At 34.4% G+C, this 72,089-nt stretch overlaps 1 protein-coding gene, 1 non-coding gene and 1 pseudogene across 2 annotated transcripts; 2 read left to right on the forward strand and 1 right to left on the reverse strand.

Annotated features, from left to right (window-relative positions):
* Nucleotides 1-22,266: 22,266 nt before the first annotated feature.
* LOC120072362 (small nucleolar RNA R71) lies at nucleotides 22,267-22,373 on the reverse strand. Its single transcript, XR_005480427.1, has one exon. It is a non-coding gene; the product is annotated as a small nucleolar RNA R71 (small nucleolar RNA).
* Nucleotides 22,374-25,661: 3,288 nt separating this feature from the next.
* LOC150037808 (uncharacterized) lies at nucleotides 25,662-45,038 on the forward strand (annotated as a pseudogene).
* Nucleotides 45,039-56,494: 11,456 nt separating this feature from the next.
* On the forward strand, nucleotides 56,495-59,130 carry LOC120071510 (Duplicated homeodomain-like superfamily protein). The gene is made up of 2 exons (XM_039023833.2): nucleotides 56,495-57,185; nucleotides 57,519-59,130. Exons 1-2 carry the CDS (start codon nucleotides 56,713-56,715, stop codon nucleotides 58,867-58,869), a joined length of 1,824 nt encoding a protein of 607 aa, XP_038879761.2. The 5' UTR covers nucleotides 56,495-56,712; the 3' UTR covers nucleotides 58,870-59,130.
* Nucleotides 59,131-72,089: the final 12,959 nt, after the last annotated feature.

Consider the following 72,089-nt stretch of genomic DNA (forward strand, 5'->3'; position numbering starts at 1 on the left):
CAATCAGGAGGCCGTGTGTTTTCCTCACAAATAACGCCTAAGTTTCTATTAATATCTTTAGCACTTGTTTGATAAGCAATATGAAAATAGATATGATCCTAAGCTACGATCCTAAGGAAGTTAAAGATCCTTTTTTCTAATAAACTAAAATCGGTGAAACCATTTTATAAGAGTTTTGACCTACAAGTTTGGGAAAAAGTAAGACTTATTTATGTTGGTTTTTTTCCCATTAATCTCAAATTAATTAATGTTTTGATGATAACTAACTTGATTTTGTTTACTAACAATTTTATTATTTTGAATTTTTCATAGCATAGAGTTTAGAATAACGATTCTAATGCTTCTTGAATCACCCAAATCGGAGTTTGGATGAAAAAGATATAGTAAAAAGATGTATAATGAAAAAATACTTGAAATTGTGACGTGGTGAATTAATCATCAAATAGACCAATTAGAGAGTACCCTTGGTAGAGCTGTAGAGTGAGTAACATACGAGGTCTTAAAATTGTATGAGGTGGATTTTGGTTTTCCTTTAAAAAATTGATTTTATAATTATTTAAAAGAAATTGATTTTGTTATTTAAAAAAAGGGGAAATTTTTCAAAAGTTACTAGTACTTTATATATATTCTTATTTTTATATATATATTCTTATTTCTTCTATTTCCTTTTTACTTTTCCACTTTTAACATCCAGCTTCCATTTCACTTTTGGATCAATCTAATGACTCAAATTAAAATCCACTTTTTATCCTACTTCCCTCTCTTTTTATACTTCATCTTTCCAAAATTGTTTTAACGCTTCACATTTTACAATCCTCAAAATTAGCAAAAAGACCATCATTATTACTCTCTCTACAAGCTTTTAATTTTCTTTCTTTTCATCTTATTTTTAAGAGAAAATTCTATTGTACTGTGAGGATTAAAGTGTGTGAGCTCAAACTTATATACCCACTCTTTTTAGAGAGTTTTATTGTGTGATTTAAAGCTTAAAAAACATTGTAATGGTTGGATCCTAACTCGTGAAAAGGATCAAGTTTGCTCTTGAACCCATAAAAGGAGCAAGGTAGCGGTTCGATTTTCATCCGTGGAAAGGCTTAGAGGATATTTTTTTTAATCGAAATCCCAAGAGGTGCTTGGAAAAGTGGATATAGGTCAAGTTTGATCCAACCACTATAAAAATTACATGTCTTCATCTTAATTCTTTACTAATTATTTTTGCATTTAATTTTAATTGCATGATTTTGTTGGTTGAGATTGATTAAGTATATTGTTACATAATTTTTATCAATCTTGTTATTTAGTACCAATTAGGGTTTTTTAATTTAATTAAAAAAATTATCTAATTAGATTAAATTGAGCATACTTTAGGAAAAAGTTTATTTAAACCCTATTCACTCCACCTCTAGGGTTTCCATACTGGTCCAACAATTTGTATCAGAGTGAGATTGCTCATTTTGAAATTTAATTTTCTTGATAAACTTTATTGTTAGACAATTATGGCAAACCTAGTTGCAAATGGAATTGGAGACGACCAATCTACCTCTAGACTTCCTTACTTGGATGGTTCAAATGCATATTGGAAAGCTAGAATGAAAATTTATTTGCAATCCATAACTATAACTTTTGGTTTGTTATTGCTAAGGGTTCATATGTTCCCATGAAAAAGATTGATAATATTGATAAGCCTAAATTAGAAGAAGAGTATGATGAAAATGAAATGAAAAAATGGTATTTTAATGCTAAGTCTATTAGTTGTTTGTATTGTACTTTAAGCAAAGATGAATTTAATAGAATATCTATGTGTTCTTCTACTCAAAATTAACGGTCGGGCATTCATATGTTGAATTTAGCCACGATCTTATAGACTATGCATTGAAAACCCTAAATTGAATACAAACAAAGCTTGAAGACGTAAGGGCAAACATCAATTAAAATTTAGGTGTCCGATTAAGAGAAATTCTTAAACCTTAAGAAATTGTGTTGGATGCGTTTGGGAAGAACACATTGAACCAAGGTGAAGTCAACCTACGTTGATAAAGGGAGGATTAAACATTTGGCCATGCAGCCAAGTAGGTGGTGTCAACACCATAGGAGGTTTGGACACCTATAAATAGAGCCTTTGGGATTTCATTTTCAAATCACAAATCATAAAATTTGTAAAAAGAGAGGGAGAGTAGAGTGCATTGGACAGTGAGGGTGGAGGAGAATGCATCAACTTGAGACGAGGAGATCTCCCAATCTACTCGAGCGTTTGATATAATCCAAAGCCATATGAAAGATAAGAGAGTCTAGTGTTCATGGTGAGGTTGCCGGAGAATAAGCTCTAAGGAATTTGGCTGAAGAATGAGAAAAAGACAGAAGGGTCAAGCTATCGGGTAAGCTGGGTCAATCTTGATATTTTGATGATTCTAGCTAAACCATGAAGAGTTATGAGCTAAGATTTTATGATAAGCTTCTTGAGACATTTTATAATAGTTTTGTAGAAAGAAGTATCTCAAAAGAAGGTCTAGAACTATGAGTAATCTAAACTGTAATTTGGATCTGGATTCTAGGGGTAAAAAGGGAGCCCGAGGTAGAAAAGGGAACTATTAGAAAGGCTCCTAAGCAATTAAAGTGAGTGTTATAGCTTTGATAATTAACACATAGTGTGAGTGTTATAGCTTTGATAATTAACACATATGTGAGTGTTATAGCATTATAGTTTCGATATATCGTGACTGTTATAGCTTTGATAATTAACAAATAGTGTGAGTGTTATAGCTTTGATCATTAACACATAGTGTGAATGTTATAGCGTTATAGTTCCGATATATCGTGAGTGTTATGTTTCTTTGATAAATAAAGAATATTGTGTGTTTATACAGTGTTGATAGTAAATGCATATTATGAGTATTCACTAAGCTTTATACTCTAATATTTGAATATATGCATCTATAGATACAAAATACATGCTTTTGGTGATAGGATGATTGCCATGATATTGTTTGTGTGTGACTGTGGAAACTGAGATTATGCCCGGAATATAGTTAGCATGCTTAACAAAAGGTACTTGGCGCGAAAAATATGGTCGGCTTTAGTCGGCGGGAAAATATGGTTGGCTTCGGTCGGCGGGAAAATATGGTCGGCTTCGGTCGGTGGGAAAATATGGTCAGCTTCGGTCGGCGGGAAATAATAGTCGGTGACGACCGGCGGGAAATATGGTCAAGTACCTAAGCATGACTAGCTAGATAAATAAAATGGTCGATGTGCACATTGGCGGGAATTGGGGTCATAGGAAGGTTTTCATAGATGATTGTATTGATTGATGATATGATATGCATGCTACGTGTAGCTTTTGGGATAAAGATTACTGGTTGCATGATTATATCTTTGACTGTGCATGAGTTATAATGCGAGTGTTGGCATATTCCCAAAAATGATGATTTTCAAAGTGATTTTTGTCTTAAAAGAACCACTCACTGGGCTTAGTAGCTCACACTCTTCAAAATGTTTTCTTAATCCCCCCTCCCCCTCAGGGTAGCGAAAGATGAGGAGTTCCAGGGTGCTGCTAAGATCAAGGTCTGCCATGTGCCCCAATTACACTTCCAGAGAGTTTCTACAGTTGTCGTTGTAAACTTTGTTGTTAAGTCCTTAAGTTGTATAAACGTTATATCACTATCGTAATAAAAGATGGGCCTACTTAATCTGTTATAGTTTATCTCTTTGACTTAATCATTCTGCTGTGTATAAGTTATAGTATGGTATCAGAGTTATTCCACAAGAATCATTAGGCAGTAAGTGTCAGCTCAAGGGTTGATATCTACTGTAGTCACATCCCTCTCCCAGGCTAAGAAGGTGGTCTGGGGGTGGGGTGTGACATCTGATTACATCATTTTCATATTCGAGTTGCACCGAGTATCATTCAAGAACCATTGAGTACGATCGAGTATTAACTCTATTGTCATAGAGTTGCATCGAGGATTTAATAGAGACTAGTCAGACAAAGAAGGAAATTCTGATCGAGGATCGAGTAGCAAGTAGTCGAGCATCAAGTTCTGAGTATCGAGGAAATGGCAGACTAGTTCTAAGCCATTTCTTCACCTCTCTAATGTTGATCTTGTGTATTTGGGACTTGTGAAGAGTGTTCAGCCTAACAATTTGTGGTATCGGAGTGTTTAAAGGTCTTCAAGATCAACTTTCTTGGAGCTTCAAGATTTTCAAAAAATCAAGACTCGATACACATTCGAATCAGAAATGGTTGTTGCAAGGAATGACATTGAGAAGTTTGATGGGAAAGGCAATTTTGGCCTATGGAAAACCAAAATCAAAGTCATTCTTGGACAGCAAAGAGCACACAAGGCTCTTTTGGACCCATCGACACTACCAACCATCATATCAGCACAAGAAAGAGAAGACACGGAGCTCACAACATATGAGACTCTAGTTCTGAATCTTAGTGACAATATTTTGAGGCAAGTAATTGATCAAGACACAGCCTACAAGATCTGGGTCAAGCTAAAAGGTCTTTTTGCCACTAAGGATCTCCCCAACAAGATGTATTTGAGGGAGAAGTTCTTCACGTTGAATATGGATTCTGCCAAGCCTCTTTTAGAAAATTTAGATGAATTCAAGAGGATAGTCTCAGAGTTCAAGAGCTCTGGTGAGAAAATTACGAGAATGAAGCTTTTGTGCTATTGAACTCTCTACCAAGAGGTGAAGAATGCTCTGAAGTATGGCAGAGAATCAGTCACCACTGACGCCATCATTTCAGCATTAAGAATAAAAGAGTTAGAGATTAAATCAGTTAAGAAAGAGCAGCCTAGTGCAGAGGGGTTGTTTGCCAAGGGGAAGAACAAGTAGAACCAATCTAAAGGGAATAAAAACCAGTCAGGTGAAGAACACAAGCCTAAGACAAGTTGAGATGCAATTACTGCAAGACGCAAGGTCACCTGATGAAAGATTGCTACAGTCTGAAAAGAAAAAACCAAGAAAAAGAGAAGGATCAGAAGGGGAAACAACCAGAAGCATCAGTGGTTGAGGATTCCTATTTTTACTCTGATGCCTTAGCCTTCAGCAGAAATCAAACCAACCAAATCAGTCTTCTTGGGAAGCATGACTGGGTGCTAGACTCCAGATGTACCTATCACATGACACCTTTCAGACCTTGGTTTAATACTTACAAGGAAATAGATGGAGAATCAGTGTACATGGGCAACAATGAAGCCTACAAGATAAGAGGGGTTGGTTTAGTGTCCTTGAAGCTAAAGGATGAATTAATCAAGCTTCTAAGAAATGTTAGACATGTACCTTTGCTCAAGAGAAACTTGATATCTCTAGGCATGTTGGACTCCTTTGGGTGTGAATACAGAGGAAAAGGTAGAGTTCTTGAAGTGTTCAAGGATTCCAAAGTTGTGTTGGTTGGTGAGAAGGTCAATGACCTTTACATTGTGAGAGGAGTAGAGATAATGACAAGTGCCTACACAACTTCAATAACAAGCTTAACAGAGGCTGACTTGTGGCACAAAAGACTCTCCCATATTAGTGAGAAAGGGATGCAAGGTCTGTCCAAGCAAGGAATCCTGCCCAAAGGTATCAATGAGCACCTTTCTTTTTGTGAACATTGCATTTTAGGTAAAGCAACCATGCAAAGCTTCACAAAATCTCAGCACACTACCAAAGGAGCTTTGGACTATGTCCATTCTGACCTATGGGGACCATCTTCTACACCAAGCCTTAGTGGCTCAAGGTATTTTCTAACCTTTATAGATGATTTTTCTAGGAAAAGCTGGATATACTTTCTTAAAACTAAGGACCAAGTATTTGGGAAGTTTAAAGAATGGAAAGCCATAATTGAAATACTTTACAACCGATAATGAGCTTGAATTTTGAAATGAACACTTTGATAAATTTTGTAGTGAGAATGATATAACTAGGCATAGAACAGTGAGGTATACACTTCAACAAAATGGGGTTGCTGAGAGGTTAAATAGAACCATAATGGAAAGGGTTAGGTGTTTACACTCTGATGCTATCTTAGGGGAAAGTTTTTGGGCAGAAGCTGCATCCTATACCGTGTATACCTTAAATAGGAGCCCTAACACATCTTTAGAATTTCATACCCTTGAGGAAAAGTGGACTAATCATCCTCCTAACCTAGATACCCTCAAGGTCTTTGGATGTATAGGGCTTGTACACCAAAATAAGGGAAAGTTAAAGGCTAGAGCAGTCAAGTGTATGTTTGTAGGCTTTACAGAGGGTGTCAAGGGGTTCAAAATGTGGCATCCTATTGAGAGGGAGTTCATAGTGAGTAGAGACATCACCTTTAGGAAAGAGGCGATGTTTATGCAAAAGGAGAAACGATGAAGGAGAGTCATCCAACACCGGATTTGAGGTGGAGTTACCATCTGAGTAGCCAAATGAGTCTAGCCAGTCTAGTAACATAGGAGAAACTGAGGAAGATGTAAAGGAACATGAGGAGATAGAATGTGAGCAACCTGATTTAAGCCAATGTGTCTTAGCTAAGGATAGACAAAGAAGAACTATCAGACCTCCAGCTAGATATACTGAAATGAATTATATGAATCTGGTTTTAAATCCTATAGTAGCTCCTACTAATCAAGAACCAACTACCTTTGAAGAAGCAACAAATTGGGTTAATGCAAGGGATTGGATTGAGGCAATGAATGAGGAGATGCATTCACTAAAGGTGAATGACACTTGGTCCTTGGTTCCTCTACCAAAAGAGTATAACATGTTGCATCTAAATGGATTTTAAACTTAAAGAAGGAGTATCCTATGATCAAAAGCCTAGGTTTAAAGCTAGATTGGTTGCAAAGGGGTTCACTCAAAGGGAAGGAATAGACTATACTGAGATTTTCTATCCTGTTGTAAAACAGACTTCCATAAGATTTCTTCTATCCTAAGGTTCTCAAAATAATCTAGAATTGTATCAACTAGATGTCAAAACTGCTTTTCTTCATGGACATTGATAACTTGTAGAAATACAAGTTATTTATACTGCTTTATTTAAATATTGCGACCAAAAGAAAGAAAATTTGCGTCAATTGTATGGAAATTAGCTAAGAAATGCGAGAATTATAAATTGTCATCAATACACCCACTGACACCATAGCGATGGTAGAAAAGAATATTTCAATATTGTTTTGCAGGAAATCAAGTCACCCCATGCGTTCAAGGCTTAAGATAAAAGGAACAACGCATCTACGTCGCATTGCACCTATCATTCAGGAATGAATAGGCGATCAACGCAATCTCAATCGCATGCGGTAATATGTCCAGGGAAGTTGAAATCCCGCTGGTCTGGGCCATTCCAGATCAAGACTATCTTTTCCCACGGCGCAGTGGAACTGACAACTGAAGACGGAAACAATGCATTTAAAGCCAATGGTCAACGAATTAAGCCTTATTATAGGGGCGATGTGGATCGACGCATGCATACCATTGACTTGGGCAAGCAGGATTAACCACTCGCGGGGGATGCTATTGCGGTAATTCTGAAAACTCTCTCCAATTAGCATCCCTATCTATGTTTTCTTAATTTCTTTACTACTTTCTTTACCGCTTTCTAAATTACGTTATTTAATGTTTATTAGAATTAGCCATTAATGCTTTCTGTATTTTCCTTCAATTTAATCCATTAGTATCTTTCCATGTCATGTTTAATTCCTTTAATTCATCGACATTAGTAGCGATGTTCTTAAAATTTTTTGTGAATGACTAGATGAAAAGTTGAACACCGCAAAGTATTTTCGACTTGCGTTATTGATGAATTAAAATGAAAAAATAAAAATTGGTATATAATGCGATGATGGATGCATTCCATGATAACAGATACACTTCGCATCCATTACACCCAAATGCATTGCGTTGAGGGGTGTGTTGTGCTCATATGTGTTCTTTGCCCGTCCTTAGCGAAGATGGACTATGTTGAGGTAGTGTTGCGCTGGTAGAAATATCGTGTGCCCGTCCTCCAAAAATACGTTGAGTTGAGGGGTGTGTTGCGGGAATATGTGCATTGTTGCCCGTCCTCAGCAAAAATATATTTGCGTTAATGAAAGCGCGGTGTAATTTTTAACCGTGCACCCGTCTGAATCAAATCCAAAAGATAATTGCAATTCATTATTTTTCTATGTTTATCTAAATTCTTTGATTCTTTGTACAGGAAAAACTTTCTGTATTACGATATCTATAATCACTGGTATACTTTGTTAATTTTCAATACAACTGAGTAGCAATTCTCTCTATATGCCTGTGCCTCTTCTTTATCATCCTTTGTCAACTTTGCGATATTCTTAATCTTTCCTTTTGCATTATTCATTGCGTTGCCATGATGTATAATATGCATACACTTAGTAACATTTCCCACACTTTGTATTTTCTGACTAACATTTAGTTAATTCGTAGCTATAGCAATAATTTATCTTTTATCTTTCAAAATTCTGCTCAAACCTTCTTTTTAAAATTTTGTCTAAATGTTTGTCTAGTCTGCCCAAACAACACAATGAAGACCTTGCGCATCTCTAAATTTGGGGGTGGGGAAGGTCTGAGGAGATGAGATCAAGTGATGCGGTCATTAAGAAAAATGCGCTCATTATTTCCATTTCAAAAAAAATCTTAAAAAAAAATTCATATAAACTCCAATGTCAGCGCAAGGGAAACCTCAAAAACAATCCCAACCTGATATGAGTTAAGTTGTGAAAGGAGCCTGCTCGTAGTTGGATGTTTGCATGACACCCGTGGGAGCAAGCCAAAACGAAGGTGGGTTTCCAAAAACAACGCAATATGAAAAGAAAAAAATGATAAAGAAAAAATAAAAGAATGCAAGAGACAACTCCTTTGAAATTCATGAGTTAAAGTTGAGATTGGCACACAACCGTAGTTGGATGTTCGCATGACACCCGTGGGAACAAGCCAAAACGAAGGGTGTCACTATGATCAATAGTCTCTAATAAATGACGCAAAGTTTGACCACCGCATCCAGACACATAAAGTTGTTTTGACAAGAAGAGGTAAACATTCTTTTTAAAACTAGAAAAGCATTTTTGAGCAGAAATTTGTAGTATAGAAGAATAAAGTAGAGCTTTGTTATGAATTTTCAAGGATAGAAAGAAATTTCGATGTTAAGTAATGTGCCTAAGTGGAGCATTCGGAGCATCCAATCGACGCAAAATGTAGGATCGAAATTGATTATTGTCTTAGTAGAAGATATGCTTGAGGACAAGCATATATCTAAATTTGGGGGTGTGATAACTTGTAGAAATACAAGTTATTTATACTGCTTTATTTAGATATTGCGGCCAAAAGAAAGGAAAGTTGCGTCAATTGTATAGAAATTAGCTAAGAAATGCGAGGATTATAAATTGTTGTCAATACACCCACTGACACCATTGCGATAGTAGAAAAGAATATTTCAATTTTATTTTGCAAGAAATCAAGTCACCGCATGCGTTCATGGCTTAAGCTAAAAAGAACAACGCATCTACATCACATTTTGCCCATCATTTAGGAATGAATAGGCGATCAACGCAATCTCAATCGAATGCGGTAATAAAAAATAGCAACACATGCAGGCAAATGATCGAAGATGCAAAAGAGAACCGCAATTGCGGAGGATCCAGACACGTGTACAGCTGATCGTTGTGCATTTCTGATGGGATTGATCACGTAACAGAAGGAATATTCACTCCACCATTTCTGGAATTTCCATAACAATAAAGTGGGGTCCACACTGCAGAGAGTCAAAACTGAGCCTATAAATAGCCTATGAAATTCTATGAGAAAATATACTTGATATGGGCATATTTTGATAATTGTATATTGAGAGAGACTGGTTTGAAGAGCCTGATCGGAGAAGATCTGGGAAGATTTAAGAGACAAGGCCGAGAGGTGAGTCTCAGGGAAAATCCTTTCAATACTCGCCATTGAAGCTCTGTACCAAGGTCACTTCTATCGAACGAGTAAGACTGAGAGGGAAACTCTTCTCTTCATCCATTCCATACGCCGGCAAGCAAATCCACTGTCCAGATCTGTGTCAAGACGTTGACACTCTTCTGTATTTGTTTCTATCTCTTTATCATCAATTTTATTCATCTTCTTAGTCTATCATTCACACCATGTATCAGATGCTAAATATTAGTATTGAATGTCATGATCATTTCCATCTCCATCTTTCTGTCTATTTCCGTTCATCCGTAATTCGCTTTCTTCATGATGTTTTCTTAATCCCTTGGTAATTAGCAGGAATCTAACAAGTAAATTAATCTGTGTTAAGGAAATAAATATGTTTAGCTAAAGCATGCTAGATGTCATCTTCACCTGTGAGAGCAAAAGTGAAGATGCCATTCCTCCTGTCGAGAGAAGGTTGGAAGAATGCGTTAACTAAAGCGAGAGGTACTTCCAGAGATGGAAGCAACCTTGCGTTCATTACGTTCATCCCTGTTCACCACAAAGATGTGGGAACACGGCCGATCACCGAGAGGTGTATGCCAAGGAAAAGCGAAACCATAGTTAAGTCTTTAACGCAATTGATAACTTGCGATGTTTATACTAGTTATCTTTTCTATTTCTATTTCATACATAAAGACTTGCCACCGCATAACACGACCCTTTGTATAATCTTCACAGTCAGTCTCAAACTTAATATCATGTATCATGTATCTTGTATCTTGTATCATAATAACTTAGGTTTACTTTTATCGCACTTTATTTTATTACCGCAACTTTACTTTACCGCATAATTTTACTTTACCACAACTTTAAATACCTGTATAAACACAACTTTTATTAATTGAAAAACCCAGGTCGCATATATCACGAAGATAACGCATTAACTAAGCAATCCCTGTGTTCGACCTCAGATCACTCCGAGAAAATTGCGTTGGAATTATACTTGGTTTCAGCGCAAGGAAACTTGTGACAACGCATAGCATACTATAAGCATTCCATTAATAACGCATACATTTAGGAGTAGTATCGTATAAAGTATGAATAAGCATATCACAGCATCCATATTCCATTTCCATTCCAAGTCAACAAGTTTATGGCAACATGAGCTTGCATGATTCACATTCATCATTATCCATATTTGTCCACATGCTTATTTTTAGACAACAACAAAATCTGTGTACCAAGTTTATGGCGCTGTTGCCGGCGATCATAAACTTGCATTATAATCATCCATGCGTTGTGTGACATAACATAAATTCTATGTTTACAGACATCTAGAGGAGACAATTTATATGATGCAACCTAAAGGATTTGAAGTTAAAGGAAAAGAAAATCTCTTTTGCTTACTCAATAAGTATATATATGGGTTAAAACAATCACCTAGATGCTGGTATAAGAGATTCAATGATTATATTTCTAGCATTGGGTTCAAAGGAAGTTCATTTGACATATGTGCTTATGTAAACACAGGTTATTACAAGGACAAAGTTTACCTACTCATATATGTAGATGACATGTTGCTAGCAAGTAGGTCCAAATAAGATCTAACCCATGTTAAAAACCTCTTAAAAAGAGAGTTTGATATAAAGGGCTTAGGAGAAGCAAGCAAGGTCCTAGAAATAGAGATCCATAGGAACAAAGAGGAGTCTAGTCTAAGCATCAATCAGTCCTATTATTGTAAGAAGATCCTTAAAAGGTTCAACATGAATGATGCCAAACCTGTGAATTTACCCATTGCTCAACACTTTAAGCTTTCCTAAGCTAACTTTCCTAAGGATTCTGACCCAGAACATAAAAAATAGTTGGTTGTCATACCCTATAGTCAAGCTATTGGAAGCCTAATGTATTTAATGATTTCTACTAGACTTGATCTCTCATATTCAGCTAGCTTAGTGAGTAGATATATGTCTAATCCTGGTAAGAGACACTGGGAGGCTACTAAATGAATCCTAAGGTATCTAGTTTGGTCTAAACACTCAAAGTTAGTTTATCAAAGGTCAGCTATGAAGGAACTCTTAACGAAGAGCATCCATCACGCATTCTGATCTTTCTGATTTCATTGTGACCGAAATACAACATATACATTCTAACAGATAGTTATGCAAATTAACATTAATTAGCGGCATGCTTCAAACAATAAAACACAAGGGAAAGAGTTCTCATACCAGTTGAAGACTCTCTTCAAACGTCGAACTCAAAGCAGTGGAAGAACCTCTACACGAACTATCGCCCAGCAAAATAGTCGATTGCGGCAGCACAATCATCTACACGAATGGCAGCTACACGAAAAGTCACGAACAAAAAAGTAGCAGGGATGACACCACCAGTTGGAGCCCTTGGTATTCTCGGAGTGAAAATCCAAAGTGTGGTCTTTGGTGAATTTGGTAGAGGTAGAAGAAAAGACAGATCGTGTAGACAATAAGCAAGTGGGAGAGAAAGAGCTATCGTATAGCAGTGATGCTTATCGTTTAGATGAAACTACATGATCATGTAGGTTTTACTAAGCGATCGTTTAATAAAAGGTAGACGATCATTTAGAAAACGTGGCACGCTATGCGATCGTTTAAGAAAGCTAAGCGATTGTTTAGGGATAGGCATGCGATCGATTAGACGTTGGTGTGCAATCGTTTAGACAATGAGCTACTATCGTATAGGTTCTCAAGCTAGGCGATCGTTTACGTTTTCACACCAATTGCGATTTTTTCGAACCATTTGCAAAATGAAAACAATTTTCATTGTATTCATCGATTACCATAACTGAATGTGGCTACTCCCACTAACGCACGATTGAGGAGAATGATATGGCCAATTATCTCATAATTAACCAATTTAATAATAAATGAATATAATCATATTATATTCTTACCCTATAGTTTGATATCACATATCTACTATGATAATTTCTCCTCCACTTGATATAAATCATATTTATATAATTTCCTCCAAAATAATGTATCTCATACATTTAGCCAATTATATCATATATAATTAACCAGTTCTATAATCGAACTCCCTCTTGTCAATTTAAACATTTCAATCTAACCCAAACGCTGATTCTCAACTTTATCCAAGCTACCTAGGGGACTTAATGGACTTGTGGCTCGAAGCTCCAATGGTACGTGAATAGCTGACTATACTCTTAGCCACAAGATCCTTCACAGTTCCTTCACAAGCATTATAATAGATATATTTCTGTATCCATTGGATATAACCAACCATGAGTACGATGACCCTTCACAGATGCTCATAAGTACACCTGAGCCAATTTACTATTTTGTCCCTGTGGTTACATCTCATTCCTTATGTACCACTAATTCCTCTAATGAACAATACAACATAGTCCAATTATGTGTGAACACCTCTCGAGCCAAAAGAAGGTGTGTGGCGCCACATCGTTCAAGTCCTGAAATAAGCCCTTAAGGGAGCTATCTATCTACTTACCCCTGCCTCGGGGAAGGAGTGAATTCCATCTTGTGTAGCTGAGTTCCCAGCTCCCAAATCAGATGAATCCCCAAAATGGTAGGTTTGAATCGGCAACTTGGCCACTCGTGCCCAAACAAATCAAAGGACCGCCCTCAATGGCAGGAGTTCCCAACTCACTCAGGATTGAGGTTATGTTTATTGGTTTGTGGTAAAGCAAATAAAACATACAACTGAGTAAAATAAAGATGTGAAGTAAATATCATATATTATACAGCACAAGCGTTCGTACAAACTGTTTACAAACTACAAGACACGAAACTTTAGGGCATCAACCCCAACAAGTTGAACCAAACCTAGAGCTTTATGGATATGTTGATGCTGACTATGCTGTGATTCGGACAAAATGAGGTCCTTAATAGGTTACCTTTTCCTTTTTGGTCCTAATCTAATTAGCTAGAAAGCATCATTATAGCCTATAGTAGCCTTATCTACAATTGAATCAAAGAGGCTTTGTAGCTCAGGGAACTGCTGAAAGATTTTGAAATAGATCAAACAGTAGTGAAACTCTATTCTGATAACCAAAGTGCTATCCATTTGTCCCGAAATCCACAATTCCACATTAGAAGAAAGCACATTGATATCAAATATCATTCGTTAGAGATAAAATTGAGATCGGGGAGATAGAAATTTTAAAGGTCCATACTTCTGATAATGTAGTTAATATGTTAACAAAACCTGTTTCAAAACTTAAATTGTTTAAATGTTTAGAACAAGTTGGTTTTGAGCTTCCAGACATAGGGTAGACAAACTGGTCAGAGTCAGGAAGATCATGAAGATTACAAGGAATTGGAGTCAAGGTGGAGAATTTGAAGAAGCTTTGACTCAAATACCTCAGATTTTTGTTTGTTTATAACTAACACTTGTAACTGTCAGCTGGTATATCCTTATAAATACCATTGATTTCAAATTCAAATTACAGAGATATCATCATTTTCTTAGTTTTCTACAAACATCAAAATCTGTAAGCAATTTTCATTAAGTAAAAAGAATTCAGATCTTCTCCTGAACATAGGCAATCTTGCCGAACTATGTAAACACTGTGTCTATTTCTTCTTTCCTTATCTTCCTTGTTCAATCGAGTAATTTTTTACTGCAAATCACGTGCCAATCATTCACATTTCAAATCGAATCGAGTAGTCAGATTATCGAGTCAATCATGAACTTTTCAAGAGTTTCAGACTTGTGACTTAAATGTAGCCATATATCGAGTAGTCATCAATAAAACTTAAAAAATATTGATATCCTCCTCGTGCTTTTATATTCGTCGGACCATATAGGTCTGTAAGTTCGAGAAGCTCTTTGGCACGAAGACCTTTTTTAGAAAAGATTGTTTTGTCATTTTTCTCTCAAGACATGATTCACATGGAGGTAAAGAACTATCTTCTAACTGACTTAGATGACCTTTTTAACCAATCTCTCAATCCTATTGAGATTAATGTGACCAAATCTGAGGTGTCAAAGATAGGCGTTAGGAGAAATTTTTCATCTTTTATTTTAAGTCTCAACCATTTTAAACATCTCTATATTTAGAATGGTCTTTGTTTTAATTGGTTTTAATATGTACAAGTTATTTTCGAGGTATTGCAGAACCAATATGAACACCTCTTGAAAAAACAAACACTTCATTAGTTTCAAAAGATATTTTGTCCATATTTTCTAACAGATAAGAAACGGAGATTAAGTTTATTTCATCTTAGGTACATAATATACATTTCTAAGTAAGATGAAAGATTCTCCAAAAATAGCTTATCTCCCACTGCATGTGCTGAAATGATTTCACTCGTTCCCACCTTGGAAGTCATTTATTGTTTAGAAAGTTGTCTCCAAGAACTAGTTTCCTATAGAACAGTGCAAAAATTAATAGCGGCACCTGGATCTAATATCCAGGTTAGACATGCTTCAACTACTAGTAAATCTGATTTACCTTGTTTCTCCTTTTTCGCTTTATTTTCTGCCAAATATTTTGGGCAATTGCTTTCCAATGCCCATCTTCTCTGTAATGGAAACGCTTTCCTTTGGGAGTCTTTTTTTTGTTTTTGTTTTTCTTCGTAGTGGTTTTCTTATTCTATTTACCCTTCTTCTTCATTTGTACTGACTTTTCTTTTTGAAGAAGAGGGAACAAACTTCTTTTTATCAGCGGATTTTTTTCCAGACGTCGACCCCTTTACAAACTTTTTAGATCGTGAAATAACATTTACTTCAATTTCTTTAAGTTTCATCATTGACTGATATGTTTGTAGTTCGTTTAACGGTGTAGTCAAATTGTAAGTAATTTTGTTCATAACAGCATTGGTTCTAAAAGGTAGATAACTCTCCGAGAGAGATTCCAATATCACACTGACTTGACTTATTTCATCTATCATCGCCCCATGAGCCTTAACAATATTAAAATAGACCATCATATCAAGAACATATTCTCTAACATTGGTACCATCTTTCATGCAAGTACTGTAAACATACTTAATGGCTTCATGTCAAACAGAGGATGACAGTTGCCCAAATATCTCTTGGAGCAACGCCATTATCTTATGGGTAGTGGGCATTATCTCATGTTTCTTATTAAGTACATCGGATATACTTGCTAAGATATAAGCCCAGGCTTTTTCGTTAGCCCTAACCCACCGATCATAGATGTCCTGAACATTTCGGTTCGCTGTTGTATTAGGAATCAGAGGACATTCCTCCGTCAACACAAACCTCAAATCATCCACAACTAATATCGTATTAATGTTGGATTTCCAATTTGAATATCTTTCTCCATTAAACTTATCGGAAGAAAGCAGTTGTATAATTGAATTCGACATTGCTAAAAAAATTAAACATGTTCTATTAAACTTATGCATCTAAATCCAATTTTAGCAAAAATAATAAAGTACCCAAAAAATCTTTATTTATTTGCAACAATACTTTAGTGATTTAGAACAGTTGCTACCGTAGGGCAGTCAACAATTCCTTCATTGAAGCAAGATAATTCTTGACCAAATACTACATCAGAATAACTCTTTATTCCTATAGTTCTTTTTTGTTATCATTTTTGGTCAAGATTTTACTAAAGATTAGTAATTCTTGTAAGTGTGACCCACCATTTTCAAATTTTATAGAATGATATGAATATGCCCTCGAGATGGAAGATAATATCCAAGACGGAACTATAAGACCCTATTCATTTACTGAAGCCTGGTTTGATCCGAATCCTATGTTACAACTCTCCTTGGGATCGTCGTGGTTAACGACTAGCAAGTGTCGCTTAAAAATGACAGCAGGTGCAACATAGGAATCTCATGGTTTAAACTAATGAAGAAGATCGTAGGATAATGTTGACACATTTTCTTCACCCACTTACTATGAACTACTTCACCCATTCACCTTGTTATTGACCCATGCAAACACTTTGCAAATGGAGTAGTCGCTGTAAAAGCGACACAAAGCTGAGCATGGATCTCACGGTGTGAACTCTTGAGGACGTAAGAGCTAATAACTATATATCAAATATATTGTAATCTCCCACGGAAGTGTTCTAAATGTTTGGGTATCTATTTACTTAGGTTTAAAATGGCTAACTTTAAACAACCTAAGTCTATATCATTGTTATCCAAGTATAACATTTATATTTGGATATAACCCTACGTGTCTAAGTGTTTAAACCAATTTTAAACCTCACACCACTCACGCAAGCTCATAAAATCAGTTAACAATACTCAATATTTCGATCATAATCCCTAGGTAGGAGGTGTTACGTAAACCGTCAACTTAAGTACCCCCATCCTTAGATAAGTTTATGAACCGATTTGAGTTTGTAACCAAATTTTATAAGGTAACAATCTATTTTAACAGTTAAAACTAGTTGTTAACCTAAGTGAGCATGTTGTGTATCTTTGTAATGGATTTTAAAGTCTAATTTCATTTTATAACAACTTATAAAACTTTTAGACATGCTAAACATCCAAAACATACATCAAAGGGATTCATATTTAATATAACATTTATATTAAAAGAAACCCTATACATGCATACTATATATTATAAAAATTTATAACATACTTTCAATGCATGTAATATGTCTCCTACGGTGAGATTTTAAATGTACAAGTCATATTTTATGCACATACAAGATCTATTCAATTATAACATACATCACATGCATAAATAATTAAACACATACTGATATGGTTTTAGTTTTGGTATTTTTAAGTAAACAAAAGCCTAAGTATTACAAAAATAGTAAGAAACAGCTCCAAACTGCTTATGGATTGCTCGAACAGCTCCAAATTGGGCCCAAAAAAGCTTGAACCAGATGTGAATCACCTGAAGCAAACCAAAAAAAATAATTTTGAAGGTGAACTGAGTTAGGTTTGAAGAAATCCGATCAAATCGGTTCAATAATCTCGCTTGGATAGACCGAATCTTGCTGTTGGACATAATCTCGCTAGGATGAACCGAATCTCACTGCTGGTTGGAAATCTCGCTTAAGCTTGATTCAAAATCGCACTTGAACTAGAAATCTCGCTCAAGCTCAATTCAGAATCTTGCTTGAACTCAAAATGTCGATCAAATTCAGAATCTTGCTTGAACTCGAAATCTTGCTTAAACTTGATTTAAAATCTCACTCAAATTTGATTCAGAATCTCGCTCCAACTTGAAATCTCACTCAAACTCGGTTCAAAATCTCGCTCGAAATTTATGCAGAAGCTCACGAACTGGAAATTTGCAGCTTGGCCTTCTTCACTTCTTTCTTCGATTACAACTTAATTTCAACTTTTAATGACTCTATATGAATTACAGACTCTTAAACACATATTAAGGCCCATTAAACAAGAGCCAATTACAAGAGAAACAACATAATTGAAAAGATTCAAATGCCAAAACACTGAAAACCCATATCAGTACTCTATTTTCATATAGTTCATGAAGAGAACCCACCAAACTCAAATTAACAATAGTGAAGTACTTAAATCATGCTCTGATACCAATTGAAGGAGTAATATAACATGCATGGAAGACTTCAGAACCAATAAGCACTTAAGTTACATTTAATTTGAGTTTTAAACATGCTATTCATATGACATTCATAAGAGGGTTTGAAATGTATATTACCTTTGAAGATCTCTTCCACAAATTCAGTAGAATTTCACCAAGATTAAGCTTGAATCTTCAAGAAGACCACCACCAAGATCTTCTCCACTATGCTTAAGAAGGAATGTGTGGTGGAAGTATGATGCTCGAAATTATGTGGTGGAAATATGGATGATATGCGTGATGGATTTGCGTTGTGCACTCAAGTTTCCCCAGCGAAATTCAAGTGTAAATTCCTTTGAGTTTCCTAGTAAGTCCAAGGTCGAACACAGAGACTTGTGAAAATAATTGCGTTGGTAATATTTATGAAAACTTTGTGGTAACCAAGTAAATAAATAAAGTTTTAGGTGTGTTGTTGCGTTGATGAAAAAGAAATAAATAAAGGCGGTGAATTTGAGAAAGACAGTTGCATTGATAGATGCAATGAGTATTTGATGAACGGGTTGAGAAGATCTATAACTAGCATTCAGACTATGCGATCATGTTAGAACCATGCATAGCAAGTCATTTTCTAATGTAAATGCGATGCTCTTAAGTCCAGGATGCATGTGTTAAATGCAAAGTGTCCATAGAGCTTATCCCTAAGTCTCTACTCTTGTCCTATGTGTTGATGCAAAATGCATGAAAGCAAGGTGACCGCATACAATCATATCTTATCGCTAAGATGCATGCAATGCGTTGATAACAAATAATGCTCATTCCTAAGCGCCTATCTCCCGTTTATGCGTTCTAATCTGGTTCTTCCAAACCTAGATTTTGACCTGACCTTTCCAAGTCTAGATCCTATCCTTGGACTACTCTCCCAAGTATCTCTAATAGACGAATGAAGCATACATAAACAAGATAATCGCAAAGAATGAAGATTCCCTCGTTATGCTAACTAACTGCTTCTCAACCCATTCAACTAATTTAGCTACTCATGCATGGATGACAGAGAGTGAACAGATATAGAGAAAGAAATTCCATTCTTATAAATGAGTTGAGTACAAGATGACAATGGAAAGTAAAGGTAGAGAGCCTGGTAGCAATTCCTTGCTGACCGAGGCTTTTTACACTGAATCTCTATTCTGATTTACAAATGTTCCCGCTTTCACAAGCGTCGACCCTCTCTCTATCTGGGAGCTTCCGGTGCTTTCCCAAGCTTACTAGAACGATCTACCGGTACAGCTTTCTTCCTTGTGTCCGCCTTAAAATGGAAAAATAAACTACGGACAGAGGCATGAACTTGTAAAGTGGTGAATTAATCAATTACTTAACCCTTTTTCTGAAGAATGCACTTGGTATTTATAGAGCATCCATGGTGAAAGGCGGCTTCTCTCTTCTGGTTGTACAGACGGGACAGCTTTAATTCTGGATTGATGCACCGAATAATTGTCACCGATAAAGCTGAATATACTTCGTGATCGTTATCGGCTGTCAACTTAATTTGGATTCGACTGCCATCAGCTTTCTGTCCCATCACTCTTAATTATCCTTTCACCCGGATGCGTCCACCATGTTGTTCTAACCAGATCTTAATTATTGGCTGTTAACTTAATGTTTGCGAGCATGATCATCACAAAGTCTTGCGGTGAAGTTGCGCTCGACCAATGTATTCCTATGATCGCAATCTTTGCTTTGCGTTAACACATATTCTGCACAAAAATATAAAGATCAACTGCTCTAATTAATTGGGCGCGTGCGACCGTAATATTATAGAGCCTATGCTTAATGGACACAATTTAACATATTCTATCAATGCAATCCAACATTGTTTAAGAACTTGGCACTAAAAAGAATCATCGCAACTTGGTCAATGCAACATGGTAGGCGCATCCAGGTGAAAGGATAATTAAGAGCGATGGGACAGAAAGCTAACGGCAGTCGGATCCAAATTAAGTTAACAGCCGATAACGGTCACAAAGTACATTCAGCTTTATCGGTGACAATTATCCGGCACATCAGTCAGGAATTAAAGTTGTCCCATCTGTACAACCGAGAGAGAGAAGTCGCCTTTCGCCATGGAAACTCTATAAATACCAAGAGCATTCTTCAGAAAAGGGGTTAAGCAGTCGATTAATTCATCACTTATAAGCTCACGCCTCTGTCCATAGTTTTCTTTTATTTTAAGGCGGACGCGAGGAAGAAGGAGTGCCAGTAGATCGTCCCGGTAAGCTTGGGAAAGCACTGGAAGCTCCAAGACAAAGAAAGGGCCGACACCTGCAGAAGCAGGAACATTTGTAGATCAGAATAGAGATTTAGTGTAAAAAGCCTCGATCGGCAAGGAATTGCTACCAGGCTCTCTACCTTTACTTTCCATTGTCATTTTATACTCAACTCAGTTGAATTGAATGTTTTTCTCTATATCTGTTCACTCTCCGTTATTTATGCATGAGTAGCTAAATTAGTTGAATGGGTTGAGAAGTAGTTAGCTAGCATAACAAGGGAATCTTCATCTTGTGGTTATCTCGTTTGTGTATGCTTCATTCGTCTATTAGAGATACTCGGGAGGGTAGTCTAAAGACAGGATCTAGACGTGGGAAGGTCAGGTTAGAATCTAGGTTTGGAAGAACCAGCTTAAATCGAATAAACAGGAGATAGGCACTTAGGAATGAGCACTATTTGTTATTAACGCATCGCATGCATCTTAGCAATAAGATATGATTGTATGCAGTCACCTTGCTTTCATGCATTTTGCATCAATGCATAGGACAAGAGTAGAGACTTAAGGATAAGCTCTATGGACATTTTACATTCAACACATGCGTCCTAGACCTAGGAGCATCGCATTTACATTGGGAAATGACTTGCTGTGCATGGTTGTAACATGATCACAAGGTTAGACGCATTCCCGAGTAACGCTAGCTAAAATATCTTCTCAACCCGTTCATCGTATACTCATTGCATCTATCAACGCAAATATCTTTCTCAAATCCGTCGCCTTTATTTACTTCTTCTCTTTCATCAACGCAACAACACACCACACTTTATTTATTTACTCAGTTACCACAAAGTTTTCATAAACATTACCAACGCAATCTATTTTCACAAGTCCCTGTGTTTGACCCTGGACTTACCAGGAAACTCAGAGGAATTTACACTTGAATTCTGCTGGGGAAACTTGAGTGCACAACACAATCCATCAACACATATCATCCATATTTCCATTCATAAAAATAATGCATCAAGTTTTTGGCGCCGTTGCCGGGAACTTCGGCAAAATAGTTGTTAACAGTAATTTTTGTGAATTCTTGGCAGGACTCTATCTTTGGCGAACTACGACCCGAAGATTGAGAGAACATTTCAAAGGAGACTAAGAGACCGCAAACAGCAACCATAATCTGATAAAGAAGAGATGGTGGAGCAGCCTGGAAATGGAGCACCAAACAACAACAATGTCATGGCAAATCTGATTCTGTTGGCGAATGATCGCAATAGGCCCATTAGGAACTATGCATCGCCAAACCTCTATGATTTCTCTTCGGGAATCATGAGGCCTGCCTTAGATGGAAGTAGATTTGAAATGAAACTGGTGATGCTGCAAGTCAATTCAGAGGAAGGCGTGGCGAGGATCCGCACGCCCACCTTCGAAGTTTTATTGAAATGTACAATACTTTTGTGTTCCCGAACATCTCTGCTGAAGAAGTTCGACTAAGATTGTTCTCATTTTCTTACTGTGATCAGGCTAGGAAATGGGCTTATTCACTCGAACCAGGAGAGATTACTCCCTGGGAGCAGGTGGTGGAAAAGTTTATGAAGAAGTATTTTCCACCTACCGAGAACGCAAGACGAAGAAAGCTTATTACTAATTTTGAACAAGAGATCGACGAAATGCTCAGCGATGCTTGGGCGAGGTTTAAAAGGTTGGTCCGAGATTGTCCACATAATAGGCTGCCAGATTGCCTGCAAATGGAAATTTTCTATCTCGGTTTGAATCCTGCTTCGCAGACTGCTGCCAATGCGGCAGCAGCTGGTGGTCTTCTTGAAAAAACTTACGATGAGGCGAAGAATATCCTGAACCGCATCTCTAAGAAACATCAAGACTAAGGGGAGAGTGACCAGAGATTAAGACTCAATGATTCTAACGTAAATAACGATGCCATTATTTCATTACAAATCCAAATAACAGCAATGATGAATTTGATTCAAGGAATGGCGATCAGCAGCCTAACACCGCAAGGTGGGCAAATCAACGCAATAAGTCAAAACACCACAAGTTGTGCGACTTTCTGTGATGGATATGCGATGGAAGATTGCCTGCAAAATCCACAGTCTGTATATTTTGTAAAGAATAACCCCTTTTCAAACACTTACAACCCTGGGAGGAGAAACCACCCCAATTTTGCTTGGAAGAATCAACAACAAAATTTTCAATCTGTGGCGCAAAAAGAAAGACCACTAGGATTCTTTCAATGAAACAATGGTCAACAGAGCAACCAAGCAAGTAGCTCACAACACACGCAATTTTCTTCTCTAGAGAGCCTATTGAAGCAATATATAGAGAAAAACGAGACAGTGCTTCAAAGTCAGGCTACATGCATCCGCAACCTCGAATTGCAAATGGGTCAGATTGCAAATGAGCTCAAAAGTAGACCACAAGGGGCGTTGCCAAGTTCAACCAAGCTTCCACGCAACCCAGGGGGATCAGGAAAGAAGCAAAGTCAGGTTGTGACAATGCGCAGTGGAAAGATTGTGGAAGGAGAAAAGAAGGAGCAGAACAAATCAACTTCCATCGCAACTGAGCCTAAGATTGCGACAACGCAAGAAGAAGAAAAAGAAAATGAAGCAGTAGAACCTGAGGTTGCGTCAACCTCAAAGTCAAATGAAACGGGCACCGTGAAAGTTTAGTTACCACCCTTCCTTCAGAGGCTAAGGAAGAAGAAAAACGAAGAGGTATAGTACCAACGCTTCCAGTCTATGTTAAAACTATTCCTTTCAATGAAGCGATTGAGGAAATGCCTGCCTATGCTAAGTTTTTTAAGGACATGGTAACTAAGAAGAGAGGTGCTAGAAAATTTGCCACGGTGGCATTAACGCAAAGTTCCAAATCTATTATCCCCCCGAAGATGAGCGATCCTGGGAGCTTCACTATTCCTTGCTCCATAGGAAGACTCTATATTGGGCAAGTCCTGTGTGACTTGGGGGCCAGCATAAATTTGATGCCGCTGTCAATCTTTCAACAATTAAATGTGGGGCAACTTGTGCCCACATCCGTGACTCTCCAATTGGCTGACAGATCTTTGGTTCATTCAAAAGGTAAGGTGAAGGACGTGCTAATCACGATTGATAAATTTATTTTTCCAACTGACTTCATCATCCTAGATTATGAGGCTGACAAGGATGTACCCATCATTTTGGGGTGACCTTGTCTATCAACAGGTTGAGCTCAAATTGATGTGCACAAGGGAGAAATCACTTTGAGCATAAACGGACAGAAGCTCAAATTTAATATAATTCGTGCCATGAAATTTCCAGATGAGGAAGACCTGTAAGATTCTGATGATAGCCTGAATTTGATTGAAGAAGAAAAGTTTGAAGAAGAGTGTGAAGAAGAGGATGCCAACGCATCCGTAGCTGCCTGCAATGCGATCGTAGCAAAAACAAACAAAGAAGAAAGATCGATCGCAACACAAGAAGAAGAACCGAAAGAAGAAAGAAAAACAACACAACCTTCCCTCGTGGAACCACCAACACTTGAACTAAAAACCCTACCAACACATTTGAAGTACGCATTTCTGGGGCAGAATGAGAAGTTGCCAGTGATAATTTCCTCTGCGCTTAACGCTGATCAAGAGAATGCGTTGATGAGCATCCTCAAGAAACATGTGCGAGCAATTAGGTGGACGCTCGCTGACATCAGAGGAATTAGCCCCACATACTGCATGCACCACATTCGTCTTGAGGACGACCACAAAGCAACTATTGAAAATGAACGCAGACTTAACCCTGCGATGAAGGAGGTCGTCAAAAAGGAGATTATCAAGTGGCTGGATGTGGGCATTATCTATCCTATTGCAGACGGCACATGGGTCAGCCTCGTGCAATGTGTGCCAAAGAAGGGCGGAATGACAGTAGTCCCCAATGAGAACAATGAATTAATATTGCAAAGAACCATCACTGGATGGCACATATGTATGGACTACCGCAAATTGAATGCGGCCACAAAGAAAAATCACTTCCCTCTGCCATTCATTGGTCAAATGCTAGACAGACTAGCAGGGAATGATTTTTACTGCTTCTTGGATGGATATATCGGGTACAATCAAATCATGATAGCTCCTGAAGACCAAGACAAGACCACATTCACCTACCCATATGGGACATTCGCTTTTCGCTGCATGCCGTTTGGTCTCTGTAATGCACCGAGCACGTTCTAAAGGTGCATGATGGCGATCTTTTCAGATTTTCTTGCAGACTCAGTGGAAATATTTATAGATGACTTCTCCATTTATGGGAACACTTATGAAGTCTGCCTGGCCAATTTGGAGAAAATTCTGAAAAGATGTGAAGAGACGAAGCTGGTGCTCAACTGGGAAAAATGTCACTTCATGGTGAAAGAGGGTATAGTGTTGGGACACAAGGTTTCCCGAGAAGGGTTGGAGGTGGACAAGGCAAAGATCGACACAATTGAAAAGCTTCCACCTCCAACTAGCGTGAAGGCTGTATAAAGCTTCTTGGGGCATGCTGAATTCTATAGACGATTTGTTAAAGACTTTTCTAATATTGCACGACCACTGAGTGCGTTGTTAGAGGCAGACAGAAAATTTGAATTTGACAACAATTACCTCAACGCATTCCGAATTTTAAAATATGCACTGATTACTGCGCCCATCTTGATTGCGCCGGATTGGACACTGCCGTTCAAAATCATGTGTGACGCAAGCGGGTATGCGATGGGAGCCGCATTAGGGCAAAAGAAGAAAACTATTTTGCAACCCATTGAATATGCGAGTAAAACTCTAAACCCTACTCAAATCAATTATACCACCACTGAAAAAGAACTCCTGCCTGTGATTTTTGCGTTGGAAAAATTTCGGGCATATCTATTAGGAACCAAGGTACTCATTCACACTGATCACTCGGCAATCAAATATTTGATGACAAAGAAGGACGTAAAACCGAGGTTGACCAGATGGGTTCTCCTCCTTCAAGAATTTGATATTAAGATAATTGATCGGAAGATGACAGAGAATCAAGTTACGAATCACTTGTTCAGACTGGAAAATCCCAAGGTTGGCCGTAATGAATCTGAAGTGAATGTCATGTTTCCGGACGAGCAGCTGTTCCACATAGAAGAATTGCGCTGGTATACGGACATTGTTAATTATTTGGTTTGTAAACAATTTCCTAAAGATTACACATACCATCAACAGAAGAAGCTCAAGCATGAATGTAAGCATTATTACTTGGATAAGCCGAATTTGTATAAAAGAGGGGTAGACCAAATCATTCAATTATGCATACCAAACGCTGCTCAACAACGTATATTGTCGCAGTGCCACGATTCGCCATATGGAGGGCACTTTTGAGGACAACGTACTGCACCAAAGTTTTGCAAAGTGGATTCTTTTGGCCTTCATTATTTAATGATGTTGCTGATTATGCAAGGAATTGTGATCGGTGTCAATGCACTGGCAACATTTCATGGAAGAACGCAATGCTAATGAACACTATCTTGGAGCTAAAATTATTTGACGTCTGAGAGATTGATTTCATGAGACCATTCCCTTCTTTGCATGGCAAACATTATATCTTATTGGCCGTCGATTACTTTTCCAAGTGGGTAGAGGCAACTGCATGCGCCGCAAGTGATGCGGCAGTAGTGTCCCAGTTCCTCAAGAAGAATATTTTCACTTGTTTTGGCACTCCCCGTGCCATCATAAGTGATGAAGGATCACACTTTGTCAATCACAATATTAAGAAGCTACTGCGCAAGTACAATATCCTCTATAAGGTGGCCACTACATACCATCCACAAACAAATGGTCAGGCCTAAGTGTCCAATAGAGAACTCAAGTTGATACTCGAGAAGGTATTAAAGCCTTTGCGGAAAGCTTGGGCAATGAAGCTTGATGATGCATTGTGGGCATACCGAACCGCATTTAAACACCAATTGGTATGTCCCCCTATGCATTGGTATTTGGCAAGGCATGTCATCTACTTTGGAGTTGGAGTATAAAGCATTGTGGTCAGTCAAGAAATTGAATTTCGATTTAAAGAAAGCAGGAGAAGCGCAAAAATTGCAGCTGGATGAGCTAGAAGAATGGAGGATCAACACATATGAGAATGCAAAGATTTATAAAGAGCGCACCAAGCGCTGGCATGATAAACGCATATGCGCTAGAAACCTCCATATCAGGTAGAAGGTCTTACTCTTCAATTCGAGATTGCGGCTTTTCCCAGGAAAATCAAAATCACTATGGATCGGTCCCTTCATCATAAAGAAGTATTTTCACATGGTGTGGTGGAACTGATCACCGAGGATGGCAATCGAACATTTAAAGTTAATGGACAACGGATCAAAGCATATTGGGGAGGAGAATTCCAGCTAGAAACAACCTCCACAAACTTGAAAAATCTGGACTACCCCTTACTTAACTCTTGAACATTTAACTCTTCGTCATTTTACTACTATTTGTATTTTACTTATTTCTCTATTTCTCTAAAAAAAATAATAATAGTAATTAAAAAAAAAACTTGTGTTTTGTTTAAAAATCATTTGACTCTATCTTTGTCTATTTACAAGAATCAAGGCATAGGATTGCGAAGATACTACAAGAAGAAGCAAATGATCTGACTCCATCACCGCAATCCACAGAAGCAACGATCGCCGCAAGGATGGATGCATCAATACTCAATGTAGGCGACAACGCAAAATTTGGGAGTGTACTCTTCCTTATCTTTATTTCAAATTTTGCGCTATCACATTGCATTTTACTTTTCAAAGTTTTATCACTGCATCCTCCTTGATTACCGCAATCATTTAATAAGAAGATAAATTTAGTAGTTTACCGCATGTTGTTCTTTGCCAAGTATGATTTCAATGATGAAAAATATGCTTCTATGTCTTTCGTATATATCAAAGTCAACTTAATCTTAAGATAGTCACCTCATGAAATATTTCTCGAAGTTAGGTGTTTGCTAACTTTCTTTCAAACTTCCTTTACAACGCATTCTATGACCATCGCATGACGTATTTTAATTTCTTTTGGCAATAAAGACATTGCCACATTTTAAATTTGGGGGAGAGGTATATATTTTCGACCTTGCTATAAAAAAATAATAAAATAAAATAAATATTTGAGAATAACAACTCCACTGTCAACACAATGGGAAATCCATGTTGATAAGAGTTAAGTTGTGGCACTTTCTCGTAGTTGGATGTCCGCATGACGCACGTAGGGGCAAGCCAAAACGAAAGTAAGTCCCCAGGATCAACGCATAAATCAATGACCGCGACTCCACTACCAAATTGGTATGAGTTTAATCTGAGAAAGAGTGCATTTCTCGTAGTTGGATGTCCGCATGACACACGTGGGGCAGGCCAAAATGAAGGCAAGGCACTCGGATCAGCGCAAGGTCAAAAAAAATAGCAATGAAGAAAATTTTTGTGCAAAGATAAATCATTTGACACCCCGATGGAAAATTTTCTTTTTGAAATAAATCATGGGATGTTCCAGAATTTAGTAAAGTCCTTTTGAAAGTTAAGCTTGCAATCCCTAAGTCTTAGAAATATTTTAGGAAGAGACTTGAATAAGACATAAGGAAATTTTGACATATAGGATTTGAACGAAGTATCCTTGAGTAATCTAGGGAAAGAACTTTGCGGTTAACTTGCTAAAGGAATCTTTAGCTTATGCTTGAGGACAAGCATTGTTTAAATTTAGGGGTGTGATAACGGGCAGAAATGCACGTTATCATAGTGCTAAGTTCTTAAACAATGTTGGATTGCATTGATAGAATATGTTGAATTGCGTCCATTAAGCATAAATTCTATAATATTGCGGTCACATGCGTCCAACGCATTAGAGCAGTTGATGTTTATATTTTTGTGCAAAATATGCGTTAATGCAATGCAGAGATTGCGATCATAGGAATACATTGGTCGAGCGCAACTTCACCATAAGACTTTGTATTGATCATGCTCAAAAACATTCGCCCATGAAGAATCACCGCAACTTGGTCAGCTCAACATGGTGGGCGCATCTAGCTGAAAGGATAATTAAGAGCGATGGGACAGAAAGCTAACGGTAGTCGGATCCAAATTAAGTTGACAACCGATAACGGTCACAAAGTACATTCAGCTTTATCGATGATAATTATTCGGCACATCAGTTAGGAATTAAAGTTGTCCCATCTGTACAACCAAGAGAGAGAACTTGCCTTTCTCCATGGAAACTCTATAAATACCAAGAGCATTCTTCAGAGAAGGGGTTAAGTAGTCGATTAATTCATCACTTACAAGCTCACGCCTCTGTCCATAGTTTTCTTTGATTTTAAGGTGGACGCGAGGAAGAAAAAGTGCCAGTAGATCATCCCGGTAAGCTTGGAAAGCACCGGAAGCTCCAAGACAGAAAAAGGGCTGGCACCTGTGGAAGTATGAACATTTGTAGATCAGAATAGAGATCCAGTGTAAAAAGTCTCGGTCAGCAAAGAATTGCTACCAGGCTCTTTACCTTTACTTTCCATTGTCATTTTATACTCAACTCAATTGAATTGAATGTTTTTCTCTATATCTGTTCACTCTTCGTTATTTATGCATGAGTAGCTAAATTAGTTGAATGGGTTGAGAAGTAGTTAGCTAGCATAATGAGGGAATCTTCATCTTGCGGTCATCTCATTTGTGTATGCTTCATTCGTCTATTAGAGATACTTGAGAGGGTAGCTAAATACAGGATCTAGACGTGGGAAGGTCAGGTCAGAATCTAGGTTTAGAAGAACCAACTTAAATCGCATAAACGGGAGATAGGCACTTAGGAATGAGCACTATTTGTTATTAACGCATCGCATGTATCTTAGCAATAAGATATGATTGTATGCAGTTACCTTGCTTTCATGCATTTTGCATCAACGCATAGGACAAGAGTAGAGACTTAGGGATAAGCTCTATGGATATTTTGTATTAAACACATGTGTCCTAGACCTAGGAGCATCGTATTTACATTGGGAAATGACTTGCTGTGCATGGTTGTAACATGATCGCAAGGTTAGACGCATTCCCGAGTAATAAAAGATCTTTTCAACCCGTTCATCACATACTCATTGCATCTATCAATGCAACTATCTTTCTCAAATCCGCCGCCTTTATTTAGTTCTTCCTTTTCATCAACGCAACAACACACCCACACTTTATTTATTTACTCAGTTACCACAAAGTTTTCATAAACATTACCAACGCAATCTATTTTCACAAGTCCCTGTGTTTGACCCTGGACTTACCAGGAAACTCAGAGGAATTTACACTTGAATTCCGCTGGGGAAACTTAAGTGCACAACGCAATCCATCAACCCATATCATCCATATTTCCATTCATAAAAATAACGCATCACCATTTCATTTGATTTCGAGGTTGACGCAACCTCAGGCTCTACTGCTTCATTTTTCTTTTCTTCTTCTTGCGTTACCATAATTTCAGGCTCGTTTTTTATGGAAGTTGTTCTATTCTGCTTCTTCTTTTCTCCTTCCACAATCTTTCCACTATGCAATGTAACAACCTGATATTGTTCCTTACCTGATCCCCTTGGGTTGCGTGGAAGCTTAGTTGAACTTGGCAACGCCCCTTGCAGTCGACTCTTCAGCTCATTCGCAATCTTGTCCATTTGCAATTCGAGGTTACGGATGGTCGTAGCTTGACTTTGAAGCACTGTCTCGTTTTTCTCTATATATTGTTTCAATAGGCTCTCTAGAGAAGAAGATTGCGTTGGTTGTTGTGAGCTACTTGCTTGGTTGCTCTGTTGACCATTGTTGCGTTGGAAGAATCCTAGTGGCCTTTCTTTTTGTACCACAGGTTGAAAATTTTGTTGTTGATTCTTCCAGGAAAAATTTAGGTGGTTTCTCCATCCGGGGTGGTAAGTGTTTGAAAAAGGATTATTCTTTACAAAATATACAGACTGTAGATTTTACGGGCAATCTTCCATCGCATGCCCATCACCACAAGTCGCGCATCTTGCGGTGTTTTGACTTATTGCATTGATTTGCCCACCTTGTGGTGTTGTGCTGCTGATCGCCATTCCTTGAATCAAATTCATCATTGCGGTCATTTGGTTTTGTAATGAAACAATAGCATCGTTGTTTGCATCAGAATCTTTAAGTCTTAATCGCTGGTCACTCTCCCTCTAGACTTCATGGTTCTTAGAGATATGGTCCAGGATATTCTTCGCCACATCATAAGTTTTATCAAGCAGACCACCTGCTGCATTGGCAGTGGTCTACGAAGCGGGATTCAAACTGTGATAGAAAATTTCCATTTGCAGGCATCTGGTAACCCATTATTTGGACAATCCCGGACCAACCTTTTAAACCTCACCCAAACATCGCTAAGCGATTCGTCCATTTCTTGTTCAAAATTAGTAATAAGCTTCCTTCGTCTTGCGTTCTAAGTAGGTGGAAAATACATCTTCATAAACTTCTCCACCACCTACTACCAAGAAGTAATCTCTCCTGGTTCGAGTGAATAAGCCCATTTCCTAGCCTGATCACAAAGAGAAAATGGGAACAACGTTAGTCGAACTTCTTCAGCAGAGATGTTCAGGAACACAAAAGTATTGCAGATTTCAATAAAACTTCAGAGGTTGGCGTGCGGATCCTCGTCATGCCTTCTTTCGAATTAAACTGCTGCCTGGATCATCTGCAGCATCACCGGTTTCATTTCAAATATACTTCCGTCAAGGGCAGGCCTCATGATTCTCGGAGAGAAATCATAGAGGTTTGGCGATGCATAGTCCCTAATGGGCCTATTGCGATCGTTCTCCAATAGAATCGGATTTTCCATGATAATGTTATTATTTGGTGCTTTATTTCCAGGTTGCTCCGCCATCTCTTCTTTATCGGATTGTGGTTTCTGTTGGTGGTCTCTTAGTCTCCTTTGAAACTTCTCTCAATCTTCGGGTTGTAGTTCGCCAGAGATTGAGAGTTCTACAAAGAAATCACAAAAATTACCGTTAACAAACTATTTTATCGAAGTCCCCCGCAATGGCGCCAAAAACTTGATGCTCAAAATTATTTGGTGGAAATATGGATGATATAAGTGATGGATTCGTGTTGTGCACTCAAGTTTCCCCAGTGAAATTCAAGTGTAAATTCCTCTAAGTTTCCTGGTAAGTCTAGGGTCGAACACAAGGACTTGTGAAAATAGTTACGTTGGTAATATTTATGAAAACTTTGTGGTAACCAAGTAAATAAATAGAGTTTTGGGTGTGCTGTTGCGTTGATGAAAAGGAAATAAATAAAGGTGGCGGATTTAAGAAAGACAGTTTTGTTGATAGATGCAATGAGTATGTGATGAACGGGTTGAGAAGATCTGTAACTAGCATTACTCAAGAATGCGTCAAACTATGCGATCATGTTAGAACTATGCACAGCAAGTCATTTTCCAATGTAAATGCGATGCTCCAAAGTCCATGACGTATGTGTTGAATGCAAAGTGTCCATAGAGCCTAAGTCTCTACTCTCGTCCTATGCGTTGATGCAAAATGCATGAAAGCAAGGTGACCACATATAATCATATCTTATCGCTAGAATGCATGCGATGCGTTGATAACAAATAGTGCTTATTCCTAAGCGCCTATCTCTCGTTTATACGTTCTAATCTGGTTCTTCCAAACCTAGATTCTGACCTAACCTTTCCAAGTCTAGATCCTGTCCTTAGACTACTCTCTCGAGTATCTCTAATAGATGAATGAAGCATACATAAACAAGATAATCGCAAAGAATTAAGATTTCCTCATTATGCTAACTAACTGCTTCTGAACCCATTCAACTAATTTAGCTACTCATGCATGGATGACAGAGAGTGAACAGATATAGAGAAAGAAATTCCATTCTTATAAATGAGTTAAGTACAAAATTACAATGCAAAGTAAAGGTAGAGAGCCTGGTAGCAATTCTTTGCTGATTGAGGCTTTTTACACTAAATCTCTATTCTGATCTACAAATGTTCCCGGTTCTGCAGGCGTCGACCTTCTCTCTATCTGGGAGCTTCCGGCGCTTTCCCAAGTTTATCGGAACGATCTACCAACACAGATTTCTTCCTCGTGTCTACCTTAAAATGGAAAAGTAAACTATGGACAGAGGTGTGAACTTGTAAAGTGGTGAATTAATCGACTGCTTAACCCCTTTGCTGAAGAATGCATTTGGTATTTATAGAGTATCCATGGTAAAAGGCGGCTTCTCTCTCCTGGTTGTAAAGATGGGACAGCTTTAATTCCTTATTGATGCGCCGGATAATTGTTACCGATAAAGATGAATGTACTTCGTGGCCGTTATCGGCTATCAACTTAATTTGGATCCGACTGCCATCAGCTTTCTGTCCCATCGCTCTTAATTATCCTTTTACCCAGATTCGTCCACCATGTTGCACTGACCAAGTTGCAGTGATTCTTCTTGGGCGAATGTTTGCGAGCAATATCAACGCAAAGCCTTGCGGTGAAGTTGCCCTCGACCAATGTATTCCTATGATCGCAATCTCTGCATTGCGTTAACGCATATTCTGCACAAAAATATAAAGATCAACTACTCTAATGCGTTGGACGCATGCGACCACAATATTATAGAAATTATGCTTAATGAACGCAATTTAACATATTTTATCAATGCAATCCATCATTGTTTAATAGTTTAGCACTATGATCACGTGCATTTCTACCCGTTATCAAAGTACTCAAATCAAGCTGAATTGAAGATGAACTAGTGAGGGTTGAGTAGGGTTTTCAGATTTTTCACTTCAATAAGTAAACTCAGATCAATCAATAATCTTTCTGCATGGAGCTTCTATATATAGATAAAAATCATACAAACCAATAGGGCTGCATGGATGGCACCACCTACTTGATGATTATTGCAAAATTCAATTGGAATTTGGTGATAATTCAATAAAATGTAGTTAGTGGATTTTTCCCAAAATTGGAAAAATCCACTAACATGATTTCAAATAAAACCATTTCATTTTATGTTTAAATTAGTTTTATAAGATTAATTCAAAAATAATTAATTTAAATAAAACTAATTTTAACTTTTTAATTAAAATAATATTATTTTAATATTTTAATATTAAATTAATAAAATGCCAATTTCACCAATATAAATCAATTTCATATTTAAATCATAAATTAAATATTAATTTATTCTCCAATTTTGTTTAATTTCAATTAAATTAAATATTTTTTAATTGTATCATATACAATCAATTGAAAACCCTAAAATTGAATTTGAACATTTCAAATTCATAACCCTAATTTTATACATCAATACTCAATTTTTTATTCCAATTTAAAAGCTAGTAGAAAGCTATCAAGTGAAAGAGTTTCACTAAGCGATAGCTGTGTAGAGACTAAACGATCGCTTACCTTTGACTATACAATTGTCACTCAGCTGATCGTAGCTAAGCGATCGAGTGGCTAAGTCTATACAATAGGTTGTCGTTTGCTACACGATTGACCACATCGTCTATATGATAGACAGTGTATTATCTCCCACTTGCTCAATCGTCTACTCGATTGTAGACCTCCAATCTCTTCCTCGAGACAAGATCAGACAAAGCCCACAATTCTTGGATTCTCACACCGAGAATACCAAGGTAACCATTGTGGTGGTGTTCTCACTCAGTTCGTGGATCGAGTGAGACTCAATTAGTTTCGTGGAGGTTGTGTTCGTTGTGTTCGTGCTATGTACCGGTCGTTGTATTGGAGTGTGCTGCTCTTGGACGCTTGGAGATTGATCGAGGGAGTCTTGAAGAATAGTTCTTCAAAGGTGTGCATCCTTTATCCCTTGTATCATCGTTTAGCATGCTGTAATTTCTGGTTGTGCATGACCTGTTAGTTTATGTTTAGACCGTAATTGTTTTGTGTTCAATTCGAATGGAATTTGGAACGATCTCTTCCGCTGCTCATGAAAATCCTCATGTAAAATTTCCTTCAATTGGTATCAGAGCCAGGTTGTTCTGATAATCCAAATTTCACTTCTATTTTTGAACTTCTTCTATAGTCGTGGTGGGTTTTAAGGATTCTACATTGTGTTTAAGAGTTAAATGCGTTTGTGGATGTGTTGATGAATGTTTACGGGATGGTTGCCTCTATTTAAAGCTTTCTACAAGATTACAAAGTGTTAATTTGTAAGGGCCCCTCGTTTTTTGGTATAACTAACAAGCAATCGAGTCTGTATTTCAAAGTGTTTGAAGTTGTTGAGTCGTTTGTGATGAAGTTTTGAAGTACGGAGATGCGGTTCTCATCGAGGAAGAAGACCAAAGGTTGATCGTATTGTGTAGCTTGAGGAAAATGATCGTTGAGATTTGGCTAAACAATCATGTAGAAAAGTTATGCACGATTGTGTAGTATTTACTAAACGATCATTTAACGAATGCTAAACAATGGGGTAAAATGTTTACTCTATAGCGTAGCGTTAGTTACTCGATTGCGTGGATGTTGGAGGTAACGATCGCATAGAGCATTTGATTGTCATCGTTTAATATAAGACATGCACACTAAACGATTGTGTAGTTAACATGCTTCATCGCATAGTCACAGACTACACGATCACCCAGTATTTGATACCTTGACGCTTACTCAACGATCGTTTTGACGATTTTTCTTCACAACATCTTTCTCGTTTAGTCGATCGCTTAAGGCTTGCGTTGCAAGATGCGTCCTACATGATCGCATGCTTACATGCTTCATCGCATAGTCAAAGGTACATGATCGTTGTTAAACGATCGTTTATGCTCAAATAGTATTGGTAAACGATTAAGTAAAGAGTTTACTCTCTCGTATAGGCGATCACAAGGAGTTTGTTACACGATCAAGAAGCCGCATTTCTTCGCCAGGATGGTTCAAGACCCGGTTCGCCTGTATGAACCGGAGACTCATTATGCTTTGTAATAGTTAGCTTTTTTTTTTAGGATTTTGAGGTTAATTATGTCGGTGCATCAAATTTTATTTAATATACATGAGATGTATGTTGTTTATATGCCATAGTGTATGACATATAGATTTAAAACCAACCTTAGGTTATGGAATTATTCATGCATCATATATTATAAGTATTATAATATAGTTTCTTGCATGATGAAATTACAAGAAAGCATACACATGCATCATAAAATATAAGAGTTATATTTGTGCATGCATTAAGCATATGCATCATCTTTATATTATAAGAGTTATAGTATAAAGGTGTAAGGAAACATGTATGCTTGGTTCGTTGTTGTGTTATATAAATGTTATATAAACGTAGCAATGAATGAACAATGCATGGAGCATGACATTTAAGCTTATTTGTAAAAGTTATGAATGCCTTGTATGTATAGCTTCGCATTGTAGATGGTTTTAGTTGTTTCCTGTTATAAGCATTATAATAGAAATTAGAACTAAAATCGATAAGAAAGAGTTGCATGCGAACTTAGGTGAACTCATGTTTTAAAAGCGTTTTAAAATTGGATTGAGATAGACTTAAGTTCAAGGTTCTAATAAGATTAGACACCTATATTTAATCTTTTAAATCGGTTTAATAGGATTAAATTGATTTGCGTAAAAGATTAAATTTGTATTAAATCTATCTATAATTGATTTGCATTATATTTAAGCTGACGGAAACGGAACAACCCTACCTAGGAACCTACCTGGAAAGGTGAATTAGATAGATTTTGCTACAAGCATGCAACAGTTGATCAAAGACTTCATTAAAGATTTTAATGAATGATGATCAAAAGTTGTTTCAACTTTCCAAAGTAAACGTTACTTTTGGGCAAACCTAAAAAGTCACTTAGTTAAAATTCTTAGCCGTGTTTTTTCTAAGTAAACTAAACCCTAGGTTATAAAATACTCAATGAGAGGAAGAGATATATATGATATGTCAATGATTCCACTCATGTTTCTCCCTAAATGTTCACGTCGTGAGATTCATGCTTGGCCTTGTGGTGCCCTGGGAGCATCCCCCTTCGGATGGTGTTTGTATGAGTTAATATCAAGGTGGACGAAGAGAGTGTTTATAGTAAGTGGGTGAAGGGTATGTGTCAACATGTCCTGCGGTTTGCTTCATTGGTTTGTATCATAAGATCTTCTTGCACTCCCTCGTGGCACCCTGGGAGCGTCCCCCTTCGGATGGGTTTTGTGCAATTAGTCAATATCAAGGTGAACTCCAGAAATGGATAGGGTCACTTTAGTTTTTGCCCAATCGGATTTTTTCCCCATCGGATTGGTTGCTTGAGGCGGAACTCTAGGGCCTAAAATGACAGGTACACTTACGGGAAATTGTTAAGCAAGTTAATGATTTCTTGACCAAATCAATGATGGCTAGTCGTTATAGGAGTAAGAGTTGTTATGGTATTAATGACTGGTTAAGAATGTCTCAATTCAGAAGAGGGATAAATTGACTACCCTTCAGTGGCTTTTGTCCTAAACCTTTGAAGCGTCATTGCGAAACTAGATGTCACAAAGGGTTCATTTCAGTTTTGCTAAACCGTATTGGATGTTGTTTTTTAACGAGTATTTGCCAAAAACCTAACGTAGGTCAATGTGTTTGTTTTTTTAGCAACATGTTTAATTTTCCGTTAGTTGCCTCTAATTTGATCGATTACTGATGCGTGGAAAATGGAGTAAATAAATATGCATGCGTCTCATGATATGCGTTCGTTCTCCATGCATCGTTGGTCATGCGTTGGACTAAAGGATATGCAATATGCGTCTAAAAATCTATGCGATGACCATGCATTCCTGCCACAAGTTTTCTTGCTCTCTCGCCAAGTATAACGAGGTCGCAAGTTTCTTGGGGTGATCCGAGGTCGAACTCAGGGACTTGTAGCTAAATGTTGCGAAGTGATGTGTTTACGACAAAGAATAAAAGAATAATGATGTTTAAGGACTATGCGTTACTCCTACTCCCAACTAAACAGATTAAGTAATGGAAGTATGACTATGAGAGTTGGTAGAGACACGACAACTATTAACGCGTAATAAAATGCATGGAAAAATAGATAAAATGGTGGAGGGGATGACTTCACCGAATAATTAAGCTTGATCACAAGGGTAACCATAGCCAGCACAAGTTACGCGACCATGCTATACACAATTGTCTAGGACGCATGCAATGCATATGCGATAATGTCGACAGGACTTATGTCTAAGTCTCTATTCTTGCTTATGCGACCTAACACACATAAGACAAGGTGACTGCATACCACTATATCCTTGTTTTAGGGCGCATACGTTGTGTAATAGCAAATAGAACTTATACCTAAGCCTCTATTCTTGCTCATGCGATCCAATCTGACTCTCTCAAGCCTAGATTTGATTTTTAGACTACTCTTTCAAGTATGTCCAAATGATGAATGATGCACTCATAAGACAAGATGATCACATAAAGCATGGTTGACATAAGATTATTCCTATCTCTAGGAACACTGCTTACTTTGCTTAGTGAGTTCCACTACTTACCCTCTCGGGCAGTTAGTCGTCGCTGATCAACTCATACACAAGCATTGCGACAGCTCATAGACAAGCGTTGCTATAGCCTCACACTAAGCAAATAGGATTTACTCACTATACTCACGCAACGCACACCTCTCGGGGGTTTGCTACATGCTTCATATGTCTATGCCACATGATTAAGTATACGATACTCTAGCAATCTTACTTAGTCGTTGCAATGAAAGTAAATGATGATAAAGAATAGGTAAATGAAGATGGAAATGAAGGAAATAAAGAGATGCATTGATTACAAAATGTATTAGTCTTAAGCCAAAATGTAATACAATACAAAGATAGAAGAGAGATGGAGGGCCAGATGTAGGCAATGTCTTTCTTTCATCAGAAGTATGCCAAGGCTGCCGGTGATGCCATGGATGGGCGGTGGAGTAGTTTCTCTCGAGATCTATCTCCAGTTAAGCTCCGATCATCACTCGGAATGGTTGAAGGAATGAAGAACTCTCAAAGAATGTCTTCTCAAGCTCTCATCTGTGATCACAAGGATCTGCCTTAAGGCAGAAGCTTGGATGATTTGAAGTTGGGCTCTAAGGCTCTATTTATAGAGCTCAATCGTCGACAGCATTAATGGTCCTGCTCTGAATTTCTACTACTAAAGGCGTGATGGACCTGCTCTGAATCTCTGCTACTAACGGCGTGGTAGGTGAAATGTCAACATCATCTTTTGATACTCCCAAGGTATGTGTTCATGCTTGGTTTCCGAAGTACCATCACATTCCACCACCCTTACATTCATCCCTCCATATGGTTATTACTCTGTAGCTGCAACCTCTATGCGATAGATACATGCGGTTAATGGCTGCAACATCCATGCGACGAACGTATGCGATCACCTTTGCTATGGTGGGATTCACCGCATGCGATTAATTCCTGCGATAGCTACAAAAGTAGACATTTGGACGCAGAATAACGTATAATATTGGGTTAGCCAAGATTTTTTATGTTGATCGACGCAAGCTCACTTTTCACATGAATTCTTAGTATAATCACCGCATATTCTACTTGTTGGCCTTCATAATTCTAAATAAAAGGCTATAATAACTTGCATTTCTACCAATTATCAATTATATACATTGAAAAGATTCCGTTAATACATATTTCTGCTAAACAACCTTGAGTTTGTCATGGTTGAGGAGTGTCCTCAAGTCTCGACCCATGATGCACCGTGAAATGTTTATAATGCATATGAGGTATGGATGAAGGCTAATTCATTGGCCTGACTTCACATATTGCATACCTGATGTTTTGGCCAAAAGGGTTGAAAACATGGTCATTGCACGTAAGTTCATGGACTCATTGTACGAATTGTTTGAACGTCAGTTCTTACTTTTTGAGCACAAAGGGATGGATGACAAAGAAACTAGTAGTGTCTGTTCCCAAGATAAACTCCAGTTAGAGAAAGTAAATATTGCTGACTCTGATGAAGTTCATCGACGAGAAGTATCCATCCTCTATCCCTTGTGTCATTGTTTAGCATGCTGTAATTTCTTGTTGTTCATGACCTGTTAGTTTCTGTTTAGACTGTAATTGTTTTGTGTTCAATTCTACTGGAATTTGGACGATCTCTTCCACTACTCATGGAAATCCTCATGTAAGATTTTCTTCAGAAACTCCCACATATATGTAGTAGGAAAGGATATGCCCGTTTAGCTGAAGGTATGGTAAAGATCATTATTACTATACTTCAATTTTACTTTAATATTATGTGTGAGTTCATTTTTTTAATCTTATTTTGTAGGAAAAAAAAAGTAGTTCAGATCCAACTTCAATCATAAGGATTGTGTTATGGATAAAAGCATACAAAAATTGGGAAGGACAACCGGTGAATGCATACAAAGATTTTTACTTAGACTTTACTATGTTCTTTTCTTGTAAAGGTTGTCAATTAAGAATTGACTTTGTAGGGATAATTAGATTATAGAGTTTCTGGTCTTTTGTTCAAGAATGACTTGATTGAATTGTATTATGTTTTTTTTCCCTTGGGGAGAAGGGGGCTTGAAAAAGTTTGTAAGCATAGACTTTGTTCGGATATTATGTTTATAAAGTATGTAAAATTTGGTTGAATATGATATCATTAGACTTTAATATGTTTTTTTTCTTAAAATGTTGTTAATAATAATCAACTTTGTCGGGATACTTAGCTTATAGACTTTGTGGATTTTTGTTAAGGAATGACTTGATTGAATTGTACTATGTTTTTTTTCCTTGGAGGGAGGGGGGCTTGAAAAATTTTGTAAGCATTGACTTTGTTGAGATATTATGCTTATAGAGTATGTGAAATTTGGTTAAAAATGATATCAATAGAATTTTTACTATGTTTTTTTTCTTAAAATGTTGTTAATAAGAATCGAATTTGTTTGGATACTTAGTGTTGGAAGGTACTAATGCGCAGCGGAAGTTACCAGGATCCATAAGCACTCCAATTCATTAATTTTGACAGAAAAGAAAACATGCTTCAACAGAAATAAATGGGTTTCATGACATACCTTTGAAGAACTTCCTCTAAGCTCGAATCCAACTACAGATCTCCTCTGAATCTTGTTGTAGACCACCCCAAGATCTTCCTTACTATCCTCTTGGTGCTCTAGATTGAGTAATGGGACTCAAAATAAGCTGGAATTAAGGGAATTTGGAGAAACTCACAGCAGCAACCCAGTAGAAGAACAACTTCTTTTCTCATGAACTTTTCAGAAAAATTGTTCGATTGTCTTACCTTCAAAACACTCCTATCTCTTCAATATATTGCAAATATTCATACAAAGAGATTTGCTGCATGAGATGCAGCTCATGCTTGGAGTAAATGAAGACTTAAAGTGGGTTGTTTAGTGAGCTACTACATGAAGACAATGGAAAAACACATTTTCCAACTTTGTGATTTTTCTTCTTTTTCAATTTTAATAAATTGGTTTCATAAATAAATTTTATTTAATAAAATTGAAAATATTATTAATTTTACAAAATTAATTTCATAAATCAATTTTCTTAATAAAATTAATAAATAATTATTTAAACGATTTAAATAATTCTAATTTATTTAATATCAAATATTAAATTAATTTTTATACAATTCCATCTTAGAATATTTAAATAATATTTAAATACTATTTCTCCAATATCATTTAATTCTAATTTGAACACTTCAAATTAACTTATCAAGCTATTCTAGAGCTAATCCATTTACGAGCTATTAGGGGACCTCGCAGATCTACAGATCATGGGCTCCAACGATCCGAGATTAATTGGTAAAACTCATTAAACCGATCTAACCCCCATTCGTTAACTAATGGATGATTCCACTAAAGCCCATAATTGAACTCCCCTCAATGTAGATATATTATGTCTACTTGATATAACCATGATTAGTAAGTTAACCTTTCATAGGTTGTTTGAAATAATGGTTGGGTTGAATCTCTGTTTTACCTCCGAAATTACTTCTTGTTCCTTAAATCCCACTGATCCCCTAATGAACAATTGATTTGTGATCCAATTAACAAATTGAATCCCTCTCAGGCTAATGAAAGGGTGAGGCCTCTTGTTCAAGACCCAAAATCAACACTTGAAGGGAACAATCTCTCTACTAACCCTAATCGGGTAGGAGTGAATAACGTCTTGCACCCTATGTTCCCAGCTATTCATTTGGTCTTATCCCCAAAATGGTAAGCTTATTGAGTAGAGGCAGTTGGTCTACTCTCATCGTTTGCATATCAAAGGATAATCCCGAATAAACAGTAGTTCATAATTAGCTCAGGATTAAGGTCAAGTTACCTAGGTTATCGCTTTGAAATAGTCAGTCTTAAACAGTAAACAACGTTATAAAGTAAGAGTGACTGGTTTCGTGGTCTAATCTTACACAAAACTCATTTGTACAGGACACCCCCACTCTTCATGTCTCAACATGAACGAATTAGGATCACTTCGTTTGTAGCACTTTACAAGTCTTTGTAACAACTCAGAGTAGACCGCATCCAATAGTGTTACCAGAATAAGGTACCCAATCTTATTCATATACTATAGATCATTTTGATAATTTACTCGAACCTAATCCACTTGTATGTCTCCACATAAAGTTAAAATACTCATGTAATAGTCAAGGGACTTAGGTTTATTAGATTTCTAAAAAACAATATATTCAATAACAACTTTATTGAATTTTCAGAATAAGTTCTATTGTTTACAAATCATGAGTTTTAGGACATAAAACCCAACACTTAGCTTATAGAGTTTGTGGACTTTTGTTGAAGAATAACGTCAATGAATTGTACTATGTTTTTTTTTTTGGGGGGGAGCGGGGGTGGTGGCTTGAAATAATTTATAAGTATTGACTTTATTAGGATATTATACTTATAGAATATGGGTGATAATGGTATTAGACTATACTATGTTCTTTTTCTATTGGAGGACGGGGGATGAAAAAGTTTATAACAATTGACTTTGTTGATATAATTAGCTTATAACTATGTTTACTTAATTCAAATCTTGGAAGAGTTATACTTGTGAATTTGTTGCTAATGAATAGGCGGAAATATAGGATTCATATTATGTAATTTTGTGCATACTTGTTGCTAGGAGCGCATTGAACAAACTGAGGCTGAGATGATAACTTCAACAAATAACATGGTTGATGATGCTTTTAGTAAAGTTCTTGGCCCTGGTCGTGGGCATGTAAGAGGACTTGGGTTTCATGTGACTCGTTCAAAACTATTTGTCTTGTCTCAACTATGTTCTTTTTCTATTGGAGGAGGGGGGATGAAAAAGTTTAGAACAATTGACTTTGTTGATATAATTAGCTTATAACTATGTTTACTTAGTTCAAATCTTGGAAGAATTATCCTTGTGAATTTGTTGCTAAAGGATAGGCAGAAATATGGAATTCATATTATGTAATTTTGTGCATACTTGTTGTTAGGAGCACATTGAACAAACTGAGGCTGAGATGATAACTTCAACAAATAACGTGGTTGATGATGCTTTTAGTAAAGTTCTTGGCCCTGGTCGTGGGCATGTAAGAGGACTTGGGTTTCATGTGACTCGTTCAAAACTATTTGTCTTGTCTCAACTATGTTCTTTTTCTATTGGAGGAGGGGGGATGAAAAAGCTTAGAACAATTGACTTTGTTGATATAATTAGCTTATAACTATGTTTACTTAGTTCAAATCTTGGAAGAATTATCCTTGTGAATTTGTTGCTAAAGGATAGGCAGAAATATGGAATTCATATTATGTAATTTTGTGCATACTTGTTGTTAGGAGCACATTGAACAAACTGAGGCTGAGATGATAACTTCAACAAATAACGTGGTTGATGATGCTTTTAGTAAAGTTCTTGGCCCTGGTCGTGGGCATGTAAGAGGACTTGGGTTTCATGTGACTCGTTCCAAAACTATCTATCTTGTCTCAACAAGATAACAAATACAAGGTTCTTGAAAAAAAAATATTTGCAAATGAAGGAGGAAATGATAGAAATCAAACAATGAAAGATGAAATGATAGAAATGAAAGAAATTATGTCATGTTTAATAAAGAAACAGGTAATCTTTTTGTTATAAAAACAGTGACTCAAATACCATTTCAGCTAGTTTAGTTTACATAACAAACTTTATCTTGTAACGGTCAGATGGTATGTGTTATAAATATAACTTATCAGAAAAAAAAAAATAAAAGGGAGAGAATCATCGTACTTTATATTTACTATAAACAACAACTGCTGTAAGTAATCTTCAAGTGAGAAAGAAAGAGAATCTTTCCATAGGCATAGGCTTATTAGTCAAACCACGTAAATCTGCATGTTCCTTCTTTTTTCTCTTTATCTTCTTCTTTTCAATCTTCATTTGTTTCTCTGCAAATCAACAAAAACACGATCTTATCAAATCACAACGTTTTCAGAGTATCGAGTTGCATCAAGTCACAAATTTCACTCATCGAGTAACATTGAGTCAAGAATTTCTCTCATCGAGTTGCTTCGAGTAAAGATTAATACTCGTCGAGTTCCTTCAAGGAAAGAATAGAAACTCATCCAGGAAAGAAGGAAAAATCCATCGAGTAACGAGCAGAAACTCATTGAGTAACGAGTATTTACACATCGAGAATTTAATAGTGCTTATCGAATAAGAGAGAAAAATAGAGATAGCTTTACCCAAAGAAACAGAGCTTTCCTCAGCCATTTCTTCACCAATTCAGGATTGATCTTGATTAATTAGGCCTACACAAGACAGTATAACCCAATATTTTTGTTAAGCAACTTACATTTATTATTTTTCTATTATTAGTTAATTTCACTTTTTCTGTTTCCTATGAAATTATCATAGATTGAACAAAGTGAGAAACTTTTAAATGCTACTGCAAACATACCTAAACCAACAAACATTCCTTCAACTTTTCCAATAACTTCTCTATCGGTAAATTTATTTGTAATGTGGTTCAAATTATTCTTGATTTCATTATTATCTAATTCTAAAATCTCATATTTCTCTTTTGATAGAGTATCAATAAGAATAGTTAAATTAAGTGCAAGTTATTAGATTGGTATTGCTCAGGAGAGATTGTTGTAGAAGGATGATGGTCTTCTAGTGATCCAACTGTTTTTGTTCATCACATTCCTATTGGTCCACATGCAGTTAGAGTATGGGTTGATGTATCAAAGAAACCCAATGCATATTTGTGGAGTCCTACATCAGAAATGATGTGCATTGAAGAAGCTTTAGGGAGTACAGTAGCATGGCCATCCGATAAAGTGACTATTGGTATGTTATTTTCTAAGCTTATTTATCTATATCTATTAAACATTTTCTATATTTTCTTAATATTCACTATTATTGGTTTCTACAAATCATATATTGATAATATATATATTATAAATTTATGTAGGTGAATGAAATGATGTCTTACCAGAGGAAAAAAAAACTAACAATGACAACTCAACTACATGATAATATAATCTTGAACACTGGGTGAATTTTGCATTTTGAGGGCAATGTTGTTGATACATTCACTAAATCCTTTATCTAACATGTATCATTTAAACGACAACTTTATTCAACGAAATTATTGAATACTTTATTTTGTAATGTTAATAGATTATGAATGAAAGTTAATAGTATTTATTGTGTCATGAAGTATTTTATGTGTGTAAATTTTAACTAAAATTGAATACTTGAACTAAGATTTATCAAAAACTAATTAATTCAAAAATTAATTTTGAGAAAAAGTTACTTCTTTTATAGCCATGAGTTAAAGCTATAGAAAGATTTATATAGAAAAAATGAAATGCTATGAAAAGTTTATTATAACAATTAGAAAAGATAAAATAACATTACTATAGTATACAATTATAACTATAATTATTATATTATAGCTCTGAAAAAGGCTATTGTATGTTAAATATAGCACACTATTTTAGCTATATAAACATATTATAGCTTTAATAAAAAATGTATCAAATGTTTTTGTAGCAACGTATATAAGTTATATCTTCATACTCTATAATAGCAACAATTATAGCTTTAGAAAAATACTATAGAAAGTCCCAGGCTTTTAATAACATGGGTTGTCAGGTGTTGGGAATGTCCTAAAACTCGTAGTTTGTAATATATGAAACATATTCTTTTTCAATAAAAGTATTATTGAAATTGCACTCTATTATAAAATCCAATAAACAAACTCATGACTATAATATGAATATTTTAACTTTATGTAGAGACATAAAAGATGATCAAGTTATATTATATAGCCTAAAAGATCTATAAGTATATGGATTGGGTACCTATCCTGGGGACACTATGGATGCGGCCCACTTTCTATACTGATACAAACGATGTGATCCCGAAATCGTTCATGTGGAGACATGCGAGTGAAGACATCCTATGCAAAAGACGTTTGCATAAGATTGGACCACGAAATAGTCACTTTTTCTTTATAACGACCGTTTACTGTTAAAACTGGCTATTTCAGTTCGATGACCTAGGATAACTCGATCTTAATCTTAAGCTAACTATGAACTCCTATTTATTTAGGATTATCCTTTTGATCTACATAGATGAGAGTAGTTCAACAACACTGCTCAATAATCCTCCCATTTTAGGGATAAAATCGGATATATAGTTGGGACTTAATCTTGTAAAATGGAATACACTCCTACACAATTTAGGGTTAGCAGATAGGTTATTCTCTTAAGTACTGATTCCTGGTTTTGAATAAAGGGCCCCCTGCCCTCTCATGATAGAGAGGGACATGGTTAAGGAGCAAGATCTGTAGGTCCATAAAGTCCCTCTACTAGCTCGTAAAAGATTAAAGCTTAAGGTCATGATAGAGAGTTAGAATATAAACCAACTATTCAATAGAGGATTAGTGGTGACTTAAGAAGTAAGATGTATTTACAGGGGTAAAATGGTAATTTTGACCTAGCTGTAAATACGAACGACTTGTGAAGGATCGATTTATTGATCTTAACTAAATCAAGTCGACAGAAATATATCTACAGTTAGGAGAGTCCAACTATCAAGCTATAGAGGTATGTCTCAGTAGTTAATGAATATTGATTAATTTGGATTGAAGAGTTTAACCAATTAATCTCAAATCATTGGAGCTCATGATTTCTAGGTTCATAAAATCCCTCTACTAGCTCGTTTGAAATATTCAAAACCAATTTTAGGGTTTGGATTTGAAATGTTCAAATTCAATTTAAGGGTTTGGATAATTATATTTGATATAATTAACGTTTAAATTTATTGAAATTAAACATAGTTGGGGAGTTTAATATATTTAAATTTTTTATTTAAATATTGATTACATGAATAGGATTCATGTTTAAATTAGGTGTTTTATTAATTTAATATTTGATATTAAAGTATTATTTAATTAATTAATTAAATTAAAATTAACTTCTAGTTTAAAAAGGAAATTCAAATTATATTTAATTTAATTTTAAATTAAATATAATTAATTAAATTGAAATTGAAATTTTGGGCTTTTAGTGGAATTGTCCAAGATTTAGAATTCTTAATGGATTTTTCCACAAAACAACACTTATCCCACTAATTAAGTGCAATATGAAGTGTCAAATTGTTGAAGATTAGTGCTTGCATGTTTTAGTTGAATATATACTTCTGATTTGATTAGAATTAACCCCATGCAATTTGAATTTTAAGAGAGAAAATTTTGGAGAAAATTTTTCTCTAAAAACCCTCTCCAATCCATCTCCAATTCCCTCTCAATTCAGAGTTCCACCACTTAATCCAAGGCTGACAATAGTAGAGAAGATTCTCTTGATGGTCTACTGGAGATTTAAAGGTCAAATATAATTCGTGGAGATTAGCAAGGATTTGAATGAAATCTACAAAGGTTGCACTTTTGAAACCCTCTTTGTATAAAGTTGTTTTTATAGCATGATTATCACTCAAATTAAGTGTAATTAGAGTGATTAATGATTATGTTAGCTTCCGTATTATGCATATTTACTCTATCATCAGGACCTTCGAAAAAGGTTATGAAAGGTCTATTATAGCTTTTTTTTGTTAGTTATCATATCTATTATTTCTTGTAGTTCTCCACATAGGATTTTGAAGTTTTTGAGGTATAGATAGACGGTTTTGAGCAAAGTATGGAGATTTCATGATGACAAAGTGATAGGAGAGCATTGAAGGATCAATTCTACTATGGAAACACGGCCGTTCTAATGTTGGTTGTCTTTGGAAGCCATATTAAGCTAAACTTCTCATAGTTTTATGGGTAGATGATTTCGTTGGTTTAATTGTTAAACACTATTTCTTGAATGTTAATTTGTATTTACACTTTTCAACATGATTGTTCTTAATGCTTTTGAATGTTTGATCAATGTTTGAGTGATTCCATAATTTAAATTTTGCGTGAACAAGTAGGTATGCTAGACTATCGTTTGAACACATAGAAAGTAGTTGAATAACGATAGATATTGTTGGTGAAAAGTCTTTAACGCTTTGTTTAATTATCTAGTTTCAAGCAATTAGTAATTAGTAATTAAGTACAAAAAAATTGAAATATTCAATTTGGATAAAAGATTTTTAGATCTAGGTGTTGTGTTAATTATTTCAAGAGTCAAAGCAATCATGTTTGTTAATAATATTTATATTTGGTCACTTTTATTACTCTCTTGGTTTAGTTTAGACTATTTTGCATGAAAGTTGGTCTCCTAAACGAAATTGGAACGATCCCTAAAGTAGCTAAAAGAGTTTAAATCGGATTCCATAAAGACAATATTTAACCAGGGTTGTATCTTAAACTATATTATTACTCAACACATGTAATTGCACTATATCATTACACTCATTTTTTTAAAAAAATAATAATAATAAATTAAATTAAATAAGTGCCATTGCAACTATATGAATTATTTCTGTTAGAAACCAATTCTTTTTTTTCTTTTTATTTTTTCCTTTCTTTTGCTAAGTTTGGACATTTTATTTTGTCAGATCAATAAAACATTTTTTTTTCTGTGGCTAGATTTGAATATTTTCAAAATTAATTGATATATAATTCTCAATTTAATCCTTAATCTTTTATTACTCTCAATTTTAGTCTCAACATAAAATTTTCACTCGAATCCTATAAACTAAAAACATCAATTTAACAAAGACTTGTGCATGAATAAGAACAAAAAGAAAGAGAGAGAGGATAGCTAGAGAGTCAAATTTCATACCATTTATTTCATTAAGAACAAAAAAGAAACATTTTGAGAGAGTACAAATTATGTAATAAAAAAAAAAAAAAAAAAAAGACATTAAAACGAATATATATAAAAATATATTCTATTACTTTTCCTTTTTAATTTTTTTCCTATGGGTCCAATCCATCCCTCCACAAGTCCCATCCCATCCATGAAGAGATTTAAAAGGAAGAGAAATGGAGGGATATGATTGGAGAGCTAGAGAAGATAAAATAGAATTGGTTGCATGTGAATATAGCCAGGTTTGTTTAGGGACATAAATAATTGGCCCCAATCTCTGCATGTGTTCACGTGTCTGTGTCATCCAGTTGCCGTTAATTACACCATCATGCCCTCCCTTCTGCCCTTCTCATTTGCATAGGATTCTACATGGGCCCCACGCCCCTTCCTCCTCTTCTGAATACTATCTTTTTTACTTTTCTATTTCTTCTTCTTTTTTTTTTTTTTTTTTTTTTAATAAAAAACACAATCAAATATTTATTAAATAATTAAATAAACTATGCTGCATCATCATCCTATCCCCCCTCCCTACCCGCACTTCACGTCGCGTTTCTTTCACGTACATTTTCTTCCCTCATTTGTCAAATCAATTATTAAAATTTGGGTATTTTAAATATTTATATTACCCGAATTGAAAATATTTATAAAATATAACAAAATTTTAGAACTATCAATGATAGATATACATTAATAGACACTATCAATAGATACCGATAGAAGTCTATCAGCATATATCATTGATAATTCTAAAATTTTGTTATATCTTATAAATATTTTGGTTTATTTTTCTATATTTAAGAACATCCCTTCCTAAATTTTAGAATTAGTCATTAAATTTTATAATATAATAATTTAGTCTTTATGTTATAAAATTTATAATGATTTAGTCTTAATTGAAGAAATTAATGTTAAGATTTAATCAGATTTCTTACATAAACTAGCCGATAATTTAATTAGAGACTTAATATTTTTATAAAATACAAAATTTACATCACAAACTTATGAAAATTGACATCTAATTTTGATAACTCTTTTTCATGTGAGAGACTAAATTGTTATAAATTTAAATGTATAATGACCAAATTGTTACAAAATTGAAATCGTTATCAACTAAAGTTCATAAACAAAATTGTTACCTTTATGAAAGTTTAGAGACTAAAAGTACTTTTTAAATTTTATATTAATCATTTTCAATATATATATATATATATATATGTGTGTGTGGGGATATTTTTATACGTAATAAAATTAGTTTATATATTACTTTGGTTCATTCTTTTTGTTTATGTACTTTTTAAATGTTTATTTTTTTTTTTTTTAAATAATCATTTTGGTTATTTGCTTTATTATTATTTAATTTCATTTTAGCGTGACAATTTATTGATTAAATTTCTTAAAATGTAACCCCAAATTTGTATCAAATGATTTTTATGATTTTATAGAAGTTATGTTAAAATTTTGCTTACGAGATTTTGAAATGATCACTTTTTACTAATATATGAACCAAATTATACATTTTACATAGACAAATAAATAAAAGTTAAAAGTATATGGACAAAATAAATCAACTAAAAAATAGAGGGATTAGAATAGCATTTAAACAAACAAAAATACAAAAAAAAATTCAAAGAACTTTTTGTAACATATTTATATAACGCAAGATGTGGGAGATTTTCGAGCCTTTGACATCTTGGTCACAAAAATATGTATTTTATACTAGTTAAACTATTACGAGATATATATTTTACTTCCTCTTTATTTGAATGTAATTTTTTAAAAATAAATTGCTTTATACTATTTTAAAATATTAATTTTATTCTCTTATATTTTTCTTTTTCAAATTATGTTTGTGTTTACGAATATCATCAATATCGGCTAATATGTTTAGCCACTTGGCAAGAATTTAGGGGAAGAACTAGAATCTTTTTAAAAAAGAACTATCTAAAAGAAGCAAATTTATAATTTCTTCTCGAAATTCTTTTTCTTAGAAGTTAGGTATATCTTTTTTTTTTTCATTTTTTTTAATTTATAGTTATTTTTCTCTATATTTTAGTACCACGATTATTCTTTGAGGAGAGACACATGCCAACTATTGAATTTATTAAAATGTATTATAATTTATGACATTTTTCGTGTAAGAATTGCAAAAATCATCGATAAAAAAAAGTATGATTGAAATAAATGAAAAAACATCAGATGTGAATGAACACATTTAATTTTAATTATAAGAATAAGATTAAAAAATAGTGATTAAAATTAATTAACATATTCAAGGAGAAGAGACATAAAATTTCTGAGTATTAGATGATTTGAAACAAGTTTAGATATATTTTTCAAAGTATTAAAAAAAGTATTTTGTTGTATAATTTTTTGGCACAAAATGGAGTTTTTTTCTCTACAAATTTACATTTTAAACCATTTTATAAATATTCATCCTCGTAAAAATAAAATAGCATTTTCAAAAGCATCCTCACTTCTTAAGAAGGATTTTATTTTATTATTTTATTATTTAAAAAATAGGACATTTGGAAGTAATAGATTTCAACATGGGAGAATTACGTATAACATTACCATTACTAAATGGGCTCTAAAAAGGAAACAAAAGGAGAAACAAAATTTCAACGAAAAGTTAGGGATATTTTCAAAAATAGAAAAATAAGGAAAAATATCTTTCTCCATCTATAATGATAGTAGTCTATCACTGTCTAATAGAACTGATATAAGTCTATCATTAATAAACGATATATCACTGATAGACGCTGATAAAAGTCTATCGGTGTTTATCAATGATAGAAATTAATAGAAATCTATCATTGATAGACGTTGATAGAAGTCTATCGATTTCTACTAGTGACAGAAACTGGTAGAAGTCTATTATTGATGCTATCAGTGATACAAATTAATTCAAATCTATTCTTGATAGAGGTCGATAAAAGTCTATCAGTGTCAAACAATATTTGTTTTTTACTATTTTGTAAATAGTTTGACATTTTTTCTATATGTGAAAATTTCTCTAATAACTATGATTAAACATTTGATTATTGAAAACACCTTATAATAAAAAAATATATAAGTTAAATAACTCCAATATCTAATGTATCAATACTTACAACAACAGATGTCTCGTTTGGACTATTTGATATGTTGTTTACTTTTTTAAAATTATGTTTGTTTAATTTTATACCACTTATTTATCCTTATTTTCATTTTTCTTCATTAACCACTTGAGTTTTTAGTCCAACTACGAAAACCAAAAACAAATTTTGTGAGGGACTTTTAAAAATAGAAAAATAAGAAAAATTATTTACACAAAATAGTAAAGTTTAATCATTTTAGACTTCTATCAGAATGATTAAAAATAGTTTGACATTTTTTCTGTAAAAGAGTATAGGGCTCCATCTTAAAACCAATTGACCATAAGAGGAATAACTCATCTATCCTATAAAGAGTGTGAGTCCCCTTGGTTTTTCTAATGTGGGATTCTCAACATGCCCCCTCAAGATGGTGCCTCAGCCTCTTTTGGGTTCACCAATCTTGATCGGATCACAATTTCTTCTTATTGGAACGACATCACCCGTTTTGGCTTTATGGGCTCTGATACCAAATCGAGCAGCTGTATAAGCTAAACTTGAAGAAGAAAAATAAAAATGTTGCAGCAGGAGATGAAGATCTGGGAGAGCAATTTCTCTTTTCTTTTCTGTATATTTGATTTCGTATATTAAATCTTTTTCCCATAAATCATACAGGGTAGTGATGTATAGATATATACACTTAGGTTTTAGAATAAAGACAAAAAAATAATTAAAGAATCTTCTATACAGTTGGTAGAGAATAATTATATGGCAGAAGCTGTTAGGAGAGCATACACATCAGCATCAGCGAGAGTATACACATCAGCATCAGCGAGAGTATACACACCAGCGATACCAGCGAGAGCATACACACCAGCGAGAGCATATACACTAGCGAGAGTATTCATATCAGCTTCTACATGACTCCTTGTCATTTGCTGACGAGGCAATTTGTTCTTCCTTGACATTTTCTATCAATAAAAATTTTTCTTTTTTAAACTACGTTTTGTAGTTTTCAAAATTTAGCTAGGTTTTTAAAAACAATTCTAAAAAGTAGATAACAAAATAAATCAATGGGTGAAAGTAGTGTTTATAAGTCTAATTTTCAAATACTAAAACCCATAAACCAAATGATTATCAAATGGAACGTAGTTAATGACCCAAATTTTATATTAATACTTTTAGGACATTTAATTATATAAGAACTAAACATTATTACCATACATACATATATACATACATACATATATATATATACATATACACATATATATATATATATATATACATATACACATATATATATATATATATATATATATACATATACACATATATATATATATATATACATACATAGATATATATATATATATATAATAAAAGTAATATTTAGAACATAAGAGGACAATTCAGTTCACAATGGTGTTCATATCTCATAAAGTGGTTTAAAAAGTTGTTAGGACTAACATTATTTGATAGGTTAACACGTGCATGCCCTCCATGTATTTAATTCATCAAGTCCATATAGTACGGATATTATTATTATTATTATTATTATTTGTAATATATGAGGTGAAAAAATTGAACATAAAACATTGAAATAGGTAGTGCAAAATTTATTTGAATTAAATTATGCTCATTTTAATATTAAAAATGATTATTACTAGTTATTATTAGTTAAAAGATATTAATGATATCTATTAAATATAATATAAATAAAATTTGTGAAAATACATGCAAGCACCCTATACTTTCTAATAAATGGACCACATAAAGGGTACAATTTAAAGAAATATGTATCCATATAATTGTGAAGTGTTTTACCAGGTGCAATGTAGGTGATATATTCTTTAGAAAAAAACTGAAATAATTTATTTAAAAAGATACAATAATTTATTAATTTAATTTTTTTGTCAGTTTTTATAATTAGCATTCAAGTTAATTAAGGATATTTAATGAAATATTGAATTTATGTATGAGAATGAAAATTAATGTTATCATAATCATATAATCAGTAAATAGCTTTTTTGTTCACATATATTGTTTTAATGAAGTTAATGAATACTTTCCAAGAGGGATTAGAGAGGATTGGGATCAAGGTATTTTAATATTATGACTTCATTTTAGTAATTTTTTTCCCCAAAAAGGAATCCATTTTTTTAGAACATAAATGAAATTATAGCAATTCAACAAATAACAAATAATTATTATTTAATTATTGAATAAAAAATTTTAAAGGATTAAAATGTTTACAAATATAGTAAAATTTCATTATCTATCTGTGATAGACTGCGATAGATCGTAATAAACTACTATTTGTATTATTATGATATATACAGATAATAGTCTATCGCAGTCTATTACAGATAGATAGTAATATTTTGTAAATATTTTTAACAATTTTGTCATTTAAAATAATTAGACTTTTAAGTGTATGGGTTACTAAAAAAGAAAACGACAATTAATCACTATTAATTATTAAAAATTTTAAAAGACACTTAATTAAAGTGGATGATTTACTGATTTTTTTTTTTTTAAGAAAAACGAACGATGGTGCAAGTTAAGAAGATTTTTTGCTTTTTTAAGTTATTAATAACGAATTAAAATAGATAAAAGTATAATTATCAAATATTTTCATGGATAAATTTATATAAAAAGGTTTTTATGAGATTGTGGCAATTTAATATATTATATATATTTTATTTTTAAAATGACCTTACCTAGGAAACTTGTGTTGCAATAAGGAAAACTAAGATGTATGGTTGTAACAAAGGGATCAAAATTGGTAGGACCAAAATCATATACATTATAGGTATATATTAGCTGTTGAAAATGATACTCTGTACCATTTTATTTTATCACAGTAATGAGATTTTTTCCCCCTCTATGTAGTTTTTTCTTGAATGTTTTTAAGGAAAATTTAAATGGGTTGCTTGGAAATTACAAATATAGTATTTATGAGTGAAAATCTACCTAAATTAGAAATTATGATTTAAACCTGTAACATTAAGAGAATAATAAATATCTTATTACTGAAGTTATGCTCACGTTGCATTGCATTGAAATTAAGTTATGAGAATTTCTTTCGGTTACCAAGTACAATTATATTTTTGAATCAAATTAGATTAAATTTGCAACTCTCCCATTCATATACATGGTAAAAAATGTGTAGTAATTTTTTTAATGTAATTTAAACCAATTATATCTACCGGATAAAGATTTAAATTTTGGAAATATAATTTTGTTTTTTTTGTTTTTTTTTTTTTTTTTGTTTTTTTCCCATTTGATTGGGTTGATCAATTCATTGGAGTCAAGTTATGCTCGAATTAATTGCACAAGTTAGTTTTTTTCCCTTTGAAATAAAGGGAGAAAGTTACAAATACAGAATTTAAACTCGCTAATATCTTACCAGACCTTTGGAGTATGAAGTTGGTTATTATATTTATAGGTTATTATAATTGGGTTATAATAGTTTGTGTTTGGGGCGAAGTTTGAGTTATAATAATATGTGTTTAAGGTATAAATTATTTTAGTTTGAAAAAAAAAAAATAGTAAACACAGTAGTAAACAATAAAAAAGTAATGAACGTAAAATAGTAAAAACCGTAGTAAATAGTAAATACGGTAATAAATGAAGGTTTTGAAATATTATTGACTGTAGCTAATTGGTGGTTTTGAAATAGTATCTGCTCTAGTAAGATGTGATTATTATCCTTACCCCAAATGTCCCATTAGGCTTCTTGGTAATAATTTGTTTTGGGTTTTTGGTTTTTGAGAAGGGTTGTTTTTAAATATAGGAAAATAAACTAAAATATTTACAAAATATGACAAAAGTTTAGAACTATCAAATCAGTGATATTGATAGACACTGATAGAAGTCTATTTATGTCTATCAGTGTCTATCATTGATAGTTATAAAATTTTGTTATAACTTGTAAATATTTTCAACAGTTTTAACATTTGAAATAATTTTCCATTTGAAAATTAATAACCCTATTTCTTCTCTCACTTTCTTCCGATAGTTTGCATTTTTCTTAAGTATAGCAGATGGATTGTGAAAACAAAAACAAATTCTTAAAAACTATTTTTTTAAAATTTGACTTAATTTTGAAAATATGGGTAAAAAACATATAACAGAACAAGAAATTTAGAGGTGGTAAGGATGTTCGTAGGTTTAATTTTAAAAAACTAAAAATAAAAAACCACATGGTTAAATAACGAAACCTTAATTAATAATAATTTAAATTCCACATGGGAGTGAAAAGATTTCAACTTGTCCTAATTATAAAAAATTAGATATACACAAAGTTAAAGCAATAGGGTTCAGTAAGTTAGAAATTATAATATGTATATAATAAAACACAAAACATTGGTAAAGTAGGTGTAGCATGCAGTGAATACTAACTGATATATGTCTCTAATAATGTGTGTGTTGTGTTGTTTGGAGGGTGACTTTCAGTTTCTTAGAAAAGGGTGTGGTGGGCTACATCTTTTTGTCTTCCACAACAAGACAAATTCTTCCATAAAGAAGATTGAGATCTAGAGAGAGAATAATAATAATAATAAAAAAAAACAAAAATATATAGAAAAATTAAAATAAATAAATAAATAAATTGAGAGAGAGATAGGTATAGTATTGTATAGTCTAGGGGTGTGTGTTTTGTTGTGTTTATTTGAAGCATTTTGCCAATTTTACAATAAAAGAGAGAGAAAAGAGAGTTAAAAAGAAGTGAAGAAGAAGAAGAAGAAGAAGAAGAAAGAGCAAACTACACCATGTTTGAAGGATCAGTATCTGAGCAACTTCATCAATTCTTAACTCCAAGAACAGCAGCAACACCACCACCACCACCACCAAATTCCAATTCTCTTCCTTTAATTCCTCTTAATTTTGCTCTTCATTCTCCCAATTTCAACTTCCACCCTTTTGATTCTTACAATGCTAGTTCCACTACTCATCATCAAATTCATCTTCATCAGCCTCATCATTTTTTGCATCATCAATCTCCGAATCCCCGCGAGAATGGCAACGAGAAGAACGACGACGAGACGACGACGACTGGGAATAATTTGCAGGTGGCCATGGATTTGGAGGTCGACAGAGAGAACAACAACAACAACAGATCCATTTTGATGGAGGATCATATTCATCATGATGAATGGAGAAATGACGAGCTTCTTGCCCTCTTAAGAATCAGATCTAATATTGACAATTGCTTCCATGAATCCACTTGGGAACATGTTTCAAGGTCATCAAATTCAGCCCCTCAAAAATTTTAAAAGAGAATTTCTTATTGACTCTTCATTATTTATTTATGTTTTTCTTTCTAATTAAGCATATTCTTTGCTCTTTTCTGTTCTTCTATTTAGTAGGCTAGTTCAATTCAATTGTACTAGAGAGAGAAATGATATAATTATGATATTGTGTTTTTTTTTTTTTTTTTTTTTTCTCCTTGGGAAATACAATAATGTGTGAGGTGTATAACTTTAATATACACTTAAAAAGTAGAATAAATGCAGGCATATATGTTGGTTGCATTTAGTTTTTAGTTTTTTTTTAAAATTAATTATGATGGGTGCAGGAAGTTGGGAGAGGTGGGTTTCAGAAGGACTGCAGAGAAGTGCAAAGAGAAATTTGAAGAAGAGAGCAGATATTTCAACCACAATATTAACTACAACAAAAGTTGTAGGTTCCTCACTCATGAGCTAAATTATCAGCATCATCATCATCAAGATCAAGATGACCTTCTCTTGATTCATGACGGGAAATCCGACGACGGTGGCGCCACCATCGTTGTGGTACCAGAAGAAGGTGAAGAAGAAAAGGAAGCTGATTTCAAAGATGGAGATGGAGAACTGCAGGAGGAAGAAGAGGAGGAGGATTTAAGAAACGACGAAACAAGAGCGACGACTGAGGAAGAACAAGATGAAAGTAGTAGATCAAGAAATTGCAAGAAGAAGAAGAAGAGGAAAATGATGAGGCAAAAAGAATTTGAAATATTGAAGGGTTATTGTGAGGAGATAGTGAAGAAAATGATGATTCAACAAGAGGAAATCCACTCAAAGCTTTTACAAGACATGTTGAAGAAGGAGGAAGAGAAGGTTGCTAAAGAGGAATGTTGGAAGAAGGAACAAATGGAGAGACTTCATAAGGAGCTTGAAGTTATGGCCCATGAACAAGCCATTGCAATTGATAGGCAAGCCACAATCATTGAAATTTTGAACCAAATCACCAATTCAACCACTTTAATTTCTTCCTCTCCATCCAAAAAGGACTTACAAAATTTACTCCAAAGTTTGAATAATTACAATAACAATAATGTCCCAAATTCTCCTTCTTCCTCATCCTTAATCCAAACCCAAACTTCAAGCCCCAACAAAAAACAAGTAGTTGCTCTACCACCCCATGAAAATTCAAGCTCTTTTTCTAGTCAAAATGATCAAATTAAAAAACCTAAAAACCCTTGTTTATCAACTCAAATCCTTGCTCCACAAGATCCCAATTCCTTCATCAATCATTCAAACCCACCACCAAACCCTAAAAGTACTAGAAATCATAAAGATGAGCTTGATGAGTTGGGAAAAAGATGGCCAAGAGATGAAGTGTTGGCTTTAGTAAATGTAAGGTGCAACCTCTACAACAATGGTGACGGTAGTGGCGAACAAGGTGCGTCATTAAAAGCGCCATTGTGGGAAAGAATCTCACAAGGAATGCTTCAATTGGGTTACAAGAGAAGTGCCAAGAGATGCAAAGAGAAATGGGAGAACATAAATAAGTACTTTAGAAAAACTAAAGATGTCAACAAGAAGAGATCTCTTGACTCAAGAACTTGCCCTTATTTCCATCAACTCACTACCTTGTACAATCAAGGCGGAGCAAATAAGCGCCCAGAAAACTGCCCGATCGTGTCACCGGAAAACCACTCCAACTAGTCGGAAAACCACCTCGCAACTTCGTCCAAGAGAATTAGCTAATTGCACGGCTCAAATAATGATGTGGCTGGTATTTATCTAGCTATATATGCAGTTAGAAGTATGAGAAAGATCAATTTACCAATTGTATTTTAAATTTGTATTGAACGGACATATTTTACTGATTTTAACCTGCATTGATAGTGGATGAAAATGCTAAGAATGTGTTAATCTAATTGAGATATTCCAATGCAGCTATCGATCGGACGTTTAGTGCTAAAATTGTATCAATCTAGTTTTGATAGTTTGATGCAAGCTTCAGATCTTTAGTATCTTTCCCGGAAACAGAAAAAGGTAAGAGGTGAGTTTGAGTTCGTCTATGGTTGAGTTTGTGTGTACTTGGTCTGAGCACCGACACAGTGTGAGAAATGAGATCCCAAATTTAATTCAAGCCCATTTGAATTCTTTTTTAATAAATTAATATAAATTCATGCCAATTGCATAATGTATCTATGTATTTCTTTTTTTTTTTTGCTTTTCAGTACATTATTTTTTCTGTTTTAAATATTCTACCGGAGGCTCCAACTCCGAATGGATTGAGTGGGTTATAATAGCACTAGCCCATTTGAGGCATGTGTTAAGAAATCGAGGATGTGACATTGTTGTTTTTTTCTTTTTTTTTTTTTTTTTTTTTTTTTCTCATTTCTTGTATGTGGCCATTCTCTTTACGATTCATGGTTTTGTTCCTTGATTGTCTTTGTTTATATGATATATTGCAATAATTCAAAGAAAAAAGTAGGGACACTTGGTTTAAGTGTACCTATTAGAAAGCACGTCTTTCAGTTGCAAGTTTATGTATATATCGTTTTGAAAATAAAACAATGCTCTCTTCACAAACTTGCTTAACCAATCCCTCTATTCCAAGATTATGAGTCCACATTCTCTTCGTTTCAAGCCATATCATCATTAATAACATCGTCATTTAAAACATCGTCTTGAGCCATGGGAACATACTTCCTCTTCTTGATTGATTATGTGGTTTGTCTTTCTGAAAAAAAAAAAAAAAATAGGGTAAATCTAACATAGAATATAATGTCAAGTACGATGTCACTGCAGACAATATGTATGACAAGTAGGCAACAAGAAAGTAAATAGAAATATAGAGACATAGAGATTGATAAACTAGTTCGGTAGAAATTCACCAACTTCTAGGGGGTTGTGTGCCCGGTGGAACGAAATTAGAGTTTAACTATCACAATGAAAGTACTTATCTGATAGACTTCATATTCAGTGACTCACGTACAATTATCTCTTTAGTTTCAACTTAGGCTATTTGATAGCTCTCAAAAAGAGCTATTATTCTTAGCTTAATCTGAGCTCATTTTTGGACTTTATGTGTTTTGTATTATTTTGTAGATACCAAGCAATCAATAGGTAGAATTAATCATTTGGTGAATAACATGGTTAATTTGAAGTAATTTAGAGGTAATTTGAGCATCCGAGCTTCAAAGAAGTTAAAATTATGAAAATGTCACTGTCACAGAGTTGTAACGCTGGCCTGGCGTTTGTCTGACACTATAAGGCAGAATTTGCAGTGTTGCAACGCTCTGAAGTTTGCATAATGCCAGCGTTACAATGCTCTTCTTAGCGTTGCAATGCTACGATGATTTCTATAAATATCTCCCTTCTCTTTAGGTCAAGACATGCTTAATTTTGGGGCCGAATTTGATGGAGGCCAAAGTTCCTCGAGTTCCTAAAAAAGGACATTTATGGAAAAGGGTCATCACATTCTTCTTCCTTTCCTTTCAAAATTTAGTGTCTTTAGGTTAGTTTTTCTTTTTCTTTTGGGTTGTAATCGATGGATTGGATGAGTATCTCAGATTTGTCTATGAATTAAGAGGTAATTTCTTTCTAATTTTCTTTGAGCAAGAGCTTCATATATAATTTCTTGAGTTTTTTGAAATTAAAATTTGATTTTCTTCAATTATATATTTTTCTTCAAATCTTGATGAATTTAGATTTGCATTTGTTGTTGGACTGACGACCCTATCATGATTGCATATCTCCACTAGTTAATTTCAAGTTCGCACATTTCCTCGTAGTTCGTCTATGCTTGATTTTACCTCGGCAGCAATGGTTGAATGTGTATGCTGAAGATTTATAGGTTGTCCTTGAATTTTGGCATTGCATGTTTAATCTAGATTCGAAAAATAAATCGGTTAATTGAATATGGCTTTTCCTGACATTTAATCAACACGATTGAATCCCCATTCTTAATGCATATATTTTTCTAATTCTACATGATCACCAAGGACCTAGTAGAATTGAGAGCATATAGTTTAATTAGGACATGGTCTTTCCGACCTTAATTAATAATTAGGATGCTTGAATGATTTTGATTTAATTGATTGTCGGCTTTTTAGAGACTAGCTAAGTCGAATCAATTTAGTAGTCATGCATGCATATAATTGAACGTTCGTTTAGTTATCAATTTCCATGATAAAAATTGTATAGGATTCTCTCTCTTGCTATAGAAATTAGATAGACTCCTATTCTAAATTACATTTATCCTTTTAGTTTAATTTTACACGTTTTATCTCTTCCACAAACTAGAAGAATTTCGGAGTTTAATGTCAGTTTTAAACCGACATTAAAGGTCTTTAATAACACAATCTTCAATGTCGGTTGCAACCCATTAAAGCCCGTTAATAAAATTTCCAACCGACTTGAAAGGGCTTCAATGTTGGTTGCAACCGACATTAAAGCCCTTTAATGTCGGTTGCAATTGAAGACCAAGAATCAAATGAAACCCTTTAAACCGACATTGAAGCCTAAAATCTGTCTGTTTTATCAATTATTGTCCCTTTTTTTAAATTCCATTGCTGAATCCATTTTTTCAGTGAAGAAGTTAAAAATGACATTATATGTTTCGTGTTGGGTTAGGAAATGATCGTCATTATTTTTTTATTAAAAAGTATAAAAAAATTTGCATGGCAAGCCATCAATATTTGTCTTCCACCTATGAATTTATCCATAAACAAGAATCAATATTTCCAATCCATTACATATACTCATCAAAATCTGAAATAAACACACTAATCACCAACATTTGCATAACAATAACATACTTTCATAGAATACTTACACCAAGCCATCATTTCTCTCATTCAAAAATATCAAGTAGTACTAATTCCATGAATATTTAACACCAAATACCCCATGAACACAAAAATATTATACATAAATCTTCTAATAAACAGATCATGGTTAGATAAATTTGCATTCATTCTAAGCTAGCATTTACATTCTATTGAGACAAAAAACAAGAATTACATCCTTACACAAATCGGCCAACAAAACTTGCCTATTAGAATTACGTCAATCTCTCCTTAGGTATATGCATTTTTTGTATTGAACTACAAAAAGAAAAAAAAAAGAAGATAAATTCAACATAAGTTTACATCCATTTATTAAATTAAAGCTAGTATATAAAAAATAAATAATTTACATACGAGGCTAGTAATGGGAGTAGTAGGATTATGCACTATTTTTTTAATATACTTTTGCACATAGTACCCGCATCCTATAGAATCTAATTGACGGGAGCACTGCATATAAAGAAGTTGAAAATAATTATTTTTACATTCGAATGAATATAAATTGTTAAAAAATGAATGCAAATTTACCTTTACAGGTTTTCATTTTGGAGAAGACCGATGGTCCACTCAATAGTTTGAAAACATTAGTTAAACATAAATACTTCAATTAAGAGCTAAGAAAGTTCAATTACACTTACATATTTATAACTCCATGAAAATCCTCTTGAACCTTACTTCGAAGAGAGTCCAAAACATAAACACAATTTTCTTGTCGATTGATTAGAATCAATATCCAATAACTATAATAAGCAACAATTTTGAAATATTAGTATGTGTATAATGCAAATTAAAAATAACTTAAGAACTTGTATTTACTTACTCTGTGTTATATGGAATAAAGATTAATTGGTCTAAATTAGCCAATTTTAGTTGATTGGCTAAATTTCTGGATCAAATATCTTGAGACTTCACGTGTGGCAATATTCTTGCTTGATCAATTATAAAAAAACTTCTTTGTAATATCATGACCACATTCATCCCAAAGATACCTAAACAAAGTAAAATTTATTATTTAAACATGAAACAAAGTATACATGAGTGAATCTAGATGAGTAATACTCATGCAATGTATGTCAAAATACACATGTAGCCTATTTCAACCATATTGCAATATTGGATCAGATCATCGTGACCTAAATAAATAAATTTATCTCTTCCAAATATATGCTCGTCCAAAGTGATACAGATCATGTCTACATCGTTCATGTGATGCATGCCATGTATGTTCAAGAGTTTGATGGTACCATTGGTGTCAGTATATTTGGAGGACTGGCCGAAGCTCTTAATTGTTGAATGGTCCTACCATAACCAAAGTTACAAAAATTCAAAGTAGGAAAAATAATAAATAACCAAACTCATAAACTAAAAAGGAAACATATTTTTTTCTCGTCAACCATAACTACAAAGTTCACGAGGGCCATTTTACGAAGTTGCCCATTGTTTGCTTTAAGAACTTTATTTTACCCTTCACGGAATTGGTATAGGCAAATCTTCTCCAATGACAATGTCAATCAAAACTTTAACAGTTAAGCATGGCACATCATCATCAAATGTTGTGGCTACTGCAACAATATTATCTACAGTTCCTATAGCCAAGTGGCATGGTGTCCCCTTAACAAATTTAAAAGAACTTATATCATGCATGGTTAAGCACGTACAATATGATTAAAATTTAAAAGTCAAATAAATAAATTACCTCCAAATCTTCTTTAGACATCTTCTTCAGTATCTTCTTCAGATGCACTTAGTGCAACACTTCCAACAGATGATTTGGACTGATGAAGATTGTCTGCTGTGAGTTCTTTCTCTTGACACTTTACCATGTCGAACATTTTTTTGACACTAGAGCCTCCTTCAATTTCTTGGCTCATAGAGGACTTTGGTTTTACTAATTTGAAATATTGAGAATAGGAAACAAAATCACCCATTCCTCTAACACGTCCCCAATGTTCTTCCGTACCCAATGCTTTGATGAGAACATCTTCACCTTCATGAACTTCAGCCAATTTATCCTATAAAACATATTACAATTTTCACACAATATCTATATCATCTTAAACTTTATATATATGTCATCTTAAATTTTGCATAGTATATACTTACAATCCGTTTAGCACATTCTCGAGTAACTTCATCAAAGTATTCATTATTCTTTCCTTTTCTTGCTTTCTTCCATAAAGTCGCCCGATAAGAAGGGTCATTCGATAGGTTCTACATGAACATACATATTTAATTAGCATAAACATATTAAAATAAAATATTTAATTTAATTCGAATAACTCACTAATTCTTGGGCAAGATTCGCATAGCCCTTCTGAGAAATGTGGTGATTATATACACATTTCGCACGTCTTTCTTTTTTAATACGACTGATTTTCTGTACAACAAATCTAGTTGAAGTTATCTATCAAAATAATGATAATGTTGACATGTAATTTATTGTGAATGACTTACCTCCCATTCTTCACTCAATCATTCATTGACGAACGATATCCAATGATCTTGCTCTATATGAGAATATTGTTGCGGTGGAAATTGTAAGACCAAGGGTTCATCCTTAAATGGAAGTATGAACTTTTGAGTCAACGTTGTCTTGAAAGTCTGAAACTTCCTAGATGCAGACAATATACAATGTTTGCACTTAGAGTCCACATTGAATGACATCTGCACAATGAAAAAAGTAGTTAAACAATAAACTAATAAACTACTATGCACGTGAATTAAAAGTTTAGAAAACATATCGCTACACAATCAAAAAGTTTGTCTTTTAAATGGTTTGAAACTTTTTTCCAAGAATCATGCGTTATAGGAATTTGTTGTCGAACACAAACTCCTATATAACTCTGCATCTTCTTTGCTCCAGATCCAACTGGTTGTTCATGTTCATTATAATCGATGGTCAATCATTGCCCAGATGTCCTTATTTGTGCCAACTCATACATTGTAGTTGGGCCACGTGGTATACTTATTCTACTAGTTTTTGTGGGATCATATTTCTATCATCATCGCTGCTACTTGTTGAAGTTTCCATGTCAATCTGCAAAAAAAAAAAAAAAAAAAAAAAAAAAAAAAAAAAAAAAAAACTCACACAAAAAACATATAATCTTAATATTTAAATACACATAACCATAGTAAATGACATACCATGTTTAATACATTATTTATCAACCCATCTACCCTTACAATCATTTCTAATGTATGTGGATGTTGTATCATCAATCTCAATAGATGTATCAACATTGGGCATTCTTTGCATACCTCCATAACCACACTCTTGTATCATATCTCCTATTTTATCTTCATAAAAATCATCCTCAATTGTTCGTTGTGGAGATGTTAAAACAATTGACCAACTCGAATTTGCAGGATCTTTTACATAGAACACTTGTTTTGCTTGGGAGGCTAAAATAAATGGGTCTGATTTATGTCCAATACGATTGAGGTCCACAATAGTAAACCCAAACTCGTTTGTTTTGACTCCAGTTCTATTCTCAATCCAATTACATTTGAATAAAATAAATGATAATCCATGATAGTCAAGCTCCCATATTTCTTGTATTACACCATAAAAGGTCATATCTGACATGACAGACCTTTTATCCTTAGCACTAGAGACTTGCATTGTGGTAGTCGTTATACTAACTCCACTATTTTGAACCCTCATAACATCATTGCGATTCTTTGTGTGATAGTAGTAACCATTGACCACATAACCAGAATATTTTGCCGCGGTTGGACAAGGTCCATTAGCTATCCATCTCAAAGAAGGCGATATGGAATTTTTGGTAACTTCGAGAGCTAGTGCAACCTACGATATATTTCATAATATTTTAATAGTTAACATTTAATTATATATCAAATAGTAGGTCTCTAGAGACTACCCGTGTGGACAACCACCGACTGAATGTACGATTATCCTCTTCTTGAAGCCACTTTCTACTTTTATTTTTACCATAATTGAGCTTAGACAAAATATCCACATGTTGCCTATTATAAATTACAAAGTTACTAGATTATTGAATAATCAAGTAACCTAAAACGAGTAAAATGGATATCTACATACTCGACGTAAGGAAGCACATCATTTACATTTTGAATGACATAAAGATGAGCTTAATCCAACTCATCCTTACTCGGTATGATAAAAGAAGTAGCTGGCAATGCTCTATCAATGTTTGAATTCGCTTTTTTTGTTAATGAGTTTAACCCAATAGAATTAACACCAGATACGAATTCAGAACAAAACTCTATAGTCTTTTCAACAGTATAATTTCTCCAACACATCCTTCTGGTCGATTTCTATTTCGTACATAAGTTTTCAACATTTTCATGTATCGTTCAAAAGGATACATCCACCTCAAATAAATAGGTCCACAAAACTCAACTTCTCTTACGAGATGCACTACAAGGTGTACCATTATTGTGAAGAATGATGGAGGAAAATACTTCTCTAAGAGGCATAGAGTGACAACGATATCCTTTTGCATACCCTTTAACTGAGATGAATCGATCGCCTTGCAACATATAGCATTAAAGAAGAAGCATAGGCGAGTAATTGCAAGTCTTACATGTTTGGGTAAAATATCACGAATGGCTACCGGTAATAATTGTTGCATAAGAACGTGATCGTCATGCGACTTAAGTTCGTAAAGTTTTAAATCTGTGAGCGACACTAAACTTTGAATGTTCGATGAAAGCCTTTCAGGTACTTTAATTTCTGATAGTACCTTAAAAAAGCTCAATTTCTCAGCTCTGTTAATGTATAACATGCGGGAGATAAAAAGACTTTTTTCTCTCCTACTTAAGGGGCTAAATCTGATCTAATGTTCAATTCCACCAAATCTAATCGAGTTTTTATTCCATCATTCGTTTTACCAGGAATATCAAGCAATGTGCTTATAAGATTTGCACATACATTCTTTTCAATGTGCATCACATCTAAACAATGTCGCACGTCAAAATACTTCCAGTATTCTAACTAAAAAAGAATAGATTTTTTCTTACAATAAGTTGAAGGGCTATCTCCACTGTTCTTTTCCTTGATAGTTTTCTTACCAAATGAATATTGATACTTACTTGTTTTTGTAAGAATTTCTTCCCCACTCAATGGTTCTGGAGCAAATTCTAATTCTTGTACGCCATTAAAAGCTTTCTTTTGTTTCCTATATGGAAGATGCCGGGGTAGAAACGTGCGATGCTCGAGATATGCCATCTTCTTCCCTTTTGGTAAATAAGTGGATGAAGTATTCTCTCCACAAATTGGACATACATGATATCCTTTAACTGTACAACCACACAAGTTACCATACATAGGAAAATCATTAATGGTCCATAATAAAATAGCTTTAAGTATGAAATATTGTTCTTCATATGCATCGTAACATTCTACCCCATCTTTCCAAAGTTTTTTCAAGTCATCTACTAACAGAGCTAAATAAACATCTATGTCATTTCCCGGTTGTTTAGGACCAGATATTAGTGCAGTCAACATAAAAAATTTCCGCTTCATGCACAACCATGGAGGTAGATTGTACGTCACTAACATCACTGGCCAACGACTATATCTACTACTAAGATCTCCATGTGGATTTACCCCATCTGTCGAAAGAGTAAGACGAAGATTTCTAGGTTCTGACCCAAACTCTGGCCACAAATTGTCTATTTTTTTTTTCCATGATAGGGCATCTTTGGGATGTTTTAATAAACCATCTGTTTCTTTTTTTAGCATGTCACGTCAATAAACTTGTTGTTTCTTTACTTCGAAACATTCTTTCAAATCTTGGAATTGGGGGGAAATACCACATGACTTTTGCTGGGATATTCTTAGCCCTTTCTTTTAAATTTTTTTGAAACTTTCATCTTGACGTACCATAAATGGGGCATACATTTGTATTAGAGAGTTCTTTTCTAAACAAGCAACAATCATTTCTACATGCATGAATCTTCTCGTACTTCATTCTAAGAGCACCCAACATCTTTTTTACTTCATAAGTAGAAGTTGGAATTTCATTAGGACTACGTAATATGTCATGAATTAATTCCAACAACTCAGTGAAACTCTTATCGTTCCATCCAAATTTAGCTTTCAAATTATATAACTTTACCAATGTAGATAATTTGGAAAAAGTTTTACAATTTGGGTACAATGGTTTCGTCGCATCATCTAATAATTCTTCAAAATTATTGAATTTTTCACTAAAATAGTTATTGTATGTAGCCTCAAACATTCCAATTGTGTCATCAACATCAACATCATCCTCATCAACTTCGTCTCTTTTACTTGTAGACTCATTTTCATTATTTCTCTTAATTGGTAATGATTCATCGTGAAAAATCCATATCTGATAACTTTGATCTATACCATTAAAAAATAAGTGATCTCTTATTCTGTTCACATTTAGAGTCTTTGCATTCACACACTTCAAACATGGACAACTCATGACATTTGGTATATTTAAATGTTGTAGACCATTTTTAATAAACATCTCGACCCCTAAACCATACTCTGTTGACATTCTATTCATTTTCATCCATGACTTATCCATGATTGTAAAATATGCAACTTAATCTACAAAAATGAAAAACAATAACAAGGAAAAATTTAAAAGCATAAAATCATGATTGTAAAATATGCAATATCAACAGCTTAATCATTGGAAAAAAACATAAAATTAATTTAGCCCATTAAGTATTGCCATTTTTGTTTTATCTTATATTTATTTATATACCTTGTGTTTCCTTATTCTCCAAATATCATTAAGAAGCTCTCCACTACACAACACCATTGTATTCGATTTTCTTCACCACCTTTTCTCTCAAACATAACCAAAAGCATTTCAAATAACTCCTAAGTAACACTTGAACCACACCAATCAATAATCAACAAATTTCAAGACTACCAACCAAGTATATATTCTTCAACTAATTTAATTCCAACATTTCTAAATTTCAATAAGCTTAATCATTAAAATAAAAATAAAAATAAAATGAATTAAATAACTTTAAATTACTAAATTGAAACTTCATATGAAAATAAAATTATACCTTTCCAAGCAAATAACTTAAACAACCCACAAACTTGAAGAGATCCGAACCAGAGTTCGAAGATTGGAATGCCGGAAAGCATCAGACCTTTGCGAACAAAGTTGAGATGGTAGATCTGATAAACGGCGAGCTCACCACAACGTCGGTGACCCACCTCTACGACCTGAACCACCGAAAGAAACCTACTGAAAAAACCCCACGAAACCCACTAGACAACCCACGAAAGCAACCGGACACACTCGAACGACCGGACAACCACGCGAATAAATGCCACATGACAAACTGGACAACCCACGCGCCGGAGAACACCCAACTGGACAACTAACCCATGCACTGGAAAACACCTAACCGGACAACCAACCCACGTGACAGCCGGAGAACACCCAACCGGACAAACAACCCACACGACCAAATGGACAACCAACCCAACTGAAAACGACCGGAGAACACCCACGACGATGATCCACCACCGGAAGAAGCCCACGACAACGCAGATCTAAGGAAAACCATTGACGAGAACCCAATTTGAACCCACGAAAACCAACCAAAAACCCACGAATACCGGTGATGACAACCCACGAACTAATGTGCACGGCAAGCTGAGAGCACCGGCCGGTGACGAAAACCCCACCTGAAGGCAGCGCCAAACAGCTGAGAGAGGAGAGAGTTTGTTTGGGTAAAGAGCTGGTCGAGGGTTTGTAATTTTAGTAAAGGTAGCGGTGCGAGTTGAGAGAAGATCACGAGGAAGGAAATGAAATTTTGATAAAATTAATAATAATAATAATAATGGGAGGCCTTTAATGTCGGTTTTAAACCGACATTGTAGGCCATCTTCAATGTCGGTTTAAAACCGACATTAAAAATCTGTTTTTTTAACCGAAATTATACATTAGAGACTACTATTTTCAACCGACATTGAAGACCAAAATTGTTGTAGTGACATCAAAGGCCCCCATTCACCACTCTAGTTTAGAAATTAACTTAACGAAACAAATCGTGCTTCCCTATGGATCGTCTTAGAATTACCACTGTTGCTACGTTACAGTAGTAATAGGAGTAGTTTGGTATTATAAACTTTCTTTTGTTTTATAGTCCTTTTTGGGAATTAAACGACACTGTAAGAGGATTAAACACTCCCCCCTAAATTTGAGCTCCCCTCACCTTCACAAAGAAGTTTCTCCAAGCTTTGTATTAGTTCCTCTCAATACAACATATTTAGGCTCCCCCTAATAGTGATATCCTCTCACATTCATCAAATTTAGGCTCCTCCTAATAGTGAGATCCCCTCACATTCATCAAATTTAGGCTCCCCCTAAATATGAGTTTTCATTATCTTCAACGTACTTAGGCTCCTCCTAAATATAATATCAAATCAAACTCCTCCCGAGTTCTACAATGGCTACTGAACCAAAAACTCAATGACAAATACAAGGATTTTCAATAATAATAAATGGAGGTTAAGGCTTAGACAAACCCTATGCTCAAAACTCTCAATACATACATTTCTAATAAGGCGACTAACCCTAAAATTGAATAAGAATTCAATATAATTAAGGCTAGCTTTGAGAATATCTTTTAGGAGTGAATAAATATTCTGCGCTGGAGAATAAGGAAAGCAACCACAAAAATCTGTAAATCAACGTAGACAAATAAGAAAAAGATATGTTACCGAATCTGCTATCAAACATGTAACTTTTGAGTTTTATGTCCTAAAACTCGTAGATAGAAAATATAAATAATTAACTGTTATCAATAAAGAGTTATTGATATTATCTCAATAAGTATTGATAATATTGTATTTGTTTTTTCTTAATAACCCTAAATCCAATAAACTAACATCCTAGGCTTTCTTATGAGTTTTGAACTGTATGTGGAGACATATGTGGAAGGATTGGAATTCCCCGCAGCAGAAGCAATTGGATGCATCAGTATCTAGATTTCGTTTTATAGAACGTACAACATAATTCAAAATGACGAAAATCATGGAAAAACATAAACCTAAGCATGTCAACTACTGTAAAAATGGAGAAAAGAGATAATATATCACATACCCATTGAAGACCAATTCTTCACGTTCCTCCAATTTGTGCCATCTTCTCCCGATCTCATGAACATTGCAATCGGACACCACCACATGGTCTTCCTCGTTATTCTCAAGGACGTGAATCGTGCAGAGGTGTGAGCTTGCGCTTAATTTTGGCATAAGGGAAGGAGAAGATTAAGAGATTTTTTTTTTTTTTCAAAATCATTATGCAGAAAACTCAAATAGAAGGTGAATCAGAGAGAGAGGGTCAAGAACCTTTCTCTCTTCTCCTACAATTGGTTACGTGAGAGAGGGAGAGAAATAAAGGGTGAGGGAGTTTTAACTCCCTCCCCTTTAATAATAATTCAATTCAATTCAATTCAATTTAAAAAATTTGAATTTAATATATATATCTATATCTATCTATCTATCTATCTATCTATCTATCTATCTATATATATATATATATATTAACTTCTTAATATATATACGAACTATATGTTATATCACATATAACATATATTACCTATAGTTAATGTTATATATCATATAACATAAACCATAGTTTATTATTCTATCAAATAACCTAATGTATTAATATGAGTCATGTTCATATTAATTCTAACCTATAGTTTTTATATGAATCACATTCATATAAATTAATATTTGAATCACATTCAAATAACAACTCCTCTCAATAAACTATATAAATTTAATATGAATCATATTCATATTAATTATAACATATAGTTTCTATGTGAATCATATTCAAATATTTTATTTCTCTCATAAAACTATATAAATTTAATATAAATCATATTGTAACATATAGATTTATATGAATCATATTCATATAATTAATATTTGAATCATATTCAAATATTTATTTTTCTCATAAAATTATATAAATTTAATATGAATCATATTCACATTAAATTTTAACATATAGATTTTATATGAATCATATTCATACAATTAATATTTAAATCATATTCAAATATTTATTTCTCTCATAA

Source organism: Benincasa hispida, chromosome 2 (assembly GCF_027475165.1).
Source record: "Benincasa hispida cultivar pf3 chromosome 2, pf3_genome.v1.1, whole genome shotgun sequence".
Taxonomy (NCBI): Eukaryota; Viridiplantae; Streptophyta; class Magnoliopsida; order Cucurbitales; family Cucurbitaceae; genus Benincasa; species Benincasa hispida.

Coding starts and splice junctions, on each gene's coding strand:
- LOC120071510 (XM_039023833.2), top strand. CDS start 56,713: ATGTTTGAAGGATCAGTATCTGAGCAACTTCATCAATTCTTAACTCCA. Junction 57,186..57,518: donor ACTTGGGAACATGTTTCAAG/GTCATCAAATTC, acceptor TGATGGGTGCAG/GAAGTTGGGAGAGGTGGGTT.